At 37.1% G+C, this 72,089-nt stretch overlaps 3 protein-coding genes across 4 annotated transcripts in view; 1 reads left to right on the top strand and 2 right to left on the bottom strand.

The window, feature by feature from the left end:
* LOC120075557 (glyoxylate/hydroxypyruvate reductase HPR3-like) overlaps nt 1-944 on the bottom strand; it is a 9,174-nt gene extending 8,230 nt beyond the window's left edge. The window contains exons 1-2 of the mRNA XM_039029095.2: nt 481-944; nt 339-408 (exon numbers count right to left, since the gene is read on the bottom strand). The gene's annotated coding sequence lies outside the window, so the exon portion shown is untranslated. The remainder of the gene's footprint in view (nt 1-338; nt 409-480) is intronic.
* Nucleotides 945-22,174: 21,230 nt separating this feature from the next.
* LOC120082061 (cytochrome P450 704C1-like) lies at nt 22,175-25,572 on the top strand. Of its 2 annotated transcripts, none has more exons than XM_090315799.1 (6): nt 22,175-22,617; nt 23,040-23,255; nt 23,342-23,632; nt 23,721-24,041; nt 24,660-24,863; nt 25,175-25,572. In XM_090315799.1, the coding sequence occupies exons 1-6, from the start codon at nt 22,330-22,332 to the stop codon at nt 25,364-25,366; spliced, it is 1,512 nt and encodes a 503-aa protein (XP_090171925.1). In that variant the 5' UTR covers nt 22,175-22,329; the 3' UTR covers nt 25,367-25,572. The 2 variants fall into 2 exon arrangements, with proteins under 2 accessions (XP_090171925.1, XP_038893212.1); XM_039037284.2 differs by having other exon boundaries at nt 22,245-22,617; nt 23,342-23,644.
* A 653-nt stretch (nt 25,573-26,225) lies between these two features.
* Nucleotides 26,226-66,183, bottom strand: LOC120082047 (WD-40 repeat family protein / beige-like protein). Its single transcript, XM_039037265.2, has 32 exons — nt 65,835-66,183; nt 62,845-64,929; nt 61,575-62,362; nt 59,665-60,381; nt 58,904-59,038; nt 57,284-57,388; nt 56,987-57,100; nt 56,752-56,828; nt 55,853-55,934; nt 55,172-55,504; nt 54,049-54,611; nt 53,441-53,525; nt 53,060-53,254; nt 49,711-50,256; nt 49,485-49,628; nt 48,862-49,341; nt 42,723-42,859; nt 40,355-40,424; nt 40,151-40,234; nt 39,712-39,768; nt 39,502-39,570; nt 39,343-39,429; nt 39,138-39,254; nt 36,744-36,893; nt 36,512-36,596; nt 36,311-36,431; nt 36,030-36,126; nt 35,834-35,947; nt 35,355-35,724; nt 27,935-28,722; nt 27,363-27,485; nt 26,226-26,803 (listed from the first exon to the last, which is right to left on the bottom strand). The coding sequence occupies exons 2-32, from the start codon at nt 64,868-64,870 to the stop codon at nt 26,726-26,728; spliced, it is 8,937 nt and encodes a 2,978-aa protein (XP_038893193.1). The 5' UTR covers nt 64,871-64,929; nt 65,835-66,183; the 3' UTR covers nt 26,226-26,725.
* Nucleotides 66,184-72,089: the final 5,906 nt, after the last annotated feature.

The following is a 72,089-nucleotide window of genomic DNA, read 5'->3' as shown; positions in this document are numbered from 1 at the left end:
CATGCAATACATAATCAAACGTAAGCATGCAATCAAGGTCACAGTCTACTCATAACTCATACATCAGTACTCAGACATTAGGCCTTAACATATTATATTCATGCTTCAACATTAGCCCACTATCCCCAGTTTACCCATGCACCTTATCACACTTTATCACAGTATGAATACTTCAAATTCAACACAAAAAAGCCATAACAGATTTCATCACTTCAAATTCGACACAGCAAATTCAGCATAAAAACCCATAACAGATTTCATCACAGTTTCGCATATGACATAAAAATTTCTCAGCAGGCCTAACAACATGCTAGGGCAACCAGCAGTAAACCACTTACCTCAGGATAACGCATTGTCCCAAAACGAGACCTTACTCCGCTCGAGAACTTCCTTCATCGCCGCACGTTCCTGTAACCAATCACAAATTAGGCCCAAGAATCTCAAAAGACAATGGGCTGCCAAAAGGGAACCGACATTTACCCCGAACAGAAGAATCGGCGACAACCAAACTACTCTGGTGTGCAATCGAACAAGGTGAGCGATCTAACACGCATTGGGCTTCAACTAACGACGGAACACTGACGTGCGGTGGACGAACAGAGGCGGAAAGGAAGCTCTACGCGGCTGGAACGACGGAGAGGCTCGCAACTTCACGCTCGGTGGCTTTGGACTCGGTCGACGGCGAATACGAGGGCCTCGCGAATTCTGGCTTCAAAGGCTTCGTCTGCATCGGTCGAGCGGCGGCACGAAGAAGAAGCACGATCGGCGACGGAAGGCGGAAGGCGAACTCGCGCGGTTGATGGCGGAGATTGGCGAGGAGGCGCGCGGAGACCGACGGCGGAGATCAGCGACTGTAGAAAATAAAAAGAGGGGGCGACTGGAGGAGGAAGAAGAAGAAAAAAAAGAAAAAAATTTCTCTCTTTTTTTTTCTTTTTACACGCATCCCAATGCCACCTTTAAAACCCTAATTCCTTTTTCCCAAAATAACCAACAATTTTCCCTTTTTTTCTTCCTTTTTTTTTAAAAAAAAAAAAAAAAAAAAAAAAAAAAAAAAAAAAAAAAAACTTTGGGGTGTTATACTCTTTCCCCCTTTAATAAACTTTCGTCCTCGAAAGTTCTAATCCTGGAAGAGCTCTGGATGCAGTGCTCTCATCTCGTCCTCTTGCTCCCAAGTTGCTTCCTCAAACTGATGATTTTGTCATAAAACCTTCACCAGTGGCACCTCCTTGCTATGCAAAACTTTCACCTCCCTGACCACAATTTGCGCGGGCTTCTCCTCGTAACTCAAGTTTTCATTCAGTTGCAAGGGCTCAAAGTCCACCATATGAGACGGGTTCGTTAGATGCTTCCTCAGCATGGAGACATGAAATACATTATGGACTGTGGAGAGGGACGGTGGTAAGGCCAAACGGTAAGCCACAAAGCCGACCCGTTCCAAAATCTTGAATGGCCCTACAAAACGCGGACTTAGCTTACCCTTCTTCCCGAATCTCGGTACACCCTTCATCGGCACTACTTTCAGGAACCCCTTGTCACCTGCTTTGAACTCCAGATCTTTTCGCCTAACATCCGCGTAACTTTTCTGTCTAGTTTGTGCTGCTAGCATTCTAGCCCTGATTTTCTGCATGGCTTCATTCGTCAACTCCACTAACTCAGTCCCCATCAGTTTCCTCTCTCCAATCTCACCCCAGCAAATAGAAGACTTGCAACCTCTTCCATAAAAAGCTTCAAACGGCGACATGCCAATGGTAGCTTGATAGCTATTATTATAAGCAAACTCTACCAAATGTAAATGGGAGTCCCAACCCCTTGAGAATTCCAACGCACAAGCGCGCAACAAGTCCTCCAATGTCTTATTTAAACGTTCTGTTTGCCCATTATTTTGGGGGTGAAACGTTGTACTGAAGTTCAACCGTGACCCTAAAGTTGCCTGGAGGCTCTTCCAAAAACTGGAAGTGAAACGAGGGTCCCTGTCGGACATAATTGACACTGGCACACCATGCAACCTTACTATCTCCTTCATGTACAACTAAACCCACTTACTCACCGTGTACGTGGGCTTTCCTGGAATAAAATGTGCCACCTTGGTGAGTCTGTCTATCACAACCCAAATCACCGAGAAACCCTTCGTTGTCCTGGGCATCCTCATAATAAAATCCATAGCCACGCTCTCCCATTTCCACTCTTGCACATCCAATGGTTGTAGCAAGCCTGCTATCTTCTGCCTCGGGGCCTTCACTGCTGATAGACTAAATATCTACTGACATATTCAGCTATCTCCCTTTTCATATTGGGCCACCAGCAATACCGTTTCACATCTTGGTACATTTTGGTTCTACCTGGGTGCATCGAGAATGGAGAGTTATGAGCTTCCGCCAACAGTTCCCCTTTCAAGCCATCATCTGTTGGGACGTACAACCATCCCTGATACAAAAGACCCTTGTCCACTGACACAAAAAATTCACTTGCCTGACCTGACCCTACCTGACGACACTTCTGAACCAGGTCGGGATCACCCTGTTGTGTATCAATAATCCGCTGCCTCAAGGTTGGTTGCACTGTCAACTGGGCTAGCTGCGAAGTGACTTCCCCCACTGCCACCGCAATCTCTGCTCGTTCCAGATCTTTACACAACTGAACCTGCTTAATGATCAAGGCGGCCGAACGAGCTACCTTACGATTAAGGGCATCGGCTACCACATTCGCCTTACCTGGGTGGTAGAGGATTTGGTAGTTATAATCCTTTACTAACTCGAGCCACCTACACTGCCTCATGTTTAACTCTTTCTAGGTGAAGAAGTATTTCAGACTCTTGTGGTCGGTGAACACTTGGATCTTTTTCCCATACAAGTAGTGTCTCTAGATCTTCAAGGCAAACACTACCGCTGTCAATTCCAAGTCGTGGGTAGGATAGTTACGCTCATGATTCTTCAACTGGCGGGAGGTATAGGCGACCACGCTACCATATTGCATAAGCACACAACCCAAACCCTTCTTAGAAGCATCACTATAGATCACAAAGTTCCCCGAGCCGTCTGGTACGGTGAGAACCGGGGCTGAAACCAACCTCTGCTTGAGGTCCTAAAAATTGTCCTCACACATTTTGCTCCAAACAAACGAAGTTCCCTTCCTGGTTAGTTGGGTCAACAGCATGGCCATGCTGGAGAAATTCTCTACAAACCTACGATAGTATCCAGCCAAACCCAGGAAACTACACACCTCACTGACCGTCGTAGGACGGGGCCAATTGGTAATGACTTCAATCTTAGCTAGATCCATTGAAGCCTCGTCCTTCGATACCACGTGCCCAAGGAAGGACACCTTCCGTAGCCAGAACTCGCACTTAGAAAACTTTGCATACAGTTTGTTTTCCCTCAGTGTTCCTAGGACCTTTCTAAGATGTTCCTCATGCTCCGCCTCTGTCTTGGAGTATACCAAAATGTCATCAATAAAAACGATTACAAAGGCGTCTAGGAAGTCCTTAAACACCCAGTTCATCAAATCCATGAATATCGCTAGAGCATTGGTCAGATCAAAAGACATTACAATGAACTCGTAATGCCCATATCTGGATCGGAATGCAGTCTTCGAAATATCACTATCCCTGATCCTCAGCTAATGGTAACCTGACCAGGTCAATCTTGGAAAATACGTTAGCACCCTATAGCTGGTCAAACAGGTCATCGATTCTAGGAAGCGGGTACTTATTCTTAATGGTCACCTTATTCAACTCCCTATAGTCTATGCATAAACGTAACGATCCATCCTTTTTCTTCACAAACAATACTGGTGCACCCCACGGAGAAACACTGGGTCGAATGAACCCTTTATCAAGCAGTTCCTGCAATTGAACCTCCAATTCTTTCAATTTTTCCGGAGCCATTCTGTACGGAGATTTGGATATAGGAATAGTGTCAGCTCCAGTTCAATTGTAAAATCAATCTCCCTTGGTGGAGGCAATCCTGGAAGTTCTTCTGGAAATACATCGGGATAATCTCTCACAACTGGTTCAGAGGTTAGTGCAACCTCGGTTTCCCTTGTGTCAACTACGCTAGCCAAGATACTCCAGACACCTTAGCTAATCAATCTCTTGGCCTTAACTACTGAAATCTCCTTGGGCAAAACTACTGTCTCGGCCCCTTTAAACTTAAAGCTGGCTTCTCTAGGGGGGGAGGGTTAAAATTCACCTCCTTACGAGAACAGTCTATACTAGCATGGTTGGCAGCCAACCAATCCATGTCCAGAATTACATCGAAATCATGCATGTCTAATACTATCAGAGTCACATCAAGGGTGCAGTTTGCTATTTCTAACTAACATGCTTTTATCTTTTCACTAGCTATCATAATTTCTCCCGATGTTGTAGACACTAACAAAACATAGCCCAAAGGCTCCAAAACTAACATGGCATGCTTTACGAACAACGAAGAAATGAAAGAGTGGGACGAGCCAGAGTCAAACAATGTCAAGGCATAGTGCCCCAAGATTGGGAGCGTACCTGTCACCACTGTTCCCGAGTGCTTAGCTTCCCGACGATTGGTGGCATAGACCCGACCCTGCTGCTGCTGTTGATTTGAACTACCCTGATGCAAACTCGGGGGCTGACCTCCCGCACTTCCGAAACCACTACTAGGTCATTGGTCTACTGTATGCCCTATCTGCTTACATTTGAAGCATGTCCCTATGCCAATCAGACAACGTCCCCAATGATGCTTCCCACAAGACTTGCATACCGGCCTTTCCCTCCAAACCCCTCATGAGTCGTAGTCTATTGTTAAGCATGCCCTACTGACCTGCTTGTACTCCGGACCATTTGTGGAGGTCACGGAGCTTTCTGCTCAACCTTCTTCTTCTAGCCGGGGGCCGGTTCCTTCGTCAAGGACTTCAAGAACCCTATCCCTGAAGGACAACCCAAGCGTGCTACCGCTCGGAAGGCTAGGCATAGGTGGGAGGCTCCAGGGCTTGCATGATGCCTCGCACCCCGTCTCGGAGTCCTTGCACAAACCTTTCAACCCTCTTTGCCTTGGTAGACAACAGGTCAAAGGCAAAACAAGACAATTTGTCAAACTTCTCTTCATACTCTTCCACTGTCATCCCTACTTCAAGTTCATGAACTTAGCCTACTTGTTGTACCTCACATGAGCAGAGAAGTACTTCTTATAAAACCACTCCTTGAACTGATCCCACATGGCTTGGCCTCCACCGATTTCTATCATTCTCTCAGTCGTGCGCCACCAGCGCTTGGCATTGTCGATGAGAACGAAAGTGGCACACTGCAACTTCTGCTCCTCTGGACACCTCATGTACTGGAAGATCCCCTCAATGGTGGACAACCACAATTCTGCATTTGTGGGGTCTTTTAAGGATCCGTTAAACGTCGGGGGATCATACTTCTTGAAATCTTGCAGATATCCAGCTTCCAACTAAGGGCCTACCACAGTCCGACTCGTGGTCCTATCCTGATTCTGAGCTAGTGGTAACAAGACTGACGAGGATGATGCCTGCTGTGACTGTACGTGTTGGGCGATCTGCTCGGCCACCATGCCCCTTAGTTGTCCCACCGAGTATCTTCACAAACTTCTTCTACCTATCAATCAACGGATCCCCACCATGCCCTCTTACCAAGCACCTCTCCAACCGTCTGATCTTCTCTTGGTGTGGTCTCTCCACCGACGAATGAAGATTTTGTTTAAAGAATTTAGGGGAATATCTTTAGAAATTGAACCATCTGGGTTGAGATTGATGTCGAGACGCTCGAAGGGATCAATAATGGAGGTTGTTGCAGATGCAGAAAGGGATTCCGCCATTGGAGATGGAGAAGAAGGTGAATGATCGACCACTTATATTTTGTTAAAAAAATAATTTTTTCTTGATTTGTTTTTTCTCGATGAAATCTCGGACATTATTAACATCCGATTTTACTAATTTTTCCAAATATTATATAATATTTCCAATCTATTAATGTCCAAATATATAGAATTTTTTCAAATATTATATAATCTTTCCAATTCTATTAATGTCCAAATATATAGAATGTAGGTGTTAATTTTGTACTATATATTCTTTATAATTCCCTTTTTCTTTTTCTTTTCTTTTCTTTTCTTTTTTTTTTTTTTTTTTTTTGCCAAAATTTGATCTTTGACATTTGAAAAATTAGGTAAGATTTGATATAAATTTTAAAAACATTATGTAATATTTAGAGAACTTAATAATATAACCTCGGTGTTAACTGCCTCGGATTTCATCGAAAGCCAAAAGTCCAAAATTAGAAAGTGTTAATTTGTTTTATGTAAATATTGGCGATCTTGAACAAGATGGACCGAAACGAGTTTAAAAAAAATGCTAGTTTTGAAAAATGAAAACTAGATTGACTATTTTTGACAATTTCCCCATAAATGTCTTCGCCGGATGAGTTTTTTTTTTAAATAGGTTGCCTAATTTTAGATTGGGAAAGATTAGATGAGTTACTTGTCTTTTTTCTTAAGAAAAAATGTACGCATAGAAATAGATACGTCAAATCGCATGTCAGATACGTATCTGGAAAGTATCTGAAAGTACAAATACGTCAAATCGCGTGTTAGATACGTATCTGGGAAGTATCTGGAAGTATCGGTATCTGATATGTATCTGATACTGATTCTTTACCTCACATGAAGTATCTGTACTTCATAGGTTGAAAGGATATGGAATGAACGCTTATTTCATATTTAAAACAAGATCTTGTTATATTGTTGAACAAACTAAACTCTAGACAATGGCAACATAAGATGACAACAATCCCTACAAGAAATATAACTTTTATAGCTTAAAAAAGCTAAAATCCAAAGTAAAAAAGTGGCGTACAAATAAGTTGAATAAAATTTTTTGTTTGCCCACTTAAAATTTTTTAAGGATCCGTGCTATGCCCATCTCTTAGAACACTTTCAAGCTTCAACTCTCATCTCTCATATTTGCCTTCCCTATTTTCCTTTTCTCCTTACCACATCTCTCCCAGTCTTTTAAGCTTTTTATTTTCCTCTATATTTTGCTTCTCTCCTTACCACATCTTGCAGATTCTCACACAGAAACTTCAATGCTTCTTTCCGTCCAAACACTCGATGGTGTCATCTACCCTCCGTTCCCCCTCACGCTCAAAATTTTACCCGTCCTCAACTCCTCATAGCAGTTTGATTCGCATTACATCTCACTATGGTGGCATTTTGGAGGAGTCGTTCAATCTTTTAACATGTCTATAAGAAACCTTATTTTTCGATTTGACGACAAATTGGAGAAATCAAAAGAGCAAGTTGTTTTCCTTTCCTCTTATATCCTCTATTGTTCACTTTGTATATTTCTAAAGAAATATGTTGATGAAACATTGAGAAGATACCCACAATTTGAATAATAGTCACAAATAAAAAATTTAAAGCATTAATGTCAATCTAAGTATCTTGTTTATCTTTTCTTCACTCTTTCCCTAAATATTCTTCTCATTTTCTTCTTTGTTTACCTATGAAAAAAGAAGAAGAGAATGCACAAAAGAAGTGATGTAGACTAAATAGTAACCATCTTCACGAACTTGAGGTAACTTGTCTCATCAATACATCTCTACGTCTTTCCTCTTTATTTTTCTTAACCAAGTCTTAAACTTATCACATGAATTTTGAGTTTTTTATGTTTATTTTTTTCCTCTGTAATTCTGTGTTTTCCTAGTTAATGGTTTGTTCAAGCTAACAAATATTGCCCATTTATCTTTAATAGGTTGTATTTTTTGATATTGATTACTCAAAACAGTGATAGTTGTACCCAATAAAAGCATTGCCTAATGCTATTAAATTAAAGATGTTGGAGATGATGCCCTAAACTCTCATGTCATGTAGTTTGTAAACACAGTTTTGAACAAACGTTTGTGATGTATAATATATGATATTTTCTTCACTTTTGTCTATGAACATTGGATGTTTTATTTGCTTTACCACAAACCAATAAACTAAGATCCTTGGTTGTCGTTTGTAACTTAAGCATGTATTTGAAGACATATAAGTGGATCATGTCTTAAGTGATAATCAAAATGATCTGTAGTATATGGATATAGGAAGGAAAATTTATCCTGCTAACACTACGGATGTGGTCCACTTTGTAGAATAGTTACAGGTGTTGTGACTTGCTACAAATAGTCTGATCTTGATCATTCATGTGGAGACATGCGAGTGGAGGCGTCCTATACAAAGGAGTTTGTATAAGACCGGACCACGAAGCGTTATAGTCTCGTCATATAACGCTGTTCATGACAGAGACTTCACTTCACTAAAATGACCATAGGTAACATAACCTCAATCTTGAGTGAGTTGGGAACTCCTGCCTTGGAGGGCGGTCCTTTGATTTTCATGGATGTGAGTGGCCAGATCGCCAACTTAAACCTACCACTTTAGGGATTCATCTGAATTGAGAGTTGGGAACTCAACTACACAAGATGGAATTCACTCCTTCCCCGAAGCAGAGGTAAGTAGATAGATTACTCCCTTAAGGGCTGATTCCGGGACTTGAACGATGTGGCGCCACACACCTTCTCATGGCCTGAGAGATGTCCACACATAGTTGGACTATGTTGTATTGTTCATTAGAGGGATCGATGGTATTTAAGAAGTTAGATGTAACTATAGGGGCAAAACAGTAAATTGGCCCAGTTGTACTTACAAGCATCTGTGAAAGGTTATCATACTATTGATTAGTCATATCTGATGTACATAGAAATATATCTGTGGTGAGAACAGTGTAGTTATCGGTCTTTAGTGGAATGTCTGGCAGTTAACGGATGGCGGATCTTCTGGCTAAAGAGTTTAGTCAGCTATTCACGTACCGTTGGAGCTTCGAGCCATAGGTCCATAAGGTCCCCTTGGTAGCTCAATGGATTCAAGTTGAGAATCAGTTTTTGGGTCAGTTTGAAGTGTTCAAATTGACGAGAGGGAGTTCGATTATATATGATATGGTTGACTTTATGTATGAGATACATTATTTGGAGAAAATGATATAAATATGATTTATATCTAGTGGAGGAGAAAACGACTATGGTTAATGTATTGCATATGATGTGATATTAAACCATAGGTTAATGAATATAATATGATTATATTCATTATTTATTTTTGGACAATTATAGGATAATTGTGCCGACTTTTTCTCCATAACTGTATGATAGTGGGAGGTTACATTCAGTTTTCGTAACTGAAGGATAAAATGAAAATCGTTTTCATTTTGCAAAGAGATCAGACATTCGCTCACGTTTAGTGTATACTATCTATCGCATAGCAAATCGAGAGCTTACACGATAGCTCAACGTTTCTAAACTATCGTATACACGTTCGCGTTCTTCTAAATAATCACATAGGATTTGCTAAATGATCGTCTAGCTTTTTCCTAAACGATCGCGCGTCCGAGCGTTTACTAAACGATCGTCTATACGATCACGACTCTTTTACTAAACGATCGTGTACCTCTTCCTAAACAATCAAGCATCGTCTATACTATAGACCGGATATTCTCTCACTTGCTTGGTCGTGGTATATGATCTTCTCTTCCTCCTTCCCTCTACCAAATCCAACAGAGCCCACACCTCATGGATTCTCACACCGAGAATACCGAGGGTTCTAAGTGGTAATGTTCTCCCGCTGCTATGTTTGCATGGAGTCCGTTCATGGTAGACAACCATGATTTGGTGGACGATTTGCTTGGACGATCTCAGCGAGAGCGAAAGAAGTAGTCTGTGGTGAGAAGATTTTTTCTGTGAAGAAGGGTTCTTCAACTGGTACATATTTCATTCTCTTGTTGTTTAAGTTTCAAAGCATGCCTGTAAGTAGTTGTTATTGCATAACTAGTTTGGTAAATTGTAAATGGGTTAATTCTATCACAATGAGTTTGGAATGATTTCGCTTCTGCTCAGAGGTACTCTTTGATACGAGTTCCTTCAATTCGTATCAGAGCCAGGTTTTGATATTCCAAATTCATTGATGCAAAGAATGCCTTTTACTTTCTCGGTGGGTAAAAGCTTGTCTACTCTCTGTTTAAGCATTAAATAGTTTGTGGATGTGGGATTAATGGAGTTTTTTGGGATGAAGCCTCTGGTTATTTAAATTCTTTTACAATTGATGTTAATTGTAAGGGCCCCTGCGTTTTGGGCATATTAACTTACTATCGAGTCTGTAATTTCAAAGTGTTTGAATCTATGAGTCATTCATGAAGAAGTTTCAAGGCAAGAAGTTTTTGTTCTTCGAGGATGAAGACGACCAAGTGTTGGTCGGTCGTGTAAACGATGGGGTAAATGATCGTAGAGTATCAAATACTCGGGAGCAAGTTAACATGTGCACACTAGATGATCGTGTAGCTCAACAAGCTTCATCGCTTAGTTTCTGACTACACGATCACGAAATAAATTGTTTATTTATCACTTGTTAAGTGATCGTCTTGATGATCGTGCTTCACAGCTACGTCGTCGTTTAAACGATCGTATAGAATTCGCGTGTTTTGTCTTGTGCGCTAAACGATCGGGTACCTCATGCTTCATCACATATTATTGGTACTGGATTGTAGCTATACGATCGTATACCTGGCCGCATTTACTAAACGATGAGGAGCTTCGCCTGGGCAGTTCAAGACCCGGTTCACCTGTGAACCAGTTTGCTCGATGTATTATGTAATAGATAGAGTTTTTATTTTCGGTTTTGAGGTGGTTCATCCTGGTCCATTAATCTTTGTGAATGTACATAGGATGTATGTTTATTTATATGTCGTATGGTATGCCATATAGAAGAAATCTCACCTTAGATTATGCATTGATCATGCATCATCTCTTTATTATAAGTGTTATGATTTAAAAAAGCATGATTTAAATTACGTAAGAGTATGCTCATGAATCATATAATATAAGAGTTATATTTATGCATGCATAAAGCATAGACATGCATCACCTTTATATTGCAAGTGTTATAGTATAAGGGTGTATGGAAGCATGTTTGTTTGGTTCGTTACTTGTATATAAAAGTTATGTATAGTAATGAATGGATATTGCATGAAGCATGACATATAGGTTAAATTTATAAGTGTTATAAATACCTAGTTGTGTGGCAATGTGGTTTTAGTTGTTTCTTTTATAAAGGTTATAGGGAAATTAGAACTAAAATCTATAAGAAAGACATGCATGCGAACTTAGGTTTGAATCATGGTTTTAAAAGTGTTTTAAAACTTGGTGGAGATAGACCTAAGACCATGGTTCTAATGAGATTAGAAATCTAGCCTTTAATCTTTTAATCAGTTTATAGGATTAAATTGACTAATAAAAGGTTAAAGTGTAGCAAATCTATCTATAAGAAACATTTTGTCTAAGGCGGGTTCTGTCTAGGCTGGGGTATTTAAGGTGACGAAAACGAACACCCTTACCTGCGAACCTACCTGAAAAGGTGAATTAGATAGATTTGATGCATGCATGCAAATTTGAGGACAGTCCATTACAGAGTTTAATGTGACTACTTGAACTTGTTTAATTTCAAAGACAATAGTTGTTTTTTAGCAGATTAAACCGACTTAGATTAAAATCAGTAGTCAGATGGTCTAAGTTAATGAACCCCTAGGTAGAACATTTAGTGGGAGGTACTTGGGGTATCTGATACTTCATTTAAATCTCTTGTGTTTCTCTCTCTTTATTGTGCACACCGTGAGATCTATCCTTGGCCTTAAAGCATCCTGGGAGTGTCCCCCTAAAGGATGGTGTTTGGGTAGGTCAATATCAAGGTGGATAGAGAGAATGTTCATAGTAAGTGGGAGCGGGACGTGTGACAACATATCTCACGGACTCTCTCGTTAGGTTGGATAAAGTTTTTGTGCATCGCCTCAAGGCACCCTGGGAGTGTCCCCCTATAGAATGGCAATTTTACACGTTTCTTTATCTGATCTTCTGTATAGGATAAAGTTACTTAGTCTCTTGTCCTAATATACTTTTTCCCTATGGTGGGCGCATTAGGGCGGGACTCTGGGGCTGAAAACAAAGGGTTACACTTACACGAAATTGTTAAGGGTTAACAATTCTGTACCGAACGAATGGTGGTTGTTAGGTGCAGTTCCAAGAGTTGGTTCTGCCGAATGGTTGAAAATGTCTCATCCTAATGAAAGGTCATCTGATCACCCCACCGGTAACGTTTGTTCTGTCTCGTTGGGGCATCATTACGAAATAGAAGTCTTTTCACTTAGGGTACTTGGAAACTATTTTGCTAAAACTAAAATTGGTGTTACAATGTGGTTAAAGCATAGACTTATAAAAGTTTGTTCTACTTTCAGCAACGTTTTAAAATGGCTATAGCCACAATTTCTCTATTTAGCGTCGACAAACTAACTGGCGAGAATTACGCTAGTTGGAAACACATGATCACGACTATACTTATCATCGAGGATCTCATGTTTGTCCTCCTAACGCCACTCGAAATGTTTGGGTGGCTTATGAACGCTGGACACGGATAAACGAGAAGGCTCGAGATATCTTACCCAGCCTTAACAAAGCTTTGGCCAAGAAGCATGAGCCCATTGTCTCAGCGCATGAAATCATGGAGTCCCTGTGGAGGATGTTCTTATAACCATCTGGATAGCTCAAGCACAAGGCTCTTAAATGCATCTTCAACTTCAAAACAAGGAAGACACCTCTGTTCGTGAACATGTGCTTAATATGATGGTCCACTTCAATGTGGCAGAGATGAACGGGTCTAGGATCGATGAAGGCAGCCAGGTTCGTATAATCCGACATTCATTGCCGGATAGCTTCCTCCACTTTGTTAGCAATGTGATTCTTAACAAATTGGACTATACCTTTACCACTCTCCTCAACGAGTTGTAGACATTCCAATCCTTACTGAAAAGTAAGGAGAAGAATATTGGTGAGGCAAATGTTGCCTCATCATCAAAGAAGTTCTATCGAGGTTTGACCTTTGGGACTAAGTCTGTACCTTCTACTTCTAACACTATAAAGTGAAAGAAGAATAAGGGTGGTAAGGGGAAGGAGAAGGCGCCTGCTAACCAACCGCCTATCGCCCATCGAGGAAAGTGACCAGCGCCTGGAGACAAAGGAAAGTATTTCCATTGTAAACAGGATGGGCACTAAAAGAGGAATTTTCCTCACTAGAGCAAGGAGAAGAACAAGGCTAAGGCTAAGGCCAAGGCGAAACAAGGTAAATATGATTTACTAGTGTTAAAAACTTGTTTAGTGGAGAATGATGATTCTTCCTGAATTATTGATTCGAGCGCCACAAATCATATTTGTTCTTCTTTTCAAGGGATTAGATCTTGATGGCAGCTGGAGGCTGGTGAGATGAAAATGCGAGTAGGCACCAGACGCGTCATCTCAGTTGTGGCAGTGGGAGAGATCCAGTTGACTTTACAGAAGAAATTTTTTGTATTACATGATGTATTTGTAGTTCCTGAGTTGAAAAGGAACTTAATTTCTGTAAAGTGCTTGTTGCAATGTAAATATACTCTTGAATTTAATGTGAATAAAGTGTTTATTCATAAAGATGTAGTTGACATTTGTACAGCAAAACTGGAAAATAACTTGTATGTGCTAAGGTCGTTAGCATTGAGTTCCCTCTATAACATAGAGATGTTTAAAATTTTCGTAACTCAAAATAAACGTCAACGAGTTTCTCCAAAAAAAATTCCCAACTTTGGTACCTTCGATTAGGGCACATCAATCTCAATAGGATTGAAAGGTTGGTGAAGAATGGCCTTCTAAGTGAGTTAGAGGAAAATCTTGCCTTGAGGGTAATATGATTAAAAGGCCTTTTACTGGAAAAGGTTATCGAGCCAAAGAGCCTCTAGAGTTAGTACATTCTGACCTCTGTGATCCGATGAATGTGCAAGCTAGGGGAGGATATGAGTACTTCATCATTTTTACTGATGATTACTCTAGGTATGGGTATATTTATTTGAAGCAACGGAAGTCTGAATCCTTTGAAAAGTTCAGAGAGTTCAAGGCTGAAGTTAAAAATGCATTGGATAGACGGATTAAGACACTTCGATCGGATTGAGGTGGGGAGTTTTTGAATTCGAGGTTTCAGGACTAGTTGATAAAACATGGAATCGTTTACCAACTCTCAGCATCGGGTACACCTCAGCAGAATGGTGTAGCGGAGAGAAGAAACAGAACCTTGTTGAACATGGTTCGGTCAATGATGAGTGACGCTTCCTTATCGAACTCATTTTAGGATTTTACAGTGGAAACTGCTATGTATATACTCAACTGTGTTCCTTCCAAGAGCGTTGCAAGAACACCTCTAGAGTTGTGGAATGGGCGTAAATTTAGTTTACGTCACTTTCGTATATGAGGTTGCCCAGCTGGCTAATCCAAAGAAATTGGAACCACGGTCAAGGTTATGCATTTTTGTAGGCTACCCCAAAGGTACACGAGGGGGTTACTTTTATGATCCATAAAAAAATAGAGTGTTTATTTCGACGAATGCTACCTTCCTGGAGGAGGATCATATTAAGGAGCACAGTCCACGTAGTAAGATCGTGTTACATGAGCTTTTCAACGAAACTACTGAAACTTCAACATGAGTTATTGAAGGACCTGCTTCATCAGCAAGAGTTGTTGATGATAGTTTGTCTGGTAGGTCGGTTCCACCTCAAGAGTTGAGGGAACCTCGATGCAGTGGGTGTCACACCCCACTCCAGATTACCCTCTTAACCTGGATGGAATGGTGAACTGCAGCAGTTACCAACTCTTTTGCTGGCACTTACTGCCTATCTAACATGTTAAATTTTGCTCAAACCCTGCATACGTACATTTCATCAATATATGAACAAATTAACTCAGAACTTAACACAGTACAGGGTTTCCTAGCATTGTTCATACATGAATATTACAACTTAGTGAGCCCATCTAGAATACTAGTCCCTATCTGACAGACACATGTGTACTAAGTAATACAAGTCTTTAATTAAGCTTCCTTCAACCTGACTTTTAGAGTGGTAGAGCAGCAGCAGAGAAGTCTTTTGGTAATTGACCGCTACCTGAAAGGAAACATTTGAAAACATGAGCTAGAAGCCCAATAAGTGACAAACATTTAAAGCATAACTTTCATACATAAATTTGATATTAAAACTAAAAGCTTTAACTGAAAACTAAATTTGGCAACTATATCATTCACGTCATCATTAACATCTCATAGCACTTTTTCATGCTTTGCTGGACTATGTCTTAGTCTATTAGTCTAAAATGGTCCCTTTACTGCATTACTACTTAACTGGGAAGGAACCCTTTTGTTCACTTCCTAAAAACATAATTTGCATCCTTAGTTGAGTTTACTCGACTCCACAACAACAATCCATAGTTAGTGTGGAGTGATCCCAACACTACCAATAACAACTTTTACTTACATTCGTGTGATTCTAGTTTAAGTATCGTCATACCTTAGATACTACTGCTCAGATACCTTCTCCGTGTCTTCAGTCTCGAGCTGCTTGGATACTTTCTCCATGTCCTTCAGTATCGAGCTATTCAAATATAAGATTAAGCTTCAGTATCTTCTCATCTAGTCCTTCAGTACTGAGCTATTCAAATCTAAGACTGAGCTTTAGTACCTTCTCATCTAGTCTTTCAGTACTGAGCTACTCATACTGAACTTGCATATTCTTATCTCTTAGTGACTTAGTTATCCAAAAGCATTCTATACTAACGCATCCTTTTGTTCATTGAAAAGCATAGCATAAACATAACATTAATGTGAGATGCGTTGTTGGTAACTATTTGAGAATAGTTGTCGTAAATAGCTTTCAGTAAACATGCATTGCTAGATATTCATAAGCAGTAGCAATTTACTTAAAAAATTTAAAGCATTTAGAGTCACTCACAGCTCGTTGGGCTCTTAACAATTTATATGCCTCTCCTAGCTTTTCTTGGCTAGCGAGATGATCATCATGAGCGAGATTTACCACTTCTAGCAAGATTTGCCATTTTCCAGCGAGATTTTCATCCTTAGCGAGATCCACCCCTTCTTTATCTCACTCTCGCTCTTGCTTATTTTCTTATCTCGCTCGTTTTCTTATCTCGCTCACTATGGTGAGCTGCTTGCTTAATCTTCCCAAGCAGCTACCTGCTTATGCACAAATTTCCTGTTTCAATTTCAAAAATTCATAACTCAAAATCCAGAACTCTTTTAAAAAAACTTCCTTCTACAAACTTGTTTAGAATTGAGTTAGCTTCTTACCTTAAAATCTCAGCCCCAAATTCCTTGTAATTTGGCTTGGAGCTTCCAATCTTCACTCTGGGTCCTAATTAATCCGAGAATATGCCCCTTCTGTAAATTCTTCACTTTTTGTTCTTCTCCCCATGAGATCTTTCTCTGGCAAAACAATCTCAAAATCTAGGTTCTCCCAGTTCTCAAATGGAACCAATCTCACTTAATTTGCTCAAGTCATTTTCGAAAATCGAGCTTCTGAAATTCTTCTTCCTTTTATACTTCCTGCCGCCTCCCATGTTCAATGGTCAAACCGCCACCTCATTCAACACTTAGTGCTTCCGGCAAATTCCAATTAGTGAGTTTCTTCAATTAATTTTTTTTCCTTCCCTTCCTTCGTAACCCATATTAGGCCTTTGCCTCATAGCATAACTTTAGCGTGCATCGAGTTTCAACGTCTTGCATACATCGCATACTTCATCGTCTAGCGCCCAACGTAATGCCTTCGTCTAGCGCCCAACGTCTATCGTCTAGCACTTGTCTGCAGCTCATCGTCTAACGCTAATGCCGATCATGCAGTGTCGCTTACGCTATCGTCCAACGCATAGCTCTATCGTTTTGTGCGATCCTTCATATCGCTTAGCTCCGCACAATTGCTACACGATCGCCTACCTCATCGCGTAGCGCCACTCATCTGCTAGACGATCGCCTATCTCATCGTGTAGCACCACTTATTTGCTACACGATTGCCCACCTCATAGTGTAACGCCACTTATTTGCTACACGATCGTCCAGAGCGCGCATCTCCAACGCCCAGCACCTATGCTCGCACACACTTGAAGCTACCGCATGTTTTTCTACACATAACTTTTCTCTTTGCCACACTTTGGCTTTCTTCAATGCCCAAATAACCTCGCAAGCCCCTTGGCTGCCGCAAGCCTTATCAATGCATCATGCCTTTCAACTCATGCATTCACCCTTAGTACCAGCGTATAGTTCACCTTTATCTTCAACACTTAGCCTTTACAAGCTTGGTTGCTACACACACAACCTCATGCGTCCACACTTTTCCATCGACGGATACCTACACTCGACGGATACACACACAACCTCATTATCTAAAACTCACCCATGACTAAGTGTTTCTAACACTTAGATTTTTCTTCCTCCATCTTTCTACTTTATTTAGCTCCTTTCATAATTTTACTTAACACACTTGTTACTCTCTTATGTAGGAAAATGGAGTATGAGGTTTACAGTGGGAAGGTTGCAAACCTACCCATTCGCTATCTGGGTTTCACGAAAATCCTGGCTATGGTAGTCGATGGCGACGTTGAGGATTCATTGTCTTATCAGAAGGCAATGGAGGATGTTGATCGGGATGAATGGGTCAAAGCTATAGATCTCGAGATGGAGTCGATGTACTTCAACTTAGTGTGGGATCTTGTAAATCAGCCTGATGGGGTAAGATCTATAGGTTGCAAATGGATCTACAAGCAGAAACGGAGTGCCGATGGGAAGTTGTAAACCTTCAAGGCTCAACTTGTGGCAAAAGGTTATACCCAAGTAGAGGGAGTAAACTATAAGGAGACTTTCTCGCCTGTTGCCATGTTGAAGTCGATCTGCATCCTCCTGTCCATTGTCGCTTATTATGATTGTGAGACTTGGCAAATGAACGTCAAGACTACCTTTCTGAATGGAAATCTTGAGGAGACCAGTTATATGGTGTAGCTCGAGGGATTCATTGTCCAAGGTCAAGAGCAAAAAGTTTGCAAGCTGAGTCGGTCCATTTATGGGCTAAAATAGGTATCTCGATCTTGGAATATTCGGTTTGATACTGCAATCAAATCATACGGCTTTGACCAAAACGTTGATGAGCCTTGTGTCTACAAGAAAATCGTCAGTAGTTTAGTAGTTTTCCTAGTGTTGTATGTAGACGATATCCTACTCATTGGGAATGATGTAGGACTAATAATTGCAGTTAAGAACTGGCTAGCGAACCAATTCCAAATGAAAGATTTGGGAGAGGCTCAATTTGTTTTGGATATACAGATCTTTCGGGATCGTAAGAACAAAGTGCTAGCGCTGTCTCAAGCATCGTACATTGACAAGATGTTGCTCAAGTACTCGATGCAGAACCCCAAAAGAAGCCTACTGTCGTTCAGGCATGGAGTTACTTTGTCTAAGAACATGTGTCCTAAGATTCCTCAAGAGGTTAAGGAGATGAGACGGGTCCCATATGCATCTGCCGTTGGCAGTTTGATGTATGTGATGATCTGTACTAGACCAGACATCTGCTATGCTGTGGGAATAGTCAGTAGGTATCAGTCTAACCCAGGCCAGGTCACTGGACTGCAGTTAGGAACATTCTCAAGTATCTTCGAAGAACGAGGGACTACATGCTCGTGTATAGAACTAGGGATTTGATCCTTACTGGATATACGGATTCTGACTTTCAGACTGTTAAGGACTCTCGGAAGTCCACTTCAGGGTCAGTTTTTACCTATGAAGCATAGACACAGATACGGCTACACGATACGGATACGGCGATTCGTCAATTTCTAAAAAACTAAGATACGGATACGTCTAAGGGTGCATCATTTTTTTATATATTTTTTAATATATATATTTCTAAAAAACGAGGATACCGATATGTTGAAGATACATTTTTTTTCTTTAAAAAAATTTAGGATATAGATAACTTTAGCATACAAGTTAATAACAATAGCACAAAATAGAATACAAACACTGAAATACAATACAAAAAAAACAACATCTAAGATGTTGAAGTACAATAGTTAATAAAATGCAATAGAAAAGTGACTCATATTGCAAAGAAGAAGAAGAAGAAGATTAGAAAGAGAAGTATGAAGATAAACGAAGAACTTATTGTTGAAGATATCCAAATGATTTATATTTTGGTAGATTTTGTGGGGATTCAAATGTGAAGATGAAGATTAGATGATTCTAGTATAGGGTTTGGTCCATTATTTTTTTTTTTTCTTTTAGTTTTGAACTCAAATAGTGAACTTATTAAATAGATTGCCTAATTTTAGATTGGGAAAGATTAGATGAGTTACTTGTCTTTTTTCTTAAAAAAATACGCATAGAAATAGATACGTCAAATCACGTGTTAGATACATATCTGAAAAGTATATAAAAGTATATAAAAATATAGATACGTCAAATCACTAATAAAAGCTTTTTAGAGAAAAAGAAAAAAGTGAAGTGAAGAGAATTAGAGGATGACCACAACCATCAATTAGTTAGGCACATCATCAAAATCAACATGTTATCCATCATATTTATCATTATGTTAAGTCAACTAATCATCAAGAGCTATTTTTAATTATTTTTTAAATTTAAGGAGAAATATTACTTTGAAAATTTTAAATACTAAGTCGACATCAACTCCAAACTTTAAGAACATAGAAAAATGACAAATTATCATAATAAAACATATGTTTGATTCTTTCCGATTGATAACTATTAATCAAAATGTGGGGAGAGTGAACAATGATGAATAGTTTAAATATACATTTGATTCTTGATATTTGGAGTCAATGTCTAATTACGGAACATTTTAATCCAAAAGTAGTTATAAATGATTTTTAAATTTTGTTTAAATTAATTTTATTGATTTGTCAATAAATCAGAAGAAGAAGACTAGTCTTATAGTTGTAAAGTTTGGGCATGCACAATAGACAATTTATTTGAATTGGTTGGACTATTAATTTGATTTAATAAATTAGAATAAAAAGATTAGACATATAGTTTGTGGGCTGGAAATCCATGAGGACAATTTATCCCGTTCCGGCAACTGCCTGAACACTTTTTTTTTGTCATTTTCCAAATAATTTCTAGGATTGTAACGGTAACCTACTTTTATTTATTTTTTATTTTTTACGTTCAGATATTGATTGGACTATATATTAATATTTGAGCAATAATAGGTACAAATTAAATATAAATTAGGTTGCACCTAATGTTAGGATCTTCTTTCCTTCCTTTACATACAATCGAAAACAAATTTAAATAATAAAAATGGTATTGTTATATTTAAATACAGATTCAACTCAAACAAATATGATAGATATCATGTCATCTATGAAATCAAATAATCATATATACGGAAATTAAATTAAAAAATAGAATAAAACAAATCACGTGGAGATCATATGATCTTCAAATTTATGGGGAGGGAAGTAATAGTCAATGGACTTTATTTGGCTTTGAATTTTTTTTAGATTACTTTGCATCATTCATTCACTACCACATCTTCCTCTCCCTACACTATTTTTCCTTCTTTATCTTCAAGCAAAATAAGAAATGCAGACAAAATTAAATGAGTTACTAAAATCAATGAACGTATTGTCCTATCTCTCAATGTAATAAAATTCTTAAATCAAATCTCTAAAAACATACCTACACATATTTGGGGAAAAAATAAATAAATAAAAATTATCCGTTTGAAAATATTCAGAGCAAAGATTCATTCTTCGACAAGGAAAATTTCTTCTGTTGCTTATCATATAGGCATTTTTTCGATCCAATTATCTCTAAAAAATGCAATAATGAAAAAAAGTGATCTTCTATTAATCTTTTGAAATTATAACTTCTAATATGCATCTATTTATGGACTTTCTTTTTTATTGGAAAGATTAGAGCGGTAGAGATTTTAAATGGAAAAGATTTAAGGGCAAAATAGGAAAGTTAAAAGTCCTCCCTTCTTTACCTCTTTTAATATAGTGTAGATTTAGGATAGTATAGATATAAACAGATAGATATGCTTTAATAATTGTTAATTATAGTGTTTATTTTCATAAAAAAAAATTGTTAAATAACAGTTATATTTGTATGGAAAAAATACATGACTTACATATAAGGAAAATTCTTATAAATAAAAAATTTTCAATAATATTTATATTTTATAGTAAATTTTTTTTAAAATGTTTGTACTTTTAGAACTTTTGCTATAAAAGTTTTATAGCAAAATTAAACTTATGATAGAGACTAAATTAAACTTTTATTAAAAGTTTAGTTGAGTAAAATTGAATATTTAAAAACACAAATTAATATTAACAAGTTCGAAAATATATAAAGCGATGTTTACTTGTATGCTTTAATGGCACACCTTCCTTTTGCATTATTTTCTGATATTTACAGAAAAAAATTAAATACTACTTTATTATATTTAAAATTTAAATAAACGTGGACGTGGTCATGCTACACCAAATTTGTTAATATATTGTTGACCAACTTACAGGCCTGTGATGATCCATTTTTACTTGTGATACATTTAAAACAAAACTCAAAAGGTCAAATATATCATTATTAAAATTTATGGACTAAAATAAATTTTAGGAAGATTTTTTTGAAAAAATAGAAGAATAAGATAAACTATTTATATAAAATAGCAAAATTTTAATTTCTCTTTATAAAAGTTGATAGAAGCCTATTCGCGTCTATAAGTGATAAAAACTGATAGATTCTGATAGAGTTTTTTTTTTTTTTTTCTATTTTTGTAATAGTTTGACATTTTTTCTATATGTGAAAATTTTTCTAAAAGTAATAAAGAAATGGTAATATGAAAAGTGGACTCAATGAGTTACCTTTATTGTTGTTTACCTTGTGTTCCGTAGTTGTAGGAACACGTGAGACCTACTCTCCAATCTATAATAAAAAAAACATATATTGATTGATGATCAATCCATTTACATTTTAAAATTACGTTATCGTTATCATTACCATTACTATTAGATGAAGCATTGTTACCATTTGACGATAACGGTAACGGTAATGGTAAATGTGATAGATTTATAATTTTAAACAAACACAATCAAAATCAATCTAATTACATTTGCAATTGTATCCTACTACGATTGGTCTATCAATAAAACTGAATTACGATTACACCAATTTTTATTATCAATTGGTAAACTGGCCTCAACTCAAGATTCGAAAGTAAAACTTGAATTTAGGGACAAAAAGGTAATTTTACCATAAAATGTGAAATACATCTAAGTCTTTGTGCTACTGTTTAATTGGGAAAAAAAAAAAAAACCGACAATTTTCCTTATATTTAAATTCAACTGCATCCATTTCCACTGCTGAATTATTTGTTCTCTGGCTTACCATGGAAATTCTGTCAAACCCCATTTCAGTTGCAGCTGTATTGCTACTGATTTCCATCGTTGTAAGGCAAATTCTAACTCGGAAGCCGAGGAAGAAGAAATATCATCCAATTGCAGGCACTGTATTTCATCAGCTCCTCAATTTCCACCGATTGCAAGATTACATGACTGATCTTGCTCGAAAGCATAAAACATACAGGCTTCTTGGGCCCTTCAGGAATGAGGTTTATACTTCTGACCCACCAAATGTTGAGTATATACTCAGAACCAACTTCGACAATTTTGGCAAGGTATTGAAGTTTTCTTTGTTTTCCCCTTCCTTTTTTGGGTTGTAAAAGTTGAAATCTCTGTATGGACATTGCATTTACCTAGGAATTGAAGTTTTCTTCCTTGCTAGAAAGGTAAAATTGTAAATAATTGAGGCTGTCTTCACCATGAAATTGAGTTTGTTGTTAAAAGTATTGATATAATTAATTTTACCGGAACACTTAACTTTTGGATTCCATGGTGATTTAAGGCGGAGGTATGTCATTTTAAAAATTTAGATGATCTAGCATGGTATTAGTCATATTAAATTTGTTTTTGTCAATTAATTTAAACTTTTGGGTCAATCGATAATTTAAGATGGTATTTATGTTGTATGATTGATGCTTCAAAGATGATGTTCTTGAAGGGAAATGATTCTGATTGAGTTATGCACAATGTTCTTTAGGGGTCACATAACTACAGAATTCTCAGTGTTCTTCTTGGCGATGGAATTTTCACAGTTGATGGAGAGAAGTGGCGTCAGCAGAGAAAGATTTCAAGCTATGAGTTCTCTACAAAAGTTCTGAGGGATTACAGTAGTGTCATCTTCCAGAAAACTGCAGTTAAACTAGCTAACATCGTATCCGAAGCTGCTATATCGAATCGAGTAATTGATATTCAAGTAGGTCAACAATCCCTTATTGATTTCAAATATCGATCAGCTTTAGAATAAACGCTAAATAAACTCATTCAATTACTTGTTTGCAGGATCTGTTTATGAAATCAACTCTAGATTCAATATTGCATATTTCATTTGGAATTGATCTAGATAGTTTGCATGGATCAAATGAAGAAGTGAACAAATTTTGTTCTGCTTTTGAAGCATCAAGCACAATGACACTCTGGCGATACGTCGATGTATCCTGGCCAATCAAAAAGACTCTGAATATTGGGTCAGAAGCTGTCTTAAAAGAAAACATGAAAATTGTTGATGAGTACATATATAAGCTCATTCATACCGCACTCGAACAGAGAGAAAAGTTAGGCGACAACGCTTTGGTAGATGAATTTGTATGTTTCTTTTTTTGCTTTTAAACTCATTATATGTGGAGCCTAACATTGATTCTACTGTGATATGTGAATTTAGATGAGAAGAGAGAACATAGTGTCAAGGTTTCTGCAAGCGGAAACTACTGATCCGAAGTATCTAAGAGATATTATTCTTAATTTTGTTATAGCTGGAAAGGACACAACAGCAGTTACTCTTGCTTGGTTCATTTGCATGCTTTGCAAGCATCTTGCAGTGCAGGAAAGAGTTGCTAGAGAGATCATGGAAGTGACAAATGTTGAAGATGTTACCGATTTTGCAGAGTTTGCTGCAAGATTGACTGAAGAAGCTCTAGAGAAGATGCAGTTTCTCACTGCAGCTATTAATGAAACTCTTAGACTCTATCCTCCTGTTCCAGTGGTATGTCATTTCCTCTTGAAATTTGAATATAGTCATTGCTTAATACTCCAAATAACTCTCAAGTAATTGCACTGACTTAAAAGTTTACTACTACGTCAAATGATGTCTAGGTTATAGCAATTGATTTCTCAACTACAGTTTCAATAACTCTTGAGCGTAGTAGCAGAAGCACCTAGTTTTTTTAAGGGCAAAATACACTCTTAGTCCCTAAGGTTTGGTTTAAATGTCTATTTGGTTTCTAGAGTTTAAAAATTGACATTTTTAGTTCCCGAGGTTTCAAAAATGCATTTAATTGGTCTCTAGACTGGTTTGATGGTTAGTTAACTAACGAAAGGATGATGTGGCGTAGACGAAGTGACATTTTTAAATTTCAATGACCAAATAGACAGTTAAGCCAAACACCAGGGACTAAAAGTGTTCTTTTTTAATTAATTCTCAGTCATTTTTAGTTATTTGTTGAAATGTTAGGAAAGTTTGTAAACCAACGTTTAACAGGCTTAAAAGACTATTCAACCACCATTGAACTCAAAAGCTTAAGTTGATGGCCTACCGTAAAATTTCACTTGTTAGCTTGGAAATTAGCACAAGACCAACAAGTGATTATCGACTGAATTTCAGGATGCAAAGATTTGCTTTTCCGACGATACACTGCCGGATGGATTCAGTGTGAGGAAAGGAGATATGGTGGCATACCAGCCATTTGCAATGGGTAGGATGAAATTCATATGGGGTGATGATGCCGAGGAATTCCGACCAGAGAGATGGTTTGATGGAGATGGAAATTTCCAGCCCCAGAGCCCTTTCAAATTTACAGCCTTTCAGGTATGTTAGTTCCTTGTAACTCCTTGGGTAAATACTAAAGAAAAATGAATGTTTTCTTTTTGGAAATTATGTTATATAAAGATTATAGAAAAATCATGTTTAGATTGATGTTGAGAATCATTTATGTTTGATTTTACACTTTCAAATAATTTCCATACCATCTAAATTGATTTGAATCATGAAAAGCACATTTTAAAGGGATTTTGAAGATGAAAGATATGGTTTTTTTTTAATCATTTCAAAATCATTCTCAAACCTGCCATCAAATTCTGATTATCAAGCTCTAAATTGAGACATATCATGATTTACAGGCAGGGCCACGCATTTGTTTGGGAAAAGAGTTTGCTTACAGGCAGATAAAAATCGTCTCAGCTCTATTATTGAGTTGTTTCAAGTTCAAAATGAGTGATGAGAAGAAAATTGTGGAGTATCAACCAATGATCAATCTTCTCATAAAAGAAGGCCTTCAAGTTTGTGCCATTTCCAGACGTCCTATGCCCTAACTTCTTCAATTCACTACATAATTTGACGTACACATCTGCAAAGTCCTCTTTTCTTTTTTCTTTTTTCCTTTTTAGAAATAAGGCCTCATGTTTGTAATCGCTGCACATTCGAATCTACTTTCAATATTATTAGCATAGTAAAGTGGTTATTGACATTGATATGTATTTGAAGTAAATGAATAAAGTTATATACTCCACATTTAAAATGGCTTTTATACGTTTGCTATTCTTTCATTTCCAATTTTGCGCCCATCTCTCTCCTTTCTCTTTCTTCCATCATCACTCTTTTTTTTTTTTTTTTTTGATACTTTGTCTTTTTTTTCCATTTCATTTTCTCTCTCCTTTCCCACATATTTCTTTCTTAACCCTTCTTTTTTTTAGTTATTATTTTCTATTTAAATCTCTATTCTTTTTTCTCTCAATTTTGATAGGATTTTTTAAATTTTATTTATTGAAAAGTCTGGCTTGTCGTTTAGTAAACTAACAATTTGGTCCTTTTCCATCAATTACAAGAGAACTATACTCATTTTGTTCACACTATAAATTTGTTTTCATAGACTGACTAGTGTCAAGATCGATGTTGTGACAATAAATGAAAGGAGCATGAAAAATTTTTCATGGGAAAATTTCCCATTTTCCATTAGGCTCTAATAGCAACGTCCACCAATTGAAAATAACTGAAACTGCGACCTTTTCTTTTTCTTTTTGGGCAAGTGTAAGGCTCACTTAAGAATGTGGTCAAGAGAGATTATAATTTGCATCTTGCTTTAAAACAAATATCATTGTGCCATTACCAAGCCCAGGATTGGCCCTTTAATAATTTGCCAGGCCTGTAAGAGTTAATAACATCAATATAATATACACAATAATGGAAGAGCTCTTGGTAATTTACTTGCTGTATGATTCTGAGATGAAAAATGGACAAAACTGGAAAGCTCAAGCTCAAGCCAAAGCCTCACAACTTCAACTAGTAGTGACATACATACAACTCGATCCCATAAAGAATGGCCCCCCAAGTGATATTCTAATATCTAAAAAGCTAATATATATTTATATGATTTGGGGCTAGTCTATTACATATTTTACAACGTGTAACCGAAAACGAGACAGATTTTGCACAGCAAGTGTGGGGAGGACTGGAGTTACATCTCAATAGTAATGACGATGTGATAGCATCAAATTAAGAGGCAAACCTAGCAAGTATAGGGCCTCGGCTCGGATCTCGTTTCACTCCATGCTTGAGAGAAAAATAACCGCAACCAGATATTTTCATTGATGTATCAGTGGAAGCCAAATATATATGATGCAGAATTTGTCCAAAAACTATACAAGTATTGAAGTCTTTGTTGCCGAAAAAGGCTATGATTTTATAAGGGGGCTGAGCCCATCACCTTCCCAGCCAATCTTCAGCATTTGATCCACGACTTTCAAGCTCAACTGAAATGAATAATGATTTAGGAAGTGTCAAAACATGACGAGATTTCAAAAGATAAAATTCTATATATTCAGCTCCTGACCTTGTTTTCACTTTACAGGTATTTTAACATCAATAAAGCAAGATCTTTTTCTCTTTATGGGTAAACTGTTTGTTTGGATAGTATTTGATAAAGACAAAATGAGAAATTGTTTTAAACTAGGCAGGTCAGTTAATCCCTTTGACAACAATATTGTTTTTAGTTTCTTGATTTTGAAAATTGTTCTTCTTTTCTTCCGATTTATTTACTATAATTTTCAACCCTTAGAAAACATTTGAATTCTAAATCAAATTCCAAAAAATAAAACAAGTTATTTATTTTAGTATACAAAACTGCTTGTATTTTAAAAGTAATTTCAAAAAGTAGACGGCAAAACCAAGAAACTCATGGATGAAAGTAGTATTTACGAGCTTAATTTTCAGACAAAACCAAATGGGGCCCACAAAATTGTATTAAGAAATAGGAAAGTACCATTAAGAATTACTAAATAGCCATGGTAGTACGGAAGGTTATCTACTTACAGCAGGATCAGTGAAGACTATTAACTGCCTATCTGCAGTTGATACCAAAAGATTTGTGTTATCGTTATTTAATGCCAGCGCAGTGATATCCTGGCCTTCTTTGAGTCGCAGCGTATGGAAAACCTGTAGGATAAAGAAACATAAAGTGTATCAATCGTATTGGAGAAGTGTGTCATGGCATTCATAAAATGTCGAAAAGCTAAATAACAATATCACATGAAGAGCATATAAATACAATTGTATAAGCATGCATGAGTTTTTTTTTTTTTTTTTTTTTTTTGGGGGGGGGGGGGGGGGGGGGGGGGGGGCAAGGACGTAGTATAATAATAGGACTCGTTCTTATATCTGAATGTTGCTTTTGTATCTTTAACACAAATATCAAAGATAATGATACATGGTATACGTAACAAATCATTCGAGATTAGCCAAGTTATGTTATTAATAGTCATTAGTTTTGCCATTTACATTCCCATTCAAAGAACAAAAAGGATGGAGATAATGAGCTTTATCTAATTATTTATTCAATTTAAGAAGTAAGGAAATTAGGCAAAGCTACTAGTTCAATTTAATACCTTCAAACTATGCAGATCCAAAAGGCAAACCGAAGGAACTGGAACATCCAATCTGTCATCTTCCAGAGTTTCATCAGGTGTGAAATCAAGTTCATTCACTGGCTTCTTCAACTTAAAATCCCAGCTATTATTGTGGGTTTTATTGTTTTGCCTTGATGAATTTATTCCAATTAAGGCACTCTCCCCATCAACAGATATTTCCATACAACTGATGTTAGAAGAGAGTGGAAATGGTGCTCTAGCAATTAAATTTCCATTGAGTGTAAAGGTTGAAAGAGCACATTGTGATTCGTTCCAAGTCAATATAACTCCCTCGGAAGAAAGACACACAGCATGGGCTTCTATACCAGCCAACCTTCTGATCAAGCGACCTCTCCTGATGGAATGTATCAAAATATCTGACGATTGGGAGCATGAAACAACGATACCAAGATCTGAATTCACACAGCAGCATACAATTTCCTGGTGGTGACCCCGAAGAACATGTATGGGACCCTCAATTCGATGCTTCCGGCTTTTGTCTGCCAATAGGGAGGATAAATTACTACCACTGCCTGATGTGGACATGCCTGTCCCCATGGCCGTTTCTGACATGCTACTTGAACGAGGGGTCGACAATCTATGTATTCTCCAAAGTAGTAAGGTGGTGTCACGGGATCCGGTGACTAGATAATTGCTATCATGAGAAACACTGAGACAAGTTACCGGAGCACAGTGCCCATAGGCAGTTTCCAATGTTCTTCCTCCGTCTGATGATATTAGCTTGATACTATTGTCAACATGTCCACCTATTTCCAAAGCAAAAAAATAGAATCTAGATAATCTATTTTAGAGAATCTGAAGACGAGTATAAAACTGCAAATAATCATATATGTATGCCTTTGAATAATCATACAGAAAATATGTCTTGAACAAGAAATTAACTACACATGCAGTATTTTGTTAGTAAAGTTGCGTAAGGTACTCAATCAGAGAATCAGTGAGCTACCACCACTGTCATCTATTTTGATACTTACAAGACACAAGAAAGCCTATATGGCTATATAAAGATGTTGAAGAAATCATGATTTATTTTTAAAAGAGTGAACTACTAAAAGTTATTTTGGGATACTATAATGCAGTTTGCCGCTGTTAACTATTAATTCCAGCATTATCCTTCATCTCCGAAAAGTATAGGTCAATTTAGTTAGTTAAAGAAGTAGAGATCAAACAGTAGATGTTTTCACAGCAGTTGTAATAAATTGTCGCTGAAATTTTTTTGTATATGCTCTACAAACTCTTGGAAAGAAATGCTTGGACATGAAAACACCAAAAAGTTAACTTGTCCTTCTATCATTGTGGTGTTTTCCCTCATCGTCTTAAAATTTTCTATAGGAGGGTTATAATTTAGGTTGGAAATAAGGGACTAATGGATTGTTTATAGTGCTGGGAGTATTATAGTTATTTACTTTACCCTATTTTTCTTTCCTTTTTTGTATTTAGGCTTGTTGGAGCCTATAAATAATAATCCTCTTGTATCTCTCACACTATGTAAAAAATTAACAAAATGGAGACTCTCTATCGTGATTTTTTCTCCCTCTTGTAGGGTTTTCCACATAAACCTTGTGTCTCCTCTTTCTCTCTTTTCTATTTTAACATGGTATTAGAGCATGGTGACAAAACCCTAGCTTTCATCAGTGAAAACCAACCAATGCAAGATAACCTTAGTGCTGCACCAACACTGCTTCTGCCATAGCCGCCGATGGAGCCTCCGACCGCCGCCGACGTTGTCACTGCCATTCAGACCGCTGTTGACTGGTATCTTCGATCTCTACAAATACATCCTCAACCGCGGCCGATCAAGAACCCTAGCGCTGCCAGCTTTAGTCCCAGTGTCACCGCTGTTGCCTCTGGTCCTGCCGTCATTGCCGCATTTGGTCCCACCACCACCAACCATTTCATCCAACCGTCGAAATCTGAGGTAGATGATTCTACTGGATCTTCCACGCATCACCGAGGTAAGTCCGCAATCGAGGGTGATGTGCCGCTAGCTGCCTATAACAGCTTGCTGCCGTTTGGGCTCCTCCATCCACTGCCACCAAGCTATGAACATCACGGGTCCATGGATCTTTCTCCGACAATGGTTCAACAACAATTAGTTGATCTTCAGGTGAGTTTTCAACAACAAATCGCCGCTCTTGGGGCAGCCCTAGGTGCTTACACAACCACAAACTTAAATTCAAATGTATTGAATTCAGATGTTCCTTCTGGTTTACCGATGTATCCAGAGAATCCGGTAACCTCTTTCCCTGCTTTAACTACTGCAAATTATTTGTCTAGTTCTATGGGAAATTCCACAAGCTTAATTGCAGGAGAAAAGTTAAAAACCGCCAGAATTATTTCTTATGGTCTTAGTCTATTAAAATGGCTCTTGAAGGGCATCACAAGTTCGGTTATTTGACTGGTGAGATACCTATACCAGGGGATCCTCGAGAGCGCATTTGGAAAGGAGAGGACTCCTTGCTACCATCACTATTAATTAATAGTATGGAGCCTCAAATAGGGGAACCATTATTGTATGTTGCCACCGCTCGAGATATCTGAGATGATGTTCAGAAATTATATTCAAAAAGGCAGAATGCATCTCATCTTTACACTCTGCGCAAACAAGTTCACAAGTGCAAACAGGGAACGATAGATGTCACTTCGTATTTTAATAAACTATCCCTAATCTGGTAGGAGATGGACTTGTGTCGCAAAATCATTTGGGATTGTCCGTGTGGAGGTGTCCAGTATTCCAAAATAGAGGAAGTAGATAAGGTATATGATTTCTTAGCTAGTTTGAACTCCAAATTCAACGCAGTGCGAGGCCATATACTAGGACAAGGACCTATACCCTTTCTTATGGAAATGTGCTTTGAGGTTCACCTTGAGGAAAACAGATCCAGTGCTATGAACATCACTACTGTGTCACCTACTGATTTTGCTGCTTTTAGTGCGGAATTATCTGGTACTGATGGTGACAAGCACAATGGGAAACAGACTTCAGTATGTGAACATTGCAAAAAAACCCTGGCATACAAAGGAACAGTGCTAGAAATTACATGGTAGACCACCAAATGGTAGAAGATGCCCTCAAAATGACAAGTCTAATCCTGGCCGTGCACTTGTAAGTGAATTTGCGAGTGCTTCCTAGTCACAACCTCAAGTGAATTGTCAAAGTGACTCTGTTGTCCCTTCTCTTGGGGCAATTGCTCAATCAGGTACATCACAACCCTTAAGTCTCCTAAGTATAAATGACAATAAACCATGGACACTTGATCCAGGAGCTACAAATCATTTAACTGGGTCATCTGATAACTTCCTATCATATCTTCCATGTGCTGATAATGAAACGATCAGAATTGCATATGGGTCTTTTGCTCCTATTGCGGGTAAGGGTCATATTTCTCCCTTCCATGATTTAACTTTACAGAATGTGTTGCATGTACCTAAAATATCTTACAATTTGTCATCTATTAGTAAGATAACCCGAGATCCAAATTGTCAAGTTACCTTCTCACCGGATAATGTTTTCTTTCAAGACTTGAGCTTGGGGAAGACAATTGGCACTACCCGGCATAATAGGGGACTTTATTTCCTTGATGATGATGATTCTTCTAAGAATAGCTATAGGACTAGTTTGTTATCTTCGTATTTTCAACTTCAGAAAAAGATTGTATGTTGTGGCATTTTCGCCTTGGTCATCCAAATTTTCAATATATGAAATTTTTATTTCCTCATTTATTCCATTAAGTTGATGTTTCTTCTCTTTTGTGTGATGTGTGCATTCGTGCAAAACAACATAGGGTCACCTTTCCCTCTCAACCTTACAAACCTTCTCAGCCCTTTAATCTTATTCATAGTGATGTTTAGGGTCCCTCTAGTGTTACCACCTCTTCAGGAAAACGTTGGTTTGTGGCATTTATTGATGATCATACCCGTCTTACATAGGTCTTTCTTCTCACTGAAAAATCAGAGGTTTTGTCAATATTTCAATAATTTTACACCACTATTGAGATTCAGTTCAATACTAAAATTGTTATTCTTCGAAGTGATAATGGTCGTGAATTTCTCAATAATACACTTCGTGAATTTCTGTCTTTCAAAGGCATTGTTGACCAAAGTTCGTGTGTCTATACACCTCAACAAAATGGAGTGGCGGAAAGAAAAAAATCGTCACCTCCTCGAGGTTGCCCGGTCTCTCATGCTATCTACCTTTCTTCAATCTTATTTGTGAGGAGATGCAATTCTTACTGCAACTCATCTTATTAATCGAATTCCTTCTCATGTTCTCCAACTCCAAACTCCTCTAGAATGCCTCAATGAGTCGTACCCACCACACGACTCATTCCCCATGTTCCTCTCCGGGTTTTTAGGTGTTCTATCTTTGTCCTTGGCCCTAACCAAACTAAGTTTACCCCTCCTACTCAGAAATGTGTCTTCCTTGGATATCCTCTTCACCAGCGAGGTTATAAATGTTTCCATCCTTCTTCCTAGAAATACTTTATTTTCATGGATGTCACATTCCTTAAGGATAAACCCGTCTTCCCTATTAGTCATCTTCAGGGGGAGAGTACTAGTGAAGAGACTAACTAGTCAACATCCTCGACCCTAAGTAATCTTCTTGAGCCCATCTTGAGTTCCCATGACACTGTTTTACCTACTAAACAGGTCCCTTGGCTAACATACTACAGAAAGAATCTCATAAAGGAAATTGTGTCCCATACTGTTCCGCCGGCTCCGGTCCATGAATCTGAACCAACACAAGCTCAAGCTACTACTGAGTGTGTCCCTGATAATAACGATTTGTGTGTTGAGGATGATATTGTGGATGTAACTGAGAATGACATGACTGATGTGTTAATTCCAGAAAATAATAAGGTGGCAGACAGAGATGAGATTACAGCAGAAACATAAGAGAGTTAAATTCTCCCTCAACCTGAAACGTGTGATCAAAATCCTACTACATGTGGGAAAGTAGATGAGAAGTCAGACAAACTTGGGGATTATGATGCTTCTCTTGACATGCCAATTGCCTTGAGAAAGGGCACCAGGTCTTGCACTAAGTATCCTATGTATAGCTTTCTATCTTACAGTAATTTGCCTTCTAAATTCAGGGCTTTCACTGCCAGTCTTGACACAATGACAATACCAAAAAACATACATGTGGCTATGGAAATTCCAAAATGGAAGATTGTCATTATGAAAGAAATGAGAGCTCTTGAAAAGAATAATACGGGACCTTGTTACTCTCCCAAAAAGACATAAAACAGTTGGGTGCAAGTGGATGTTCACTCTGAAGTATAAATTTGATGGTACTTTAGACAGATACAAGGTCAGACTTGTAGTGAAAGGGTTTACTCAGACTTATGGGGTAGACTATTCAAAAACTCTCTCCTGTAGCGAAGTTAAACACGATTCGGGTTCTTCTCTCTGTTGCAGTAAATAAAGATTGGCTTCTCCACCAACTTGATGTGAAAAATGCCTTTCTAAATGGTGATTTATAAGAAGAGGTGTATATGAGCCCTCCTCTAGGTTTTGAAGCTTAGGGTGATCATCGAGTGTGTAAAATCAAGAAGTCCTTATATGGTCTGAAACAATCCCCGAGAGTTTGGTTTGAAAGGTTTACTACCTTTGTTAAGTCCCAAGGATTCACTCAAGGGCACTTTGACAATATATTGTTCACAAAAAGGTCAGTGTTTGGGAAAATTGTTATCCTAATCGTGTATGTGGATGATATTGTCTTGTCAGAAGATGATATTGATGAGATCACCAAACTGAAAAAGAAGATGACACACGAGTTTGAAATCAAAGACCACAAAAATCTAAAGTATTTCCTTGGAATGGAAGTGGCCAGATCAAGGGAAGGAATCTCTGTCTCACAACGAAGTACATTCTTACTTGTTAAAGGAAACAAGTATGACTAGATGTAGACTTGTTGACACTCCTATAGAATTCAATGCTAAACTGGGAGATTTTGTTAACAAAGTTCCAGTTGATAAAGAGAGGTATCAGCGTCTAGTGGGAAAGTTAATTTACTTATCACATACCAGACCATACATTTCCTATGCTGTCAATGTTGTCAGTCAGTTTATGCAGGCACCTTATGAAGAACATATGAAAGCTGTGAATCAAATTCTGAGATATTTGAAAAACACTCCTAGTAAAGGTCTAATGTTCAGAAAAATTGACAGGAAATGCATTGAGGCCTATACCGACTCTGACTGGACAGGATCAATGACTAACGGAAAGTCTACCTCAGGGTACTGTACCTTTGTGTGGGGTAACCTGGTTACTTGAAGAAGTAAGAAGCAAAGTGTAGTTGCTAAAAATAGTGCAGAGGTTGAATACAAAGCTATAAGTTTGGGAATTTGTGAAAAAATCTGGTTGAAGAGAGTATTGTCTAATCTTCATCAAGATGGTGTTTTACCTATGAAACTCTATTATGATAATAAAGCTGCTATAAGCATCGCCAATAATCCAGTACAACATGATCAAATGAAACATGTAGAGATTGACAGACACTTTATAAAAGAGAAAATGGACAATGGCAGTATCTGTATTCCATCAAATCAACAAGTTGCATATGTTCTCATTAAAGGGTTACTCAAGCAAAATTTTGACTCTTGCGTTAGCAAGTTGAGTCTGATCTACGCCCCAACTTGAGGAGGAATGTTGGAAATAGCGGACTTAGTTGATTGTTTATAGTCTCAGGGATATTATAATTATTTACTTTACCCTATTTTTCTTTCCTTTTTTCTGTATTTAGGCTTGTTAAAGCATATAAATAAGAATCCTCTTGTGTATCTCTCACATTATATAATTAATAAACCAGAGACTCTCTATCGTGGTCTTTTCTCCCTGTTCTAGGGTTTTCCACGTAAATCTTGTATCTCCTCTTTCTCTCTTTTCTCTTTTAACAATTTATTATTTATTATTTTTAATTTTGATACGAAACAGTAATTTCAATGATATGACGAAATCACAAAGTGTGAAGGTCTTATCAATAGCATTACAAAAAACTGCTCCATTAAGTAATTTTTTTAGTTGAGTTTGTATCCTATTTTTGCCTTCTATTTGGAGATCTTGTATTTTGGAGTAGTAGTCTCTTTTCTTTGTATCAATGAATTTTTTGTTTCCATTTCAAAATGAAATGGATGATAAACTATAATTAAAAAATGGAGTAAATTTGCACAACGATAAAGAGATACATAAAATTGAAGGGATGTGAGATTGATAAACATCTTCTTTATCGGTGAAGATGTGAGAAATGAGATTCCTTTCAAACCATATAGACCACAAAAAAAAACCCAAATGATATTCGGCTTAAGAATCTTTCTTTTCCTTCTTGGGAAGGAGAATTAAGGATGAAATCGTAGATAAATAAACAAATACTTACCAGTGATAATGTCTTTGTCCCAAGTAATGGAAACAATAGACGAGCTCCTGATTCCAGATGCAGCAAATGCTGGTGCCTGGGGAAATTGCCACTCGTCAGCAGTGGAGCCAGCCTGCCCTTTGAACATGCGCATGAATGTTCCACTGGTGGAGTTCAATGAGGACTTTCCATGTTGAAAAAGAAATGGTGCACCCTGGCCGTCAGGTGTGTTGGGTTGCCATTTGTGCTGTGCTACATGTGCCGCAGGTGCATTTATGTCAACAATAACAACAGTATCTGAAGTTGCATGAATTGCAGCTGCAGGTAGGTTGCAGCGTTCTGGGGTTGGAACCGAGTATGGTCTGATACTCTTTGGGTTCCGAAAGATTGTCTGGTACGAAAGTATAAATATATTTTCAACACAATTTGACAAATTGTTTATATTGAAATAATACATGCATGTACATTATCAGAAGTACCAACATGACATTCCCATATACCTGCAGATGGAGGACATCAGCTAATGGCTTCTTCCTCAAATGAGGCACAGTTAGAAGTTGAGATGGAGTTTGACCAAAGTAGGCAATTTGATCTTGTGTGGCACGTTGTTGTACCTTTTTCCAAAAATTAGGAAAAAAACAATCAAACAGAAACCCTGAAATTTGAAGTAATAAATTGTAATGAAAATGAACATACTGGGTCAGATATTTTGTCAATATCAACTGTCCCCTCGTAGGTAATGTAAAAGAAGACGTTATTAGCCGATATTGCCTCTTTGCCTCGTTGTTTATACCTGATCCATTAAATCCCCAAAGATGTGAGATCAAACAGAAACAGCCCGAAGTTGATAAAAAAGTGAATTGGCACCATCATTATCTCTACCAATTATACCAACTTACAAACACTGAAAAGCAAAGGAGAAGAACACATCCGATAAACAAGACTGAGGAAAACCTTCATTAAAGTAAACAACCTACCCAAAAATGAGATCAATCCACTCATGCAGATGCGCTGATACATGCTCACTCTCAAGAGCCATCCGATGTTTGTGAATAAAGTCAATTGGATTTTTAGCCCAAGGAGGGAGTCTGACGGAATCTGGAATGTTGAAAAACATTTAAATAAGAAACTTACTGGCATAAGAATAATCAATGGTAAGTATATTCATTAAGGATTACCAAGGTTCTCCCCTAATTGAGTGGTGCCAAAATCAATCGAGTTTTCATTTGTTAAGATCTCAGGAAGGTAGAAAAGCTCTGGAACCTGCAAGAAAGTACCATTTGATTGGATAACAACATCACTAATTAATCAAGTCATCCTTGTAAATGATGGAAGTATATAATTCTTAAAATAGATGCATAATAACGCAATATACACCAAGAAAAAAACACTCATAATCAACGAACTTACTAATTCCTTCACATCACTCATATCTTCCAGAACCCCATTCCAAGTACCAGAAATATCCAAAAACATCCGATCAGCATGATCAAATTTGCCACCTTGCAACTGAATTGAGAGAGTTGTAAATGGTTCAACTCTAAAAAGATAATACAATACCTGCAAAAGTAATAAGAAAAATTCAGATATATTTAGTATGATCCAATTGAATTAATAGAGATGTACAAATTTCAAGTTCAGAAAGGACAAAGTGAGTGGCTTCGCAGTATCGCAAACTGAGGGGAAAGACTTTGCACATTACCATACAGAATAACAAAATAAGAACAGAGCACAATACCACAATGGGTTCTCAATAGAGACAAGACTAGCGCATAAAATATAAATTACCACTACAAAAAGAACAGAAAAATAAAGCTATAATTAGATTAAACAAAATAAGTTTAAAATTTTCAGAGGTAATTTTTTCTGGATACCCGCACAACTTCAACTCAATCTAAGAAACCAGGTGTATTGACTAAATTAGATCTTGAAAATGTTTTTGACACTGTTGATTGGGACTTTCTAGATGTTATTTTTCATTCCAAAGGTTTAAGTCATACTTGGAGGAAATGGATTTGAGGGTGCATTTCTAGTGCAACTATTCTATCATTATTAATGGATTTGAGGGTGCATTGTGCTCTTAGCAATTGGCCACTTGGATTGAAGTAACGGCAAACAGATGCTCTCTCCTCTCTCCACTACACCCCCTTTGATTAGTTAGCTCCGACCAACATGCCTCCTCTGCCGTCAACCGCCTTTCCCTCCACCATCACCGGGCATTTCATATTGACCGGAAAATTTTCTCCCTCTCTCTAATTACACCAACTAGTGGGAAACACTTCAAATCAACTGAACAAAACCGATCAAACCTCCACCCCATTTTTGTTTCATAGAAGACTCTTCTGGCTTGCTTCATCATTTAATTCCCTCTTCAAAGACACATGTAACCATAAGTTTTTTAGGAAGTTGAATGATGAAGATGATACCGTTTGGCTTGAAAAACACAACAATAAGAATGGATACTTTGCTGAGATCACTCTCTTGGAGTACCCTGGCTGCCACACCAACATCCTCATTTCGTCTATGGAAAACAAATTGGGATGGTTCTCTTTCTTTTCACTGGTTTCAGAGCACCATGGAAAACTCCACCCATCCAACAGTTCATCATCCATTAATAATGGTAACAGCTGTATCATTATTAATGGTAACGGCCTATTCTATCATTTGTCCTTGGGGCTACCAATACGGCTGATTTCACAAAGACAAATGTCTTATATGGTTTTATTTCCCTCTTGGTGCATTATGTGTAATCTAATATGGAAACTCCGTGCCATCTTTTCATGTATTGTTCGTTTGCCTATCGATTTTGGGCTACTTTGATGGAGGCTTTTAGTTGGTGCTTGCCTTTTCCCAACAATTCCTTACAGCTCCTTTCCATTATTTTGATGGCTCCAACCTTTTTGTGGCAATATAGAGGTCCTTTGGCTTGCTTTCAGGAGTGCTTTATTTATGGGAGGACTCTTCAGAGTATGCTAAGAATGGTCATCTCTCCAGGGAGGTTTTCTACAATTTTGATTGTTTGTGGAACTTGTACTCTCTATGCTTTTGTTTTTAAGAATAAGCACCTTTTTACTCTTAATAGTTCTTCTTGTTTAATCTTCAATGGTAGACTATTTTTGTAATTCACCTATTGATGTTTAGGGTTTTCCTCCTTATTTCATTTATTAATGAAATTGTTTGTTTATAATAATAATACCAATCATTCTCTTTTTTTTTTTTTTTTTTTTTGGGGGGGGGGGGGGATTTAATATTTTTGCAAATACCTAAAATTTCAAATTTGATCAATTTTCTCAGCCCGATTTACACAAATGTTCGAGGGATCAACAATAAGAATCAAAATAAAACAGTTTCATATAGTTCTCTTTAAGAAAGAAAATAGCATCAAGGCACAAGCACATTCCAAAGAAGAAAAAGTAATTGGCAGAGCAAGAACAAATTTTCTCTCATACACGTGAAAAGATAATTAAATTAATAATACAATTTCCAATTTTTTAAACTATTTTTCTTAGTTTCTTGAAAACAGAAAAATCAGGCCAGCGTCATCATAGTCCCTTAGGCTCAACATAAGAAACTGAATACGTGAGATAATTTGTTATTTAAGTTTAAAATAGATAAATCTTTCAGAAAATGCTTCCAGAAGGAGAAAATACATGTTTTTAAACCCCTTTTTCAGTTCAACAAGGGTAGGTAACAGTTTGTTATTTTGTTTGATCGATTAAGTTATGTTTAGGTCGGCATTCAGACTCCTTAGAACAATAAGTATATAACATAGAGTACCCAATGATGATGAAATGAAAAACATACAGTTCCAGCACTTGAATAATGTGAACCATAATGAAATTTGGGGATGACTGGATCCTCAAAGCTTGAATATCTTTCTTGGAACTTTTTAAGGCGGTCAGCATTCAATGCACCGACAGGCTGCGAAAAAATTTGAGGTTTCGTGGTTACATAGACAGCCTTCCTAAGTTGTTTAAAAAGAATGAATAGAAGAGTTTGAAGGGAAAACCTTGGAAAGATCTCTGAATGAGGATGGATCGGAAAGATCCAAACTCTCTGAAGTGTAATCAGAAAGAACCCATGGGAAAACTGGGTACTGAAAGAAAGCAAATTTTAGTGCAAAATATATATTTCTCAACAAAACATGAAAATTGTCGAAATGACCTACCTGAGTAATGTCATTATAACTACGCCCAGCCAGGGTATTGAGATGCATTAGATACTCGAAATTGCTAATCTGCAAAAGATTCCCAAGCATGTTAGCCACTGTTAACATGTACGTTCTACTTGTGGGATCCAGGCATAAAAGTTGTCACTTTAAAAAATACACAAACAAAAATCCATGATAAGATGGAGGTTATTCCAACTTAGGCCATACCTCCCACCTAGCCCAGCGCTCCATAAGTTGAGTCCTCTTGAGAAGTTGTTCAGGCCTCTACAAAATTTAAGTGAATCATAACTACTGTAATACAGAAAGTAAAGAAGAAAAAAGTTCTTTATCTTTATTCTATCGGCAAACACACATATATAGCATTCTCCAAGGCCAACTACCAATCATCTGACCAGATTCTTCACATGTCAGTTTAGTTCACTGAGATCACATTGATTGATATCATGAACCAGTTCTTTTATTAGGAATCTGGTCGTCAGACATAATAATGCTTAGAATGTTGTATTCAGGACAAACATGTAAGAAATTTAAGTATCTGATTAATTTGAAATAGGCTGCATGCAACAGATACTGAACAATTAACAGGAGAGGATGATTCACACAGATGTAGCAACTTAGCCCGAGACATAAGGACTGAGATATTAACCTGAGTCGCTAGATATACATCATTCAGATGAGGAGGCCGCACTTGAACAATTGCTCGATATGCATTTTTCCGTCCCTCAGTACTCTTAATAGCAGAAAAGAACATACAGAGAAAAAAAATGGTCAAAAAATGATGGAGATGAAGGAGCAAACATTTGGAAGAAGAAGAAGAAGAAGAGGGTAACTAGAGATATGTAAAGTCTACCCCAAAATCAAAAAAGTAGTTTGATCTATCAACCATAAACAGTTCGAGGGCACTTCTTCTTAGGAGATACCTGAAATGGGAAAGTAGAATACTGTTAAGAAAATATAACAAAGCGTAGTTATAAAATAAGCCTTGGTGTAGATATCAAGCTTCTGATATAAGAAAGTGAGATGAAATGAACCCAGCATTTTCTTTTTCCTTCTTTTTAAGAAATAAACGCAGCATTGTAGGTAAGGCTACCAACTTTTTCATACTGAAATTCTCCAACCCTTGTTTATCATTTTAAAAAATACTTGAAAATTCAATATGAAACTAGTAGATCTCTAAACATCATCAGCATTCGTATTATCAAGCTAGAAAGTACACCAACTCCACCTATTGTATCGGTTTAGGATGATGAGGTCCATGTCAAGTTAGCTTGTCAGGTTTATAGGTGATCCCACTTTTCAATTAAGGGATATTTATTTACTATAATGAAAATTTACAAAATTGAGATAGCAAAAATAAGAAATCTTCCTCTCTAACTAAACTAAATAATAAAAAAGCTACCAATTGGTGTGAGTAAGATGAAAGAAATAACTATAAAATTCTCTAAACAAATAATACTTTCATTGAATGATTTTTTTTTTTTCAGACAATCCGCTTGACCCTAAAACATTTGGGTGTCAAGAAAACTCTTAGTATATTAATTCCTAGGTAGGTGACCACCATGGATTGAGCTAATGACCTCTTAGTCATTTATCGAGATTATGTCTCCTTTTTTACCACTAGACCAAACCATGATGGTTCTTTCATTGAGTGGTTTATTAGATTATTAGATTACACTGATCTAAATAAAGAAGTAAGAAAGTGCTCCGCAATGGATCGTGTCGCAATCTCAAAATGGAAGTTTTTTGCCTTTCTTAAGATCATATTCCATTATGGAAGACACTATTCTTTCAAAAGACTTTGCCATGAGGGGAAAGGGTTTTAAATTTTAGATTGGTTCTTAGAACAATATACAAATGTGTTGTCCAGATGTTCACAACATACATTTGATGTCCTTTTATCTCTCCTAAATTTAAGCCCCTCTACTGAATTAGCTTGAATTGCCTGAATTAATGGCTTCATTACATCACCTACTCAAACAAAAAGATAAGGGCAATGAGATCTCTACATATCTCCAAAATAGTATGATGTTGTCCACTTTGGGCATAAGCCCTCATGGCTTTTGTTTTTTGGAAACACCCAAAATGTCACATAACAACAGAGATAATTGTTTTCACTTATATACCCATGATCACTTCATTCCCTAGCCATGTGGGACTTTATTTGCAATCCTAACAATCCTCCCCTCGAACAAAATACTGCTTACAACCTTAATTCAAATAAATCCATCCCCTAACCATGAGAGCTTGCTCCAAATCCCAAGGCACATCTAGTTCATTCTAAGTCAACATCCAAATAGAGCATGAGCATGAGCACAAGCTGCACTTGTTCTTATCAAGGTAAGGGAAACAACGAAGCTACTCAAATAAAGCACAACCTAAGGCTCAATAATTTTTATTGTTCGAAATGTGAGGATTTCCTCTGATGCACAACTAGGTTTAGATCATGGCTCAGATATCAATTGATGTGGACAAAGAAACCTCCACATATCTCTACAATAGTATGATCCTGTCCACTTTGGACATTTGCCCTCATGGCTTCGCTTTTAGAGCCATCCAAAAGGTCTCATACCAATGGAGATAATTGTCTTCACTTATATGCCCACAATCACTTTCTTCACTTGTCAACGTGGGACTTTGTTTGCACTCCTAGCAGTTTCAATCTTCTTGTAAACCAATCTTTCCCCATCCCCTATTTATTATAATGGTACAAGGAACAAATGAGGACCGGCATACCCTATGTAATCTAAGGCTTCTTTCTTAGAGCTCGTTCTTACAAGCTTAGCCCTTGCCTTCGAACAATAATTAGTTCTTTGGCATGGCATGGTACCTATCAGTTAACTGTCATTCCTACAGCTAGTGCGTTATTTTTCAAGCCACTATTCAGGTAAATAGTTTTAACCACCAATGACAATTACCAAGGGCATTTTGTAATGTCGAGATGGATATAGATATCAGTATAATTGCTTTAATGGTTTGGGAATAAAGATTGTAAATTTAATGAAAGAGCTGAGAATTTAATGATACAGATGAAATGACAAATAATTGATCAAGTTAAGAATTGAAGGACTAGACTTTACCAACCAAAATAGTTCGGAGAAATTTTGTAATTTTTACCTAAAACTTAAAAGAGTTTCTATATCAAAGAATTGCTTAAAGAAATTCATATCAAAGGAGATGGAAACTAAATATAGAGTATGATAAGACTGTCCTGACTTCACCTTCGACTATGAATCTGATGGAGGGAAGACATCATCCAGGTCCTGTCCTTTTCCTGGTCTTTTGGTTTACAGCTGGAATCCATTGTTGTGTTGAGATCACTGCTGTCAACTATAAAATTGATTCTCCTTGTTGTGACCTGGAAAACATTAAATGTCCTTAAGTTTAAACAAGAATGGAGAAATTGTAAGTTACAATATAGAACAATGATAACTTTTAAGTTCATTATTCATACCATCTATCAAATGAAGAATCCATGTTTATCATCGACAAAAAAAAAAGGACGTGTGAGTTTAACAAACTAAAGGAGAAATCATTTTGTAGAAAAATTCTAAGAAATTAAGTTAGGAATGTCCGAGTGTGTCAGACATGTCAATTTGGCTCGTGCGACCACCAAACCTAATAACAAAATTTTCATTGGCCTCCTTAAACTCCAAGATAAGATCTCATTCTCGATAGAGTAAATAAACCTTCAACCTCATATTAGGTTTTCTGATTATGAGATGAACTGTAGCTTTAAAGTTCTTGATGAAATTTTATTCATCTTGAAATAAATTTAATATATAGTGAGGATTTGAATTTAATTCTTTTCTTCTCAGCAAAACTCTACCATCAAGTATTCAGCCGTGTTCTACTCTTTCTCATTGTTAACCATGGAAGACCTTGCCTAGCAAATGTTATATTTTGGGAGTTCAACAGCAATTTGCGTGGGAGATCCAAACCTATGACCCTTCGATAAAAAACATATGCCCTGACCAGTTGGGTTGGTAATTTCTTATAAATTTGACACCCCTTCCCCATTATATTTTATTTCTCCATGAGGCTTAAACTAAACAAAAAGCCCCCGAAAAAATTAGAAAATAATCTCTATGCCCATATGAAATGTATTAAATTAGCTGGATTCTCATCCTAAATGCCAAAACTTCTCTCTTGACTTACACAGATTTTACGAAAAGAGTGCACAAGAGGTTGTATTCTCTTTTTTTTTAAAGGAAAACGGCCTTTATTATTCATTAAAAGATAGTACAGGAGATGTGTACTTAAAAATAAAGGCAAATACAAATATCAAAACCAAAACCAAAGGATCAGCAGGCGCACCCGGGCAACTCAACTAGGTTGACACCCCCATAGCGTCCTCATCATATCCAACATTACTGAGGGAACCTTATAAAACTAACAATAAGGTTAACAACTATGAAACAAGAACAATCAGAGGCTTCACAAGCTGAAGCTACGAAATTCCAAGAACATAACAAAGACAACAAATACAACAAAAGTGACAACAATAAAAATACTGCAATTTTGAACACCCAAAATAGAAGAGCCGTCGGCTAGTTTTCCAGTTGAATGAAAGCCTGCCAGTTTAAACTTATATCTTGTAGGGAGTAAGCTTCGAAACATTTAGAAAGGGAACACCAAAGAGAAGCATTGAGCTTTGCCGCCTCAAACCGAGCAAACCAAGGAGTTTCCTTATCATTGAACACTCTTTGGTTCCTTTCAAACCAAAACCTCAACCAACACTGCTTTTGTTCCATTAATCTATAGTAAATTTGAGCTTTTCTTGAGAGATGGCCCAGAAAGTAGTTGCTGTACGTTGCTTTTGAAGGAGCTGTCGAAGACCCAAGAAGTGGTGAAGCAGTTGAAAAGTGCTCTCCAGCAATTAGTGGCAAAATTACAATCGAAGAAGAGGTGTTGAAGGTCTTCCTCGGCTGATTTGCAGAGGGCACACCAATTGGGGGAGATATAAAGTGAAGGCAGCTTCCGTTGTAGCACAGAGGAGCAATTAAGAGCTCCGAAAGGCAGCTTCCATCCATAATGTTATATTAACTCGCCTACGGCTGTTGGACTTCCAAAGAGCTTTTTGAAGGCTAGCTGAGAGTGGAGAGGCCAAGGCGAGGTGATTTACCAGTAATTTAACTGAGAAGGAGCCATTAGCTTCTAAGGACCAAATGCGAGTATCTTGTCTAATGTTGACTTCTTTCTAGACCACCAAAGTTAATAAATTTTGGAACTCTAGAATCTCTTCTTCCTTTAAGAATCTTCTGAAGTTGATGGACCATGAGGAAGTGTGAACGTCCCAATGGTTTGAGACTGAACCGTTGGGGTTGGTGGTTAAACCAAACAAAGTAGAGAATTTGTCTTTTAGAGGAGAATATTCCAGCCAAGGGTCTTGCCAAAATACAATTCTGTTTCCATTCCCCAATTTAAAGGCTGCCAAAACCTCAACTTCCATCCATGTTCTTGAAATACTGATCCAAGGACTGCGAAGACTACAATGACATTACCGGATGTGTGCCAACCAAAGAGGCTGCTGCCATGAATACTTGTGATAACTTGACTCCACAAGGAGGTTTGTTCTTGCATAAACCGCCAGCCCCAGTTGGCTAAAAGGGCCATGTTTCTAGCCTTCAGCCCTCTTAGCCCAAGTCCCCCATCTTCTTGTTTTTTAGATACAAGCTCCCATTTCGAAAGGTGGTTTATCTTTCCACCTTTATGACCTTCCCAGAAGAAGTTTCTTATGGTCCTTTCTAAAGTTGAAATCACTTTTTCAAGCATCAAAAAAGAGGACATGTAGTAGATTGGTAGATTAGAAAGGACTGATTTGCAAAGGGTAGCTCTTCCTCCCCTTGATAAATTGTATCTTCTCCACTTGTCAAGTTTCTTATGCACCTTATCAATAACCGGCTGCCAAAATTCCACTTTTTTTGGATGTCCCCCAAGTGGAAGGCCCAAATATAAGAAAGGAAGGTGTGCTAGTTGACAATTCAGCCTTGAAGCTACTGCCCTCAACTTGAAGTCTTCAATATTAATCCCACAAATGGCAGATTTTTCCCAATTAACCTTCTGTCCGGAACACCACTCAAAAAGTGCAATGGTTTTTCTAAGAGTATCTAGCATGTCGTCCTCATACTTACAAAATAGCAAAGTATCATCGGCGAATTGAAGAATGGAGATCTGAACTTTGTCTTTTCCAACCACAAAGCCTTCAAACAAACCTTTTTCCCGGGTTCTATCAACCAACACACTTAACAAATCACTAACCAAAAGGAAAAGAAAGGGAGAGAGGAAATCCCCTTGTCTAATTCCCCTTGTGGCTTTAATTCTACCTCTTGGTCTTCCATTTATGAAGATGGAGAACATTGGATTAGAAATACAACCCATAATCCAAGAAATCCATTTGGGGTGGAAGTTTCTTCCATGGAGGGTTTTTTTCAAGAAACTCCCAATCCACTCTGTCAAAGGCTTTTTCAAGATCGAGTTTCAGAATCCATCCTTTCCTCTTCTTGCTTCTGTAATCTTCTACTGTCTCGTTTGCTATTAGAATCGGGTTAAGGATTTACCTACCTTCAATGAATGCACTTTGAGTTGGGCTTATTAGGCTAGGCATGATTTTTTTAAGTCTTTCCGCAAAAACTTTGGCTATAATCTTATAGACTATAGTAGATAATCTTATAGGTCTGAAATCTTTCACTGAGACTGCCTCTGCCTTCTTTTGGATTAGGCAAATGAAGTTTTCTTTGACATATGAATTGAACTTTTCATTGTGATAAAACTCATCGAAAATGCCCTTCAGATTGTCTTTTAATAAATTCCAAAATTTTAGTATAAATTCTATGGTAAAGCCATCCGGACCTGGTGCTTTGTTTCTTCCCAACGTCTTTACTACTTCCTTAATTTCTGCTAGGTTAAAACTGGAAACCAACTGACCATTTTGTTCAGTAGAAACCCTTGGCCATTCCAAATTCTGAGGAAGTGAATGAGAGCCCTGGCTTTTAGAGTAAAGACTGCCATAGAATCCCAAGATTAAGGCTTCTACTTCTCTGAAGGACTTTGTTGAATCTCCTTGATCATTAATCAGCTCGATAATTAAACTTTTTCTTTTTTTGGCTGCAAGGAAGCGATGGAAAAAAGTTGTATTTTCATCCCCCAATTGCAGCCATTCCAGCTTACTTTTTTGTATAAGATCTCTTTCCTCTGTTTGATACAGAGATATTAAGTCTGCTTTTAACGAGATTCTTAAATCTTCCTCTATTGAAAAAACTTCTTGACTTTCCACAATCATATCTCGTCTTCTTATTTCTTCCAAAAGTGCATCTTCATTAGCTTTCTGTCATTTTACTTCTTCCATTAACCATCTTTTTAGGGCCTGCTTCAGTCTTCTTAATCTGGCTGAGAATACAAAACCAGCCCACCCTTGTTGACTTTCTATGTTTAAGGATCTTTCAATTATTCTACAACCCTTGTTAAGTAACCAACTATTACAAAATCTAAATGGAGAAGGTCCCCATTCGAAAGCTCCAGCTTCAAACAAGAGTGGAAAGTGGTCAAAAATTGGCCGAACTTGTCTTGATACTCTCGAGTTTTCAAAAAAATCAACCCATTTGTTTGAAATGAAGAATCTGTCTATAAGCGATCTTGATATTAATTCACCTTCTCGTGACCAAGAGTATCTTCCATTTGACATTGGAATTTCAAGTAAGTTTGAATTTCTAATGAAGTGGTTAAAGTGTCTGATTTCTCTAGTTGCTCTCCCCATTGGATATCTTTCTTGTCTTCTTCGGATGCAATTAAAATCCCCACCAAGACACCAAGATTCTTCACAACTTTCAGCTAGGGATGTTAATTCAGACCACAATCTCTCTCTTTCTCTATGGTTGTTTGGACCATAAACATTGGTTATCCAACACACTTTCTTGCAAATGGTATGGCATTTTATTGTTAATGAGAATTCTGCCTTAACAATCTCAGAGACTGATATCTTGCTTTCATCCCACAGTGTCAGAATGCCTCCTGATCTGCCTTGCAATTCCACGAAAGCCCAACACACATCCTTTGAGCTCCATAAGCTTTTTATGAATGGAAGGTCGAAGCTATCCTTTTTCGATTCTTGTAGCAAAACAATGTCCGGATTTACTTTTTTCAGGAATCTCTTCAATCTTTTTGTTTTATCACCAAGACCCCTAGTATTCCATGAGATGATCTTCATTTGAAACTCTTAAAGCAAAAAATTGTAGAAGCGGCAGAGTTCCAGTCCTGATTAAACCAGGACGATGTCACAAATTTCCAAGGAGGAGTTGAGCTCTTGAGGTTAGGCAGAAGAGGTTGGGGGGCTGGAATAGGGACTTTTAATGCCTCTGTCTCCTGATCTTCATCACTGTAAAATAGAAGATTGAAGTTCATATTGGCTCCAACTTGGTCTTCATCATCCTTGTGGTTGAGATCATGTTCCTCATTTTCTAAATCTTCACTGCTAACACTAACGACTGAAACTTCATCAAATCCTTGTGAGAGTCTTCTTGGATTGAGAGACTCAATGAAGGAGGAGCCTTGCACAGAAGGAAAAGTTGGGTCTGAGATTTTGAGAAGTTGAGGAGTACATTCTTAGCCATTTGTCATTCCAAAATAATGTTCTCTCCCCACTTTTTATTGAAAAGGAAATGTAATTTTCATTAAGATAATGAAAATTTCTCTCCCCATTTCCAACAATATAATTGAGAAGGCAACAAAAATGTGAGAAAGCTTTGAAATAGTCTCCCAGAACTTGAAGGTTTCAAACAGTCTACCACAAGTTGCAGAAACTTCTAGATTTTCTTTGTTTAGTGAACCAGCCAAGCTTCTCCACGCGGTAACTAACAATAATATTAAACCAAAGTTCCCATTTTTCTTAGGGAAACCACCGAAGCCACTTCACAAGCAATGCATCATGCCTCCACTTCACGTTCCCAACTCGAGCACCATCTTTTCCAATGGTAAGTCATGAATCCCCAATTAACTACACAACCAAACATTCTTTTCTTTGCCACAATCCAAATGAAGCTCTCAACTTTAAGTTAATTACTAGAAAATAATGTATTAGCATTACTTTGTTCAAATGTTGACATTAAATAATCAACTAACTAATAAAATTAATATGAAGTAAGAATTAAAATTAATTAGCCTACATTTCTCTCCTGTTTACTACTCAACTCCTTGAACTAAAAACTCACTTTCTAGTAGAATAATTAAAGCGCCATCTTCTTAATCAAGGATAATTATTACCCAAGCTCAAACACAGTGTTTATATGCCTATGGTAACAACTTCCCGTAAATTGTGAAAGAAATGAGGCCATAAGACTTCAAAGTTTGAAACAATGAACTTACTTGGAAGGTTCCTTGTATGACCCTTAGTGGCCGGACCATTGTTGAAGGAAGCTCAAGAATAATTCTTTCATCAAGCTCACTAGGAACATAACCAGGCGCCACTGGTGATGAACCCTGAATTAACTCTTGCTCATTGACAAGTTGTGTACTACTAGACTCTGCAGATGCCTGGAGGTTCTGTTCAGATGGTTCAGTCAACTTTGAGTGATCCTCAACACTTTGTTCTACATCATCAGTCCTACCATCTAAACTATCAATTTCCATTTGTTCATCTTCATCGTTCACTGCCTCTATAGCTATTGCATCTGCCGCTAATATAGAGGCATTTGATGAGCTCAATGCCTCCTCCCCATTTTTCTTCAAGTCAGTTTGATCCTCATAATTGGCAGCAGCACCACAATGATCAGACCCTCTGTAATTCCTCCTCAAACATCGTCTCATCCTGGAAGAACTTTCCATCAAATCTAGCTTCCAGAAAACCTAAAAATTGATATTCACGCATCAGTGACAAATGCAGTTCAGACAAATCGTAGCTAAGAAACAAGAACAGTCCCTTAAATCAGTATGAATGCAGTAAAATGTAAAATATTAATCTTCACTTGGGACAACATTTCATAACATACACGTGAAGGTTTGGAAAAATGTTCCCCAATCGGACCAAAGAGACATCTCATTTCTATCAAGTAATGCACTAATTTTCTCCACGCACGAATTCCTTTGTACATGCGATGATGATCAATAACCTCAACTTGGGCTCGCCTATCAACCTGGAGTGTCGGAAACATAAACAAAGCCATTAAACACAGGCAAAACCAGAGAGAGGAAGAGAGAAAGAGAGATGATACTGACCTCAGATCGCTGGATGTTCCTTGCTAAGGCAAAACTTGCTACAAGGACAGCAATGAATTTATAAGATAAAGCATTGAAATCCTTCCCGTAAACTGATTTCGTGTCAAATGGTTGCAGACATTCCATCCAGGCAACTGCCATAGCTTCCGAATTATTCCATCGCTTTACACGTTCCCCGTCACTAGTATTTCTCCTCTGTGCTGATGTGGCCATGGCCACAGCACTGAGACCCCTTCCTGAACCAATCTTTGCATTACGCTCCAAATCACGTGCAGCTGCCAAGGCAGCTGCTTTTGCAGCAGCCTTGTCCTTTGGTAAAGATGGTGCTCTGTTAGGCACCTCCAAAGGTTTTTGAAAGCTGGAAAATGTATGGAGCCTAGTTGTTTTCCTCTCAAGCAAGGAACTATCTCGCCTTAGTTGTGATGTTGTGGCAGGAGCTGTAGTTTCCCCACCAGAGGCACCAGCAGCAATCATTGCTAATGCCATAGCCGCTGGTGGTGATGCAAATGCAGCAGCCCATGCTGGAGCGATCATCGCAAGAGCAGCCTGACAGATGAAATGAGATTATTACAACATAAAGTGATATCAAACCAGAATAAACTCCATGAAAAGCCAAAGATATGCTCTTGTTGAATCCCTATTTACAACGAAATCTCATTTAGTAAACACTAAGGAAAAAAATCAAACAACAATAACGGTAAAAATAATAAGAGTTCTTGATGCCATCTCCTGAGTGGGGAAGAGAAAAGTAATGATAAGAATGAAATAATCAAACATGTTGATATATGGAAGGAGGAAGATACTCTCTTACACGTGTCAAGTATAGCAAAGAATGATGTCAATCAAAAGAATGATGAGACTGAAGACACAAACAAACAACCATTTAATATTGTTTTTTATAGAACCAACTGCTTTCATTAAGAAAAAAAATGAAAGAATACATGAGCATACAAAAAATCAAGCTCACAAAAACCCTCCTAGAGAAAGGGTTTCCAACTAATCAAGATATTGTCTAGGGAATAATTGTAAAAAGTCTTCAAAACCGAAGTCCAAAGAGAAACATGAAACCTCACCAGAGACCAAACCTCAGTAGAGTCTTGCTCCACATCACGAAACACTCGGTAGTTCCTTTCCCCCCAAAGATCCCACAATAAAGCACATACCCCAACGAACAAAAGAAAACAGTCTTTCTCTTTGAAAGGCGGATGAAGGAGGAACTCCACGATCGTATGACAAGCAAGAGAAAAATTGAACTCCTAAAAGAAGTCATTCCATACAGATCTTGCAAATTGACACTCCCAGACAAGGTGATCCAAGTTTTCCTCCACCTTCCGACAAAAGATGCAACAGAAAGGACCCATTAACGAAGGAACCTTTCTCAAAAGCTTATCCATCATGTTCACACGATCAAGCAAAACTTGCCAAGAAAATAACTTAACTTTCTTAGAAATCTTTAATCCTCCATAAAGCATCAAAAACCGACTCTACAGCGAGAGAAGGAACCAATAACAACCTAAAAATCCCCCCATGGGGGAGGAATTCCAAACACGAACATCCTTTCTCCCAAGCCTAAAATCAAAACCCTCAAGCGAGGAGAGAAGAGAGGAGGTCACCTCCGTCGTTTCCCTATTGGACAAAGACCAACGGAAACCAAAAGAGAAAGAAACCGAATTTCCTGACCAGACCATAAAGTCAAAGACCTAATAATTTTTCTTGGAGGACAACTTATATAGACGAGAAAACATAGAAAAGAGAGGTCTATCCCCTACCCAAATAACTTCGCAAAATATGTTTTCTTACCATCTCCCGCCTCACAAAAAACATGATGGGCAAAGGAAGGGAGTTGAGAAGAAATAACGTTTCAAAGATTTTGGTGTGTGCCTTTAACCCCTTTCACCACCCACTCATAGGGATGGGGACCGTACTTACTCTCAATAATCTTATGCCAACAAGGATTCAGGTTCAAGGGAAAAAGACCAAAGCCACTTAGCCAACAAAGCTTTGTTGCATAACCTTAAATTCCCAACCTCTAATCCTCCCTGATTGAGGGGCTTTTCCAGAACAACCCAGCTAACCAAATGAGACCACCTCCCTTCCCTCACCTATTCCCAGAGGAAGACTCTCATAAGTTTCTCAATGCTCTTGCAAACAGAAGCAAGGGCATCGAAAAGCGAAAAGTAATAAATGAGGATACCACTCAAAAACTGATTTAGTAAGCGTCAATCTCTCTGCTTTGGAGAAAAACCTCTTCTTCCACGAACCTAATCTCTTCCTCATCTTCTGCAAGGGGGATCCCAAAACGAGATAACTCTTGGATTACCTCCAAGGGGGAGACCAAGATAGGACGAAGGAAAAGAACCAACCTCCCAACCAACCAAACTAGCCCATCTAATAAGCTTTTCCTGCTCTATCATTATCATTACCAAGAGATAATCGAGGGAGAAAAGAAATCAGAATAAAGAAAGTTTGTGTATATTGCTATATCTATGTTCTGAGCAATGAATACATTCTGAAGATCCAGGTACTTGCCAACTAAAGGTATAGATTTTTAATATTTCTGCATCAAATTCCAACTGAAGGTTACAACACATAAGATACAAAGAAGAAAATCTAACAAAATGGTGAGTTGATGTAATTAACTCCTAAATTATATCTAACTTTCCTAAAAGGATTACTTTAACATTCATTCTCAACACTAAGTGTAGTTTAGGTTTCAGATGCCTTCACCAATTCTTACACAGATAACCATCCAGAATTTTCTCCATCTTGCAGTTCCATGTTTTTTAACAAAATATATGTTTCTAAAAGAAGCCATATTTGCCCCTGTTATATATAACATATGTGGAGCATAAAGATTAATAACACATGTATTTATTAATTAATGGAACACGTGAATATAAGAAAACCTTGGCACCCAAATGCACAGATAATGGAACAATTTTTCCTTAAAAAGCTTATGAAAATGTTACAAGGACCAGAGGCAAGGGAGCATATTCCACGAGAGAACAGTCTAGTTCTTTGCATTCTCTAGTTTTTTTTAAACACGTGAAACAAAATGGTTCAATTGAAGCATCTAGCTTGAAGGCCACAATTACATCTTCCGAAAGAGAATGGCATTTCTGAAGGAAAATTGCAAAAACGTTCTTTTTATGTTCGATAAGAAATAGGTAGCAATGCATTTTTAGAACTCAAGAACACAGATGTACAACCTATAGAACAAATCCTATTCAAATAAGGTTATAATAGGTAGCATTGCATTGAAATAATTTCTCTTTGTTCTGAAAGAAACAAGGAACATAAAATTTTAAGCACATTTTAATATTGTTATTGCTAATAATGTTCTGAATACCTCTATTGGCAGTGCATCAGCAGCCAATGCCCGGTCATCAACAGTTAGAGGATTCAAACCATCAGCGGTGGCAAGTTCATGAATTCCAGCCAATAAAGGCCGCCACCTCCTCAAAATGGCAACAAACGGTGGTAAAATAGCCTCAAGGTACTGTTTTCGAAGAGGTTTTCTGTCCTTGCCAACTGAATGCCAAACCTGTAAGATAAAAATTTGAACAAGGCAATGTAATAGAGCAACTATTTGCAAAGAAGAATGATGCAGAACCAAGCAATCAAATATTGCCATGACGAATACTTGGTCAAGCAACAATAACCACATATAGCAAAAGATAAAGATAAAGCAAGAACTGAACCTCATGGAATAGTTATTCTAATCACTAACCTCAGAATAGAGGACACAAGAAGCAACCAACACTCTCTGCCTCTTGGAATCAGATATTGGCATGTTAAGAACAGGAGAAAGCACACTGGCCACAAACAATGACTATCAGATTCATCATTCTGAAGGAAAAAGAACTAGATATATATACACACATACATATGTTTTAAATTTTAAAAATATAAATAAAAATTTAAATCCAATTTAAAATTTATATATATAAAAAAAAATAAAAATAAAAAAACCCTGCAATGATGAGGATAAGTGTAATTCTGACATATGTTTCTGGAGAAGAGACAATATTTTAAATAGAGAAGAGACTCAAGAACTTCATGCCAACTATTTTAGGCTATACAAGTCACCACTAATTGAAAACAATCAGAGAAGGGAGAACTGTCAGATTGTCCTTCCTTTAAATGACATACAATAGTGGGTTGAGAATTTTTAGCATTATTAAAAAAGTAATAATAAATAAATAACAATAACAACGACAACATTAAGTTACTTATGCCAAATATTGATCTTCTAAAATCCATCTCAAATTTCACATTTAAATTGCATACGCTGAAATTTTAACAACATGGTCCTAACAAAATATTCAGGATTTATACCTCCAAAGTAAAGCTGACCGTGGTTTTCTTCCTTCTGGAATTCCATCATCTATACTTATATTTCTCATTAGTATACCATTTTCACCATCATCATCCTCCCTCATTGAAAGAAGCACCATTCGGAGCATGCATAAGAATGGTTGGTCACTATCTAACAACTGGTAAAGTGCAGACATGCCGCCCATTCCAGTACCTGATCCTCCACCTATTCCAAGGCCACCACCAAGTCCTGATTCATCCAAGAGTAAAGCTTGGAGCATGGCCACAGATTTCTTTATCAGAGGAAGTTCGATCCAATTCCCACTATTATCTTTTTCCAAATACCCCCAAGATTCCCATCCACTGCCTCCACCACCAAAGAGGGCCTTATTTGAAGGGAGACCAACACCATACCATAATCGACTCCTATACTTCCAACCATCGGCTAAATCTGTCGCATAGCTACCATAAGAAACAAAAGCACATGAAACAGATCCATAAGGCTCGGCTGCTGCTGCTGCAGTGAGACGCTCCATCACCACAGAAGAAATTTGCCCATTTGCATCAGCCATTGAAGCAAGGACCTGACTCAAACAATACTAAGATCAGTTCAAAGAATCATTATCTACAAGGAAGAAACAGTGAAAAGAAGAAATTAGATAATTCATTTCATAAATTAGCCAGCTTATCTTAGATAAGTCAACAGTGCTCAAGAAAATACAGCATCATATCGAGGGATCCCTCTTTTTGCAGTTCAATACTTGGGTAGTGGAATCAGATTCCACAAGTTTGGTGGTAAATAACTTGTTAAATAATAACGCCAGAGATGGTTCCACAGAGTCTTTGAACCATTGACCTTAGAACTCAAAGACACAATTATACAACCTATAGAATTAATCCTATTCAAGTAAGGTCGTTTTTTAACCATTGACCTCGAAATTGAAAACTGTCTTAACCCTTAAATCCAACTCTAGAATATAAGATTTTCTAGTGTTGTGTGTGCGTGAAGGTTACCAACCACAAGGTACGAGGGTTAAAAAGTAAAAAAGAAAAAATCTCAAAGTGGCAAAACAATAGGACAGTAAATACAAGACAATGTTGATGTCTGTCTGTCTTTAAAGTTAATAAAGAAATTTTGACATACATCAAGAGGTAGTCCACTAGGCTCACTAGATATTGATCCACGGATACTGGTAGGTTCTTGTGGCTCTCTGCCACCAACACTGGTCAAAGAATTTGAGCGGTTATTCAGTGGAGACACAAGCGAAAGAGGAGATGTATAACCATCTCCAACACTTGAAGCACATGATAATTTGCTCTGTGACCGCAAATGATCCTCAACGAGCATCAATATCACAATTGCATTCTCCACCAAAGATACAGAAAGCTGTGCAGCATTCTCTGCTTCAGCCTTAGCATCTGTTGGTGATAATCCCTCAGCTGCCACACCAGCAGCTGCTGCAGCAATAACTTGAGTCTGCCAATAATAAACTAAATTTAAGTTACATAGTACAAAAGAACAGAGGAAAGTAAGAGATGGCCTAAAATTATCCATATTCCTACTGAACAAGTTGAGACACTCAGCAGATGTGAGAGATTAGAAGGAGGCTAAAATGCAAAGGAATAACTCCAAGCGAAGATAAAATGAAGCATAAACAGAAGTTCTACATTTTCCTTCTGATTTAAAATAATTTTTATAATTCAGCTTCGCAGAGCTTTAGTTAATACCATAATGAAAACACGGAAGATAACAAGAATGAATGTATTGCCACAACAGAATTATTGCATGTTTTGAACTGAGGAAATCTCCAAGAAAGAGAGCTACCTGAGCCTGCAATTCCCTCCCAGAAAAGTCCAGCAAACCACCCAATAGTCTTCTTTTAAATATTGGCAATGATTCTTCACGTCTTTAAACAAGAAGAAATTTGTACCCAAAAAGAAAAAAGATAAAAGTTGCAATAAATAATTTTCCAGAAACAAGCTAAGATTATTACTAGACATTAAATGCACTAAAATCCAAATAGCAAGCAGAATCATCTAATGTCAAAGCAACAATAATATTGTATGGAAGTGGGGGAAGGGAAAATTTTAACAGATTACTGGACTTTCTTCACTGCAAATTAAAGTAGTTGTGTAAAGCAAACACGTGAAGTAGAAGAAAAACAACATGCTCCTAATTGAATAAAACCTCCACGTAGAGAACTATTGGTTTCAAACACTCTTTCATCAAGCTAATACAATGACATTTAAGAGAAAGCTTGTGACCAAGTTCTTTAATATATGCATGTGTGTAGCAGAGGTGAGAAAGAGGACAAGAGGTGACCATACTTCAATTTGCAGCTCTAGAGAGATATCAAAGAGAGAAGGTACCACGTTGATGTGATTCACAGATTTTCAATGGTTTAATTGATATGATATTAGGGCTCAACTTTTGTATCAACTCGAGGTAGAAAGGCATATCTAGTGCTCTTCCTACTGTCTAATGCATCGTCAATTACTAATTGCAGACACAAAAATGCACTTTGGATGTTAGTCTGTGACTATCAACAACTGAATTGTAGACTGTACAACAGATCTGGAAAAATAATGAATCTGAATCCATTCACTTTTCTTTAAGAAAGAGGTTTTCCAATGAAGTGGATTCAATGATCAAGCTATTATTATGAAACAGAAAAGGTGTTTTAAATGTTAAAAAAGAAAAAGGGTTTGTGATAGATGCCGTACCTCACTCGTTGATCCCCTGTACTCGAACCACCCACAATAGAGAGCCATTCTGCACAATGAATTGTAGCTTCAATATCCTGAAAAATGGAAGTGGTAACAGAATGAAAAATGGAAGTGGTAACAGAACAAAAATAAATATGACTGATAGAAACTAGAGATGAGGAAGTAATATGATCACAAAATAAAATGAGATGGAACCAGTTTTATGTGAAAGAACGGGAAAATAAAATTTGACCTTCCATCCATCCTTCTGCCGCATTGAATGCTCTAACATGATGATCAGAAAATTATGTATAAGGTCTTCCACGTCTCCTACACTTGCAGTCTGAGAATTTTTGCTCTCTCCCATCTAAAAAAGAATGAGCCAGAAATGAAAACTGAAATATGATAAAAGGAATGTTCATTGCCTTCCCAATGCACCAGTAGTACAAGATTCCCATAAATACAGATTTATAATTGCATACATGTAACTCGACCATTCATCTACCACAGTCAAATTTATAAATTCTAAACTTACATCAGATAACATTACCTCATAGTTGGAAATCAAAATCTCCAGAATCCACTCAGGCCATTCTTCCATTTTGGTTAAACTGTTCCTGTTTTCTGGATGACTGCAAGCCAAAAACAGAAGATCCTGGAATCATATACCAAAAAGTTCAGAAACTACAACAGATAATCAATAAAAAGTTAACAATAAATCAATTAAATATGGAGTGATGAATGACTTAAACCAACATCAACAATAAGTGAAAATCAGAAATCTAAAATTGTTTAATTGCCTCCACATAAGCACATTGATGGATCTCAATTATTGATGTGTACAGTACGAAACGTGTGTTGGGAGAAGGGGTGGAATAACTTGCTTTATAGATAATTTGATGCATTCAGTGAGGCTAATCAGTAACTGGTGGGGGGGAGATGTATGCAAGATGTATTGTGAGAGTACATAGGAAGAACTTGAGTAGATAGGAGTTTTCTCGACTGTAGTAGGAGGTCTAGAATAAGGAGCAATAGGGAACTCTTGAAATTTTCATCAAGTTGCACACACCTGAAACTCTTTTAACTCGTGTGCATTCAGTGGGGCTAGTCAGTGACTAATGGGAGGAGACGTATGGGAAATGTATCAGAGTCTATACGAAGATCTAGAGTAGATGGGAATTTTCTTGGCTGTAGTAGAAGGTCTCTAGAATAAGGGGTATAGGGAACTCTTGAAATTTTCATCAAGTTGGATACACCTGAAACTCTTTTAAATCATGTGTATTCTATCGCACATCTCTCAAAAAGCAAAAAATAGCCCTTCCTTGTCTATTTAGTTTAGTTTGGCTCTTTTTGGGTTTCCCTTGTCACCTTGTGTAACCCATCTTTTTTGTTGGTTGCCGCACCCTTTTTCTTAGTTCTCATGTATTCTTTCATTTTCCCTCCATAAATGTTAGGCTTCTCCCTTTCTTTAAACATAAAAATTAATAACAATTTAAAAAAAAAACAAAACAAAACAAAACAAAAACAATAACAACTACAACTACAACTACAACAACTACTGAGTAAGGTGCAAAATGACTGATGCAGACCCTTCTTAGTTGTATGCATAAGTTACCATTTTCCTCTTAGTTGTATATTTGAGTTCTGCTTGGCTATCAAGAGGCTGAGTTGGTTGTTAGTTTTGTTAATCGATTGACTGCTGTAACTAAATAATCAGCCAACTGTTTTTAACCTAACTAATTGTGAACAAACAACTGGTATAGTTGTAATCTATTTCATTCAAACTAACACAATTTATAATACTTTTCATTACATCAGTGACAAAATAATCGTTGTAGCCAACCAAGAAGGAAAAAGAAAAGCTCTTGATATGCATGGATAGATTCTAGTGCAGCACCAAATCTCTGCAACTCATAATTTCCTTGCACAATACCTTTTCCTTTTTATGGATGAGAGATTTAGTAGTATAATGAATAATGACAGAAAACATAATGACGGAAAAGGCTATCGTCCATCCAAGGACCAAAACCAATTACAAAACGTATTTCCAGTTCTAGAAGGGTGAACAATCAAAAAAATAATAAATCATATTTGTTATAGTTCCTAATAAACAGAGTTTGCAGCATGTAATGAGAAGATAACCATAACGCCGAATTATCATCAGGCATACCTGTAATGCTCGGGATTGGAAAGCCGTGGATGCATAGGGAAGTGAGCGTAAAAGAACCAACAGAAGTTGTAGATGTTCAAAGCGATGGCCAGAATCATAGAAGTTTAGCCCATCTTCAGTTGAAGAAGCATTAATCTGGAAAAAGAAAAGGAATGAAGCAATTATGAATCGATAATTTCAGAAGTTACATCATTAAATAAAAATATCATAAAATATTTGAAGATGCACATTCAAGAAAGGAAAGTCATGGACACAAGGTAATCCAAAAGGGACGTAGGCATGATAACACATTACTTTTATTTCTTTGCATCTACTTGGTATTCACAAAATATCAATACGTTATCTTTATATGATTTCTCGTTAATTCTTTACCCACCAGAAAATGCAAATGTTTTACAATTCATTTCACATAACTTTTTCTTTCCTGGAGATTAAAAAAACACTTTCAATAGAGGTAGAAATGAAACGGGTGAAAAATATAATGTTAGGACAAGAATCCAACCCTAAATAGACATGGAATTAAAGTCCATGAGGGGGCATGAGATGAAATGTACATATGCATGACATAGAAAAAATCTATACTAAAATAATTAGGTGATCTAAATAAGCCTATCCTAAAAGAAACAGGAAAGAATCAAATCCCCCACTCCAGTTGAACCTTTTTCTCAGCCTTGCACTCAAAAGCACACATTCACTGAGTACACTGTTTGGAGTTTATTAGGAAGGTATGAATTATTTAGACATAGAACAAGATGATATACCGATGCCCCCATCAAAGCTGTGTACACATTGTTCGTCATAAGCTTATTAGGTGCTGCTTGGAAAGCCTTCTGAAGAGCATAAAGTAGCAGTGAAACTTTATCATCAAACATGCTACTGCCGCCATCAGGAAGCCCGCTACCCAAAATGTTAGTCGTTGCATCTGAAGGAGTAGAAGAATCAAATTTCAAATGGCCAGATGCTACTAGAGCTCCTACAAGTCCAATGATCCCAACAACAATTCCATCCCTTTTGTCCACATTGTAAACGTTATTTCTCGCATTGTCAGCAGTAATCGAAAGACTTATACCACCTAAACTCTTAACAAAAGAACTCTCAGAAATAGATAGCATCCTCTCAATTCTCACACCAGAGGAAGCAGCACCAAAGCGTCTCACACCACCAATTTCAGTTGATTCAAATTGCCAATCTTTCTCAGGTACATTTGGTTTCTCTTCTTCTACAGATCCTATATCACCATCAAGGATTCTCTCAGAGACTCCATCCCCACTGTCTAAACCAGATTCCTGGAAAAATGAAGTTTCATGAGTTGTCATAACTTCCGGATCACTGACATCACCAGCTTTGACTTCCCGCTGTAAGAGCACAAGAAGTGTCTCTATTCCACCACATGCTATGAAAGCCTCCGCAAAAGTATGAGCTCTAGAAGTATTTGGCTGCACCACCAACCTGTACACTAAATGCAATACTCTCGCAACCTGGCAAGAGCCAAGTTAGAAAGAAGTTAGAAATTTTCAAATCATTTTTTTACTGTATAAGAACCAAAAACAAGAAAGCACAGTAAATGGAGGGCACTTCTTTCAACAAGAAACATTGCGTCAACAATAAAAGCGAATTAGATATCCTCCCTCAGCCTGACAACAAGAGATATCAAAAGAGCTCTCTAAATTGGCTAATATCAAGAATAATGAAAGTAATCATTAGTAACAAACAACCAAATTGAAAAATCAACATCCATCCCTAATCCCAGATTCAGATCTGTTTTGCTTAAAATTTATGCCAAAAACCATCTCCTGATTTATGAATGTGTCAAATAATGTTCCCCAAAATTTCCAAGACCAAAAACAACATATAAACAGGTGTGTCTACGTCTCTACAAGCCACCCAACAAGGAGCACATCTCAGAGGAATGGAATAATGCATTTCACGCATACAATTACACAAGCTGGTAAGCCATGGGCTTTTGGATGCTGCAGATGAGAATGAGATCACTGTGTCAATAACAATAACAAGGATTTAAGGGGGGGAAAGGAAATGGCTCCTTGCCGATCAAAAGAGATTCACGAAAAGCTGGGACAATAAGGACAACCAAGGAAGATTGTGTACTACAAAAAACCTCATAAATATTCTAAAAGGAAAATTAAATAGAGAAGCGTATCAGCATAAGAGTCTTTCAAATTTCAATGTTTCCACATTAGTGATAAAATCATGCATGAGGAGGAAAAGATAGGACAAGTTTTATGGCGTTAACTTTTCAAATCACTTAATTCCTCTTCACATATTATCTTCTCGTCTTTTTTTCCTATTTGCTGACAGAAAAAGCGTTCGAGATTTTTTCTGGAGAGGGAGGTTTCTAGGAAACTTTTAAACTTTCTGATAAATCCCACAGGAGTTCCAGAATCTCCACTAGTTGCCAAAGGTGAGTTAGATGAAAGTCAATATAAATTGTGGGTTGCAAATGTGATCAAGAAATTTGTAGTCGGAGTTTCTTGGTCAATATATATATAGATAGATACAGGCAAGAAACTACTGATATTTCGGTGTCTAAGATTGATTGGCAGGGTAAAGCTAGCGGATTATATACCAATCTCTGAGGAGGAAATGCAGAATGAAGAAAGATTATCCATTCATGTTCTCAAGTGCCGATTTAGAATTTATAAAGTATGTATACCTGATTTGGTTGTGGACAATCAACCATGAAACCAAGCAAACAGCGAACATCATCCGAAGCCAGCGAGGGAGGAGCTGCTACTATTAGAAGTTCAATTACCACTAACAGTTCATCAACTAACGCATTCACTTCCCCTACTGGGCGTTGATCTTCATTTAAAGAAAAAGTATTGACAGAGTCCTTTTCATAAATTGTCCAGTAACATCTTCTGCAGCCATCAAGAAGCATTTGAATAGCATTGGCATCCCTCATTACTGATGACTCTGTGAAAACCATGTCAGCGAGTGATGACAAAAGCTTTTTTTGTAGTCCATAGTTGCATAAACTCCATATTTTCAAATCCAATAACAAGGTGCTAAAAAGCTGCACTTTAAGTATGTGATTGCTCTTTTGGGATTGACATAGGGAGACGATAGCAGCGACAAGTTCCTCATCTTCAACTCCATCATGCTTTCCAGGATCAAGCGAGGACAAAGTCCGCAGGAGATAGTTTAAAATTCTCGAAAGAATCTCGGGCCCTCTAACACGAGAGAATTCTTCATTATTCCTTGGGTGTTGAACAGCCATTGAGATTATTCGGAATATTGGGGCTGCCAGATTAGCCGTGGCAAAAGAAAGAGGATTGCTCCCTTCTTGAGGTTGCAGGCTAGTTTCATCCACGTGGCTTACTACCAGAGGAAGTAAAGACATAGAACCTCCATAAGCTAAGGCCCACAGAGCCTCCACCGGTCGCATTCTCGTAGCAACATGGACTTGCCCAAGAACCTCAGCGGGTCTTCTTAGTGTGCCTAAATCACGAAAGAAATGTAAGTTAAGCAACATGAAAAGGAATATCATGTAACATTCCATAAAGAAGCTTAGAAGTCTCTAAGGTTTTTAGAAAGTCAGCTAGGTGAAAAATTATCAGATCTGTCTCACATGCATCAATATAGGTACTTACGGGCTGTTTGGGGCATGACTCAACATCTTAAGCCTATAGGATTTAGGAAACTGTGTTTCAGGTGTCGGTTTAGGGAGCTTTAGATTAGGAAATTTTGACTTAGCAATTCATGCCCGTGGATTTTTCAAGTCAAACTTTGATTAGAGAACCCTCACCCAAAACATGGCTAATGCTTAGGAAGTCAAACTCACTCTAAGTACCCATGCTCCAAACGATCAATAAGTATCTAATGTAACTACATATTGACTAATACATTTCACAGCCCTCCTGATCCATATGTAGCCTGTCATTTGTAAGATAACGCACTCAAAGGCATGAAAATTCACTAACCTGCAGCACCTAAGGGTGAAGCATCTGGACAAAAACGACCATTAAGCAAACTCGGGTGATAGAGAAGGTGAAGGCATCCTGCAATATCTGCATCTAAAAGAGAACTCTCTCCAGCCATGTGATGCACATAATCATTTGTTGCAAGCCATGGTAGTCCAGCCCCATTACCAAAAGAAGGTAGCGCATCTCCTCCTCTAGATGCTAAGCGTGTCATCCTTTCTGCACCAATTGATTCTTTGAAGATATAAATGGGCCCCATCTCAGCAAACAAAGGGCACTGGCGACGACGGCGCTGTAAACCAGCCATTGTAGGAGGTGGGTTTGTTCCAATGCAGCAAAATGCAAGTGGTTTGGAGATTCGAGGGAACTCAAAAGGTCGACTTTCATATAAGGCCCCATCAATATACAACCTTAACTCACTCTCAATTTTTCCAATAAGCCCCTGCTTGCAAGTATGCTCCAAACCAATAAAGTACCAGCATTGTGGCTTGAATGCATGAGTAAAATGTAATGAAGCCTTCCTTCCTTTTCCACTGCCACATTCAACAACCAAAAACTGTGCATGAAAATATGCCTCAATTCCTTGATTATCAGCAGATAGAAAACTAAAAAGACGAGGCATGTGTGCTGTTCCTTCACCAGCAAGTGCACTTGCAGCTGCTGCAGCCGACATGGCAGATGATTTTCCAGACTTGGCTGCTGCTGCTGCAGCAATTGCTGCAGCAGCAGTAGCTGTATTTAACGTGTCTGCAAACGACTCAATATAAATCCATGTGGCAAAGGCATAACCATTTGAAAAGGGCCAACGACTTTCCCCTGGACCAAGCAAACCAGAACTTTCACCATCAAACTCAAATGTACTTGCGGGTCCCTTTGACTCTTTTCCACACAATGCCTTCTCCAATGCAAGCAACAATTTAGCTGCCCATTTGGTGGTAAGTGTCCTTGTAATAATTTGAAACCATGAACGCAAGTCTGATACATTTAGTGAATGCCCTGACAAATACTGAATGCAATAGCATAGAGGAGCTCCATCCCAACTCAATTTGTCTGAGGAACCTACATCCTGCACAAAAATTGTTTCAGCTGACCTCAAAAGTACTCCCAGAAGACCAGCCATAGAACACATTGCTCTGTTCCTGGTACAAGCCTGTAAAATAGCAAGCAGTCCCCTGACCATTCTAGTCCTCGGGGACATGATCATCTCATTATCACCCAGACAAGGAAGCCAAGGAATAAGCTCCCCAGCTACTATGGCAGCACGAGAATTTAGCATTACGCTAGGAGGATTGTTCTCTTCATCCTCTTCAAAGCTTTCAACACCGCCCATTGTTGCAAGGAGAGAATCAACTACTGAAAAAGCTACATTTTCCATTTCCTCGCTGCTGCTGCCAAAAGTTTCCTTACCACTCACAACATTCTTCAATTTATCCAAACTCTCAGGCTTCCCCATGATTGCAGAATCCACCAAATGCAACAACTCTGGAGACACATTGGGCATTACAGATTTTGGTTTAAATTTTTGTGGTGATCCAACAGGAGAATATCCAGAATCAAAACTAGCTGGTGAGTTTGATGATTTAATAGAATGACCCAGTCTCTTATCAGCCCCTGGACTAAAAGAATGGCTATCATATTGTAGTTGGCCAACTGGAGAGTCATCAGATTCCACACCAGATGTTCCAGAAATATATTGGGAAGATTCTTGGAATGCACCAGAAGAAAGTCTTGCATCTTCAGAATTCGAAGATCTCTCTGAATCTAAAAGACCGCCAGAGAACTCATCAACAGTCTTCTCCTTGTCTTTCAGACACACCTGCTCGAACTGGTCTTCATCTTCAACAGGAGTCACAGTATTAACCTCTCCCAAGACTAGACCGTCACTAACTATATCGGCTTTATCCCTATCGATATTCGTGTGGTCTTGAGATGTCTGGGATCTCTTCTGTGTGTCACTAGTAACTTCATTGTCTGAATCATTCTCGGAATTTTCAGCAGCTTTTTTAGTTTCTTCTTCTTCATCCATGCTTCTCTGTCTTAGAGATCCAGCAAATTACTTATTCATTTATGTAGAGCGAACGCCATCTACAAGAGAGAAATAGTTTATCTTAGTACAACAATAAATCTGCTTCGATAAATATACTATTCAATCCATGGAGTTCCCTCTTCTAACTTGACCTTTCAATAAGTAATTATCACCATAAGAAAATAATATTTTGAATTAAAAATGGTTTGAAACAAAGATATCTCTTAAGAAAAGGCTTCATCAATGGCAATTCACCAAATACAAACATCTAGATAGAATAAAATTTGTAAATATCATCGTTGCATAGCAGTTGAAGAAGAATAGGTTATATAGATATATGTTCCACGTGAAATTCATCTAAACATACATCAGGCAGGGCAGTCAAAATAAACCCAACCCGGAATACTTAGTAAGATTTTCACGAAAAGATAGAACCCAGAGACTAATTTCAGAGAGGCAGACTAAAAAATAAACACAAATTGACGCCTTTATTGAGCGTGATCAGAAAAATGAACTCCTGTTGAGAGGAAATAGAAAAAGATAGACGCCACCATGCAGCTAGTGGAACTTAAGATGCTTCCATCGCAAGCAAACTACGTGAAAAAGAAAATGATTTCCAATCGTTTTTCTGTATACGACCTAATTCAATTTTCTGAGAACCAAGTAGAATGTCAGGTCAGAAAGCTAGTGGTTTTAATTTGACTCGATCAAGAAATCTTTTACTCCAAATGGGGTCGCAGATCTAGCTTCAAAAAGAATGCACAAGAAGATCTCTGCACGTATGTTACAAATGCCAGTAGCACCTGAAACATTCCATTTTCTAAATTCACCAAACATCAATTCTCTCTAAGATTGACCTTAACGAAACAACCATAGTGAATAGATCAAGCTTAATCAGGTGCCACACCATTCATCCACAAATGCATAGCACATTGATCAATTGACAAAAAGAAAATATACATACGAGATATGAAGGATCCAAAACAGATGAAGCGGAAAACAAGGGAATGCAAGGATGCGAGAGAATCAGAGTGAATCAGGCATTGTTGATGCAGGGAAATGAAGATGAAGCTGCAAGAGAGAAGGAGATGGAACCGAAAATTGATTGTGAAGCCGGATTATGGAGTCAGGCTGGAAATCTTCGTCTTCGATTCGCAGCTCCGACCAAGCGAAAATTGAGAAAAGAGGTCGTCGAGAAAATTAGCGGGGATGGAAGAGAGAGAAAGGATGCGAATTGAGCGCGAGAGGGAAGGAAGATTACGGAGCTATTTTATGAGGCTCCGCCCGTTGGATTTGTTGCCAAGTCAAAAATTAAAATCCAAACATTTTTTTTGCTTAAATACAAAATTGAAACAATTTTTATTTTAATATCGTAGGCCAGGGAGGTGTGCGCTTTTTTTAAAAAAAAAAAATATATATATATATATATATAAACATAAACTCTGTCTTTTCTAAATCTCGGTTTCCACTGTTTTTTGCAATTTTTTTCTTTTTTAAGGGTTTTTTCTGTTAATTTTTGGTTAAATATTAACAATTTCATGATTTACTCCCTTCGTCTTCTTTTCTTTTCTTTTTCTTTTTTTATTTTTTCTTTTCTTTCTTCTTTTCTCTTACTTTTTCTCTTTAACTTTTAATTTTTTCTCAAAATCAATTAATTTATTATATATAAATCTAAATTTTATATCTAATAGAACTATTTTCATTTAAAGTTTGTTTGGATTAGATAAGAAAAATATTTTTTTAAAAAAACATCTTTATTTAAATTTTTTTAATAAAAAATATTTAAAATACGTGTTTCAAAAACTGTTTTGAGTTATTATCAAATACTTTAATTTTTTCAAAATAATTTATTTTCAAAATTAAATACTTGAAAATTTGAATCAAACGCACTCTCATTTTAAGTCCAATACATCTGCCAATATTTTATAAATATTCAACTTTTGTGACTAATTTGTAATTTAACCATTTTTATGTAATAAAGATCACGGTTTCTTTGTTTTACTTCACCAAAATGTGTGAATGTTTTTCTTGTTCATAAGAAGGGAATTTCAGCTCACGACTTTGATAAATGAAATGTTGTCTGGGTTGTCTTAGTTTATATATATATATATATATATTCCCGCCTTTCTTCGGACCTCGTTATGAAGAAACAAAGATCGAGCGGTATATATATATATTACTAATAAATATAATGAATTCAAATTTACAACTTCGTACAAAATTGACATGTATTTATGATATGAGATATTTCTCCCTATATTCCTCAATTATAGGAATATCCTACTGTATATTTAATTGCCTATGCCATTAATTGTGGGATTTAAATTGGTTATATAATTTTGTATTTTTATCAAATAAGATGGGTGGAAAAAAAACCCTAACATTTCAAAAAAAACTTCGATTTTCATGGTATCAGAGCTAAACTCATCCACCATGGTCGATGGTAACTGGACTAAATTGGTCGTACAAACTGATCCTATTCCAGCGACGAAAATTGATACAAACTCGTCGTTCTACTTGGGGTCGCAAGATTATCCCAGTGATTTCATCACACCTATTTGCTTAAAGCTTGATAATTTTGATGATTGTGTCTCACACTATTCAAGTTGCTCTCTCTTCTCGACGAAAGTTTGGCTTTTTTAATGGGACTATCAAATATGTTGTTCCAAGGTGGTTGGGTCACGATCCAATATATGCTTGTCTCTTGGCTTACAAATACGATAGATCCTGAGGTATGTTCTATGTTATCGAATTAAGACGATGTCAGGCGTTTTTGGGAAGACTTGCATGAACGATTTTCAGTTGTCAACGGTCCTCGTATTCACCAATTGAAGGGAGAAATTAATCATTGTGAGCAAAGTAAAATAATGCATGTTGCAGTTTATTTCGGTAAATTGAATGTCTTATGGGATGAATTAAATATACACAAGCCTTTGGTTTCTTGCGAGTGTGGAAAATGTACTTGCCAAGTCAGTAAAAAAACATGAAAAATGACATTCTAGTGATATACTTCATCAGATTTTTATTGGTTTGTGTTTTGAATAGTGTGGTCAACTCAAATCTAACATTTTGTCTAAATATCCTCTTCTATCATTAAATAGAGTGTTTCAACAAATATTTCAAGATGAGTGGGTTCAAGGCATTACTCGGATTAGTGACGAGAAACCTGATATAATTGGACTCGCTATATATGGATAGTAGAACAAAGCAATGTCATGATCGCACAGAAAAAGCAAATCTTATTTGCTTGCATAAAAGTTGCTCATTTTTCTTTATAATTCTATAGGTCATTTGAATAAATATTGTGAAATCTGTCATCGAGCTAAACATTCTCGCAATAGTTTTTCTTTTAGTCAAACCAAATCCACTTAAATATTTGAGTTAATTTATTGTGATTTATGGGATATGTATGGTGGACCATCTGTTGGGGTTGATGTCCTAAATCTCATAGGGTTCTGTAGTTTGTAAACACTTGTATGAACAAACATTTCAGTAATTAATAATATATGATATTTTATTCACTTCTGTCTATGAAATATATGATATTTTAGTTGCATTAACCACAAACCAATACACTAAGATCCATGGTTATCGTTGTATCTTAAACACGTATGTGGAGACATACAACTGGATCGTATTTAAGTGATAACCTAAATGGTCTGTAGTATATGAATAAGGTTGGATATCTTATCCTTGTGACACTATGAGTATAGCCCGCTTTATAAGTGATACAAATGTTGTAAAGTGCTACAAATAATCTGATCATGATCATTCATGTATTAGACATGCGAGTGGGGATATTCTATACAGAGGAGCTTGTATAAAATCGAACCACGAAATGTTTAATCTCATTATATAATATCGTTCATAATAGAGACTTTCATTTCACTATGATGACCATAGGTAACATGACCTTAATCCTAAGTGAGTTGTGAACGAGCCTATGAGGGCGGTCATTTGATTTGTATGGGTGAGAGTGGCCAGATCGCCGACTCAACGAGCCTACCATTTTAGGGATTCGTCTGATTGGGGAGCAAGGAACTCAGCTACACGAGATGGAATTCACTCCTTCCCCGAAGTAGGGGTAAGTAGATAAATTGCTCCCTTAAGGGTTGATTCCGGGTCTTGAACAATGTGGCGCCACACCCTCTCTTGGCCCTAGAGGGGTTTAGTCGTAGTGGGACTATGATCTATTATTCATTAGAGAGATCATAATACTTAAGGAGTTAGATGTAACTACAGGGGCAAAATGGTAATTTGGTCCAACTATACTTATGAGCGATTTATGAATGGTCATTGTGCTGTTGATTGGTTATATCCAATAAACACATAAATATATCTGTAGTGCAAATAGTACAATTGTCGGTCTTTAGTGGAGTGTCCGGTAGTTAATGGATGGTGGATAATGTGATTAAAGAGTTTAATCAATTATTCATGTACCATTGGAGCTTCAAGCTACATGTCCATAAGGTCCCTTGGTAGCTCAATGGATTTAAGTTGAGAAACAATTTTTTGGTTAATTTGAAATGTTCAAATTAATAAGAGGAAATTTGATTATATATTATATAATTCAATTAATTCAATTTATATGATATAATTGAAATAATGTATTTGATACATTATTGTTTAATTGGACGAGCAAATATTTGAATCATATGATTCAAATATATTTTCTATGAATAAGATTCATAGTTATTAATTTTAATATAAAGATGATTTATATTAAATGTCATAAAATAGAGAAAAATAACTATGGTTTACATATTGTATATGATGCAATATTAAAACTATAAGTTATAAATATAATATGATAAGTTAGTTATCATATTTATTTATAATTTATTAATTATTTCATAATTATCTTTTTTCTCTCTATAACCACCCTTAGTGGGTAATATTTCGTGTGGCAAAATCGAATATATGAAATATGATTTCATTTATTCCAAGACAGAGACACGATTTGCGATCGAGTTCCTACACGATAACTTGAGAGACTATATGATGGCCTCGTTTTCTCAAAACGATCAACATACTTTGCTATGTGATAGCATTACTTTTACTCGATCGTCTTCCTCCTTCAACTCCAAACTTCCCTCTAACCAAAATTAGCCAGAGCCCACCACTCCTGGATTATCACACTGAGAATACCAAGGTCACTAAGTGGTAGTGTCCTGTTTGGTTTGAGTTTCTCGTTGCTATGTGCTGGTGTTTGAGGAGGGTTCGTGACTTGTTCGACATTCGTGAATGAGTATGATCAAGGGATTTACTTGAAGAACAGTTATTCAAAGGTATAATCTTAGACTCTTGTTTTTCATTTAGATAGCATGTTGTACTTTAGTTTTATGCGTAATATATTTGTTGTTGACTGTAAATGTGTGTGTTCAATCGAAATGGGATTTGGACGATCCGCTTCCGCTAAAAGGTTATCTATAAAAAGAGTTCCTTTAATTGGTGTCAGAGCCATGTTGTGTTATGATTTCAAAATTCCATTTTATGTATTGAATTCGTTTACTGTTTGGTGGATTTTAAGTTTCTACAATGCATTTAACTGTTAAATGTTTGTGGATGTTGTTGATGGATATTTCGGGATAGTTGTCTCTGTTTATGCTTTCATTTTAAGTTTACAAAAGTTCATTTGTAAGGACCCCTGCATTTTTTGGCATAATTTATTGCAATCGATTCTGTATTCATTTAAGTTTTTGAGTCATTCGTGAATAGAGTTGCAGTTCGCTTCAATGGAGAAGATGAAACAGTAGTCACATCATGTAGCTTAAGTTAGACGACTGTTTAGATTTGATTATGCATTCGTGTAGATTTTTTCTGCACGATCGTGTAGCATTTACTAAATGATCGCATAGCTAATGCTATGCGATCGTGTAAAGTGTTTACTTGATCATGTTACATTGGCTACATGATCGCATAGACGCTCGGGGTAAACGATTGTGCGGTATTTGATACTCGACGTAAGGCATGCGTGCTAAACAATCGTGTAGGCTATCATGCTCAACGCATAGTCATTAGCTACACGATCACATAGTATATGATACTCGGTGCTTGCTACTCGATCATGTAAACTATCGTGCTCATCGCATAGTCATTAGCTACACGATCGCATGACATGCGTTACTCGAAGCGCGCTACACGATCGCGTCGACTTTCATGCTCATCACATAATCCTAACCTACACAATCGTTTACACTCTACGGGCATTGCTCGATGATCAGAAGGATTGCTACACAATCAAGTGACAAGCGGGCAGTTCAAGACTCGGTTCATCTGTTCAAACCGGATGACTCAAACTTTTGTAATTTTAGCATTTCTTATCCGGTTTTGAGGTAAACTATCATGATCCATCAACTTTGATTAAATGTGCATGTGATGTATGTTTATATAATATGTCATAGTGTATGTCATGTAGTTTTAAAACCCACCATAGGTTATGCATTTCTTCATGCATCATCTTTATATTATAAGAGTTATAATATATTAGTGTGCATGATCAAATTATTTAAAGCATGCTCATGCATCATATAATATTAGAGTTATAACATATGCATGCATTATAGTATATCCATGCATCATCTATATTATAAATATTATAATATAAGGTTGTACGTTAGCATGGAATGTATGCTTAGTTCATTACTTGTTATATAAAAGTTATATATTAATCACGAATGAACATTGCACGATGCATGACACTTAGGTTTATTTATAAAAGTTATAAATACTTTATGTATGTCTAGCTAGCAATGTGGAATAGTTTTAATCGTTTCATTTTCTATAAAAGTCATAATTAATGAAATTATAATTAAAATCAATAATAAAGAGTTACATGCACACCTTAGGCTTTTATCATCTTTTAAAAATATTTTAAAAATTTATTGAGATAGACCTAGGATCATGTTTCTAATGAGATTAGAAATCTAAGTTTAATCTTTTAACTCGATTTAATAGGATTAAATTGACTAATAAAAGATTAAATATGTAACAAATGTATCTATAAGCACTACTACATAAATTGGATTACTTGACATTTTTCCAATGTCACGTAAATGGTATACTTGACACTTATAAAAACATCAACTATTCGAGTTCAAGAATAGTGTGATAACTTGACTCCGAAAAAACGTCAAGACAAATGTTTCTTGATACAATTTTTGTGTCAAGAAAGATAATACACTTGATATTGGTGGTATGTCAAGTTTATTCGAGTGTT

Source organism: Benincasa hispida, chromosome 1 (assembly GCF_027475165.1).
Source record: "Benincasa hispida cultivar pf3 chromosome 1, pf3_genome.v1.1, whole genome shotgun sequence".
NCBI lineage: Eukaryota > Viridiplantae > Streptophyta > Magnoliopsida > Cucurbitales > Cucurbitaceae > Benincasa > Benincasa hispida.
The sequence above is the reverse complement of the archived record's forward strand: the minus strand, read 5'-3'. Positions and strand labels throughout refer to the sequence as shown.

Bases quoted from the DNA above. Each gene is read 5' to 3' on its own strand.
- LOC120082061 (XM_039037284.2), top strand. From the start codon at position 22,330: ATGGAAATTCTGTCAAACCCCATTTCAGTTGCAGCTGTATTGCTACTG. The intron at 24,042-24,659 runs GTATGTCATTTC...ACTGAATTTCAG, and splicing joins TCTATCCTCCTGTTCCAGTG to GATGCAAAGATTTGCTTTTC. The intron at 24,864-25,174 runs GTATGTTAGTTC...CATGATTTACAG, and splicing joins TCAAATTTACAGCCTTTCAG to GCAGGGCCACGCATTTGTTT.
- LOC120082047 (XM_039037265.2), bottom strand. From the start codon at position 64,870: ATGGATGAAGAAGAAGAAACTAAAAAAGCTGCTGAAAATTCCGAGAAT. The intron at 59,039-59,664 runs GTATATCATCTT...TTCTTTTTCCAG, and splicing joins CAGCTTTGATGGGGGCATCG to ATTAATGCTTCTTCAACTGA. The intron at 56,829-56,986 runs GTCAAATTTTAT...TCCATTTTTCAG, and splicing joins GGCAGAAGGATGGATGGAAG to GATATTGAAGCTACAATTCA.